Source organism: Scyliorhinus canicula, chromosome 2 (assembly GCF_902713615.1).
Source record: "Scyliorhinus canicula chromosome 2, sScyCan1.1, whole genome shotgun sequence".
Taxonomy (NCBI): domain Eukaryota; kingdom Metazoa; phylum Chordata; class Chondrichthyes; order Carcharhiniformes; family Scyliorhinidae; genus Scyliorhinus; species Scyliorhinus canicula.
In genome coordinates, this window is record NC_052147.1 from 140,090,383 (window position 1) to 140,162,471 (window position 72,089).

A 72,089-nucleotide genomic window follows, 5' to 3' on the forward strand; every position below is an offset into this window, starting at 1 on the left:
GAGTAGTTTATGGAGGAGCAGCAGATTATAGACAATTGGGAAGGACCCTGGAATATACATATGTCAATGTATAGTCAAGGTCATTGAGAGGGGTATACAGCTGAATACACTGGAGGAATGATCGACGAACAACAAAAGTTATAATTACCCAGACCCTAAGAAGCCAGGAGAGACAGTTACCTCTAGTAGTCTCAGAAAATGGACAGGCCAGTTTGCAGCCACCAAGTCTGAAGGCCAGGTTTACAGAAAACAGGTTTCTAAGTCTTAGAGCCAAGGCAGTGCATAAAACCCTTGTAACAGAAGTTTTAAAATATCTTTGCTGGACCAGGAAAAAGACGATTCCCATATTTTAGTATCATCCCTGTGTTGTGTGGTAACTATTGCTGCTGATTCAATTTGGATGTTGTTTGGGGAACAGGTAAAGTCTTATAGAGTTCAGGTGTCGTAAATATATTTGGTAACCACGGCCGTTTCATAGAAACTGTGTGTGATTAACAATTCAGACATCTTAATTTTGTGAGAGTAGAGTAGTCCTGTTTGTGTGTATTTTTTTAATAATTACTTTAATATATAGTGTTTAGTAATTGTTATACGTCGACTGGGCTATTTATTCTCACTGGGGTTTCGCTTGTCTCCTCACACTGAAACAAAATAAAACTATAAACCCCACAAACTGGTGGGTCAAGTTGGACACCCTTGCAGATAACATTAGCGTGCTTCGTGACACCACCAATGTCATTGATTCCAATGTGAAGCGCGACCTCTGGCTATTCACCCTCCCCCTAAAATAATGACCTGCAGCTACTCAGTGCCATCCTTGATACTGGCACCAGGGAGGTAACATACTATCCTGGAGTCATGTCTAGAACATAGAACATAGAACAGACAGTGCAGAAGGAGGCCATTCAGTCCATCGAGTCTGCACCGACCCACTTAAGCCCTCACTTCCACCCTCTCCCCGTAACCCAATAACCCCTCCTAACCTTTTTGGATACTAAGGGCAATTTATCATGACCAAGCCACCTAACCTGCACGTCTTTGGACTGTGGGAGGAAACCGGAGCAGACACGGGGAGAACATGCAGACTCCGCACAGACAGTGACCCAGCGGGGAATCGAACCTGGGACCTTGGCACTGTGAAGCCACAGTGCTATCGACTTGTGCTACCGTGCTGCCCTATGACCACAGAAATTCAAGTCTGCTCCCCCTAACTCTGGAATCTCCTAAAATTATAGCACTTTCACTCTTCCTCCTCCCCTCCTATGCAACGGAACCACCCATGATACACAAACATGGCTCTCTCTACAGACCTCTGAGGAGCCATCACCCATCAGAATCAAAATGGAAAATCAATTAGAGGATGAGATAGCCTCAGGGCATTCCTGCACTACCTGCTTGTTTCTCTTAGACACTCTGCACCGACCCTTTGAAAGAACATCCAATTGAGGCCACTCCACTGCCTTATCTCTGTAATCCCATAACCCCACTTAACCTCCTCCTCTTTGGACACAAAGGAGCAATTGATCATGGCCAATCCACCTTTGGACTCTGGGAGGAAACTGGAGCACCCGTTGGAAACCCACACAGACACGGGGGAAAAGTGCAAACTCCACAGAGTTTGGCCAGAAGTAAGGCCAGAATCAAAACCAGGTCCTTGGTGCTGTGAGGCAGCATTGCTAATCATTGTGCCATGCTGCCATCCCTAATGCAAGGCAAAACACCTGGAAAACATGCACCAGGAAGACCCTAAATAGGTAAAAATCCTTAAAGAGTAAGCTCCTTATGTTTAGAGTACACTGCAGTTGTCCTCTGATGAGACTTGCAAAATCTGCGCGGTTAGATATTTTAACCAAAAAATTGCCCAGATGGTGGGATTACAGGGTTCTGGGGACAGGGTGGAGACTTGATGGGATGAATGGACTCCTTCCACACTGTAGAGATTCAATGCTTGGCATGCATTGATGGTTATAAGGGAGTTGGGGATTTTTCTTTATTGGGGAAGTAAGTTTTAAGTTGTGTTTTAAGTTTGCTATTGTAGTATCTGAGTGATTGGCAACCAGCAGGTTTGAACAACAAATATTTATTAGAATAAGTTTGACTATATACAGAATGCTAAGTTGTGCTACCGATTTTTACAGCTCCAGGATCAATTCTGCCGGGAAAGCCCACGCTTTGCCCCCGGGATCCGTGCGCTACTCCCCGATTGGCCAATGAAACCTTAAAGTTTCACCCCCTTGCTTACCCCGATTAAGTATTACATTACGACAGCTCTTTGTTGAATGTTCACGTTGATGACCAGTGTTGTGCTCACCACGTAAGTACTTAAGAGTACTCATGGCATGTAAACGTGTTACAAGTGAGAACCTGCCACAGGACAACATGAGGTCCGACCTGTCACAAGCTTACCACTGTCTTAATCCACAACTCAACCGCCATTAGAAAACCAAGGCCGTGATTTTCAGGGCCAGATCGCTGTGGCCGCAAATCCTGTAATGGCTGCTAACTCTTGCGAGAGGCCAAAAACGTAATTTGACTAGCAAGAACGGCAAATTGTGGATTTTTGTTTATTGTCACGTGTACCCAGGTGCAGTGAAAAGTATTTTTCTGCGAGCAGCTCAACAGATCATTAAGTACATGAAAAGAACGTGAAAAGAAAAGGAAATAACATAATAGAGCAACACAAAGTACACAATGTAACTACATAACTCTGGCATTGGGTGAAGCATACAGGGGTGTAGTATTAATCAGTTCAGTCCATCAGAGGGTCGTTTAGGTGCTCTAAACACAGCCCGTTTAAAGCCTATTTTTTAAAAACTCCGCCTCATTCAACAGTCTTGTCAGGGTCCCATCTGAGAATCTTGGGGCTGATCTGCCAGTGGCCATCCTCCTAGGTTGAATGAGAGTGAGCGCTGTGGAGCCTTTTAAATGCAGCGCCTCTTTAATTGCAGTGCTCAGGTTCACTGATATATGCTGATCAAAGACTTACAGGTTTCCCATGATATTGCACATGAATGCCGCTATTATTAGGTATCAGTCTTGGCTCAGTTGGAAGGGCACGCGCTTCTGAATTAAGAAGGTTGTGGAACTTAAGCCCCAATCCAGAGACTGGAGCACATAATCTAGGCTGGACAGTTGCAATGCTGTACTGAAGGGGAGTGTCATCTTTCAGATGGGACATTCAACTGAGGTCCCGTCTGCCCTCTTAAGTGCATTCCACGAAACTATTTTCAAGATTTTCAAGATTATCTTGCAACCACCATCACTAAAACAGATTATCTGGTCATTATTACATTGCTGTTTGTGGAATCTTGCTGTAAATTCTGGGTAATGTTTCCAACATTTCCGCAAGTATTTCATTCGTGATAAAGTGCTTTGTGATGTCCTGGCAACGTCTGCTAAGTCATACGATAGCATATTTAGAGATGTCTTGCTTGATTTTCTTTTCTTAATTGCTCTTTTGCTCTTAGACATCACTGAAGTGACATCGCCTGTAGGAGAGAGGGTGCCTCTTCCACGTTTATTGAATGGTCATTTTGTACACATGGGTGGGACAGGCTGTGGTCAGACCATTAACAGAGTGAGCAACACAAGGGGCTGTGTTGAGGAATAGCTGTGCCGGGTTTTCCTACCTCAAGTTTGATTGCTCATCGAGGGCTCCTGCCAAGATCAGTTGAGGCTCAGCTTGTAAAGACCAACCAGTTTGAATGCCAGTTGATCTTGGAACTGTGACTCATAAAGGTCTGGTTGCTTGGTGAACAAATCATTCAATAAAAAAAATTATTTTCCACAAAAATTATTTTTAGCAACTCGCAACGTGAGAAGCATAGTTTTCCTTCTCCCCTCAATTTCTTGCAGCCTCTCCTGAAACCGCGGAATAATTTTTAAATGGAGACACTCCACCCAAGTAACCATTCTTCATGTGTGAGGTGGCCAGTAATTGTTGGCAGCCTATTTCATTAAAGAGGGCACTCAAGCTGACTTTCTCTGTAACTTCCTCTCAGACATCCTCCAGTTCATGTCTTTAGACCACTTACATGTCCTTCACCCCACCATCAGCGGTCAACCCTTCAGCTGCCTAGGCCTGAGGCTTTGGGATTTCCTCCTTAAACCTCTCTGCCTCTCTACTCCTTGCTACCCCGTTTCTGGTGAAGGTTAAACCTTTGTCTTGGACCAAACCTTTTGGCCTCCTTTCCTAACATTTGGGCAGGATTCTCTGGTCCCCCGGCCGCGTATTTCTCAGCAGCGCGCTGTTTGTTGGGGCCGGGGTTCTTTCTTCTGCCGCTTGTCAATAGGATTCCCCATTGAAGCCATCCCATGCCTCCGGGAAACCCACAGGCGGGGGTGTGCTGCCAGCAGGTAAAGAGAATTCCAACGGCGGGAGAATTTCGGCCTTCCTTTCTTGACTCAATGTCAATTTTTGTTGAATGTTTTGGGATGTTTGACTCTGTCAGAGGTGCTATGTGAGTGCAAGTTGTCGATTTTATCCCTGCCATCCTCATACAAACCCTTGCACAAGTCACTGGATAGCCAATCAGGAATGGAAGCCCTTACTCCAGAGACACTGAAACAAGGAGCAAATGTTTGGATCTATACACCACACCTTATCAGAAGGTCATATACACTTGTTTCTTCAAGTGAATTACTTTTGCTACGTGTGCTACAAACACACTCCCATTCATCAAGCGCCTCTGGGACTTCCAAAATAGGGGAACATTCGAAGAAAGAGAGACTCGCATTGAAACAGCACCTTCCACAACCTCAGGATGCCCCAACATGCTTTACAGCCAATTGAGTACTTTTCTAAAGCCCAGTAACCATTGTAAACACAGCAGCGAAGTTGTCCACAGCAAACCGTCACAAGCAGCAATGCGATAATGGCCAAATAACCTGTTTTTAGTGATGTCGTTTGGCGGATAAATATTGGACAAGAAACCTGGGAGAAGTCCCCTGCTCTTTTTCAAAGTAGTGCCTACAGGATCATTTGTCATTCGCCTGAGAGGATAGAAATGGCTTCAATTTAACCTCTCATCCAAAAGACAGCACCTCTGACAGGGCATCAAGTCCCTCAGTGCTGCAAGTGTCAGCCTAGACTCTGTGCTAAAGTCTCTGGAGTGGAAACGGGACTCACAACATTCAAACTCAAATCAGGTGAGAGTGCCACCCACTAAGCAACGACGGACACAGAGAGGTGAATATGAATGTTTAACAGTTGTTATTAACCTGCTGTGCCAATCATTCACTTTACATTCTATTAAACAGATGCATCTGCTTTTCAATGTGGATAATGTGAACTTGCTTTCCCCTCTGTCAATGCTGTCTCTGCATGTCTGACATTATGTAAAGAGAGCTAAAGGCATCTACAATGGTTGTATTGTAGGCATCAAGAGTCTTCTGATCTCTTATTACAGCCTGTTTCCTTCACAGGGATCTCTGGCTATCTTCACAGGAATAAACCTCTCTCCTCACAGTGAAAGCCCACCTCACAACCCCCTCCCCTCACAACCAAAGATCTCTCTTTTCACAGTTCAGTCACCAGCAAAAGAGAATCTCTCCCTCACAGCCTGTGTTCAGGAAATTTTGTATGTCGATGAACCAATTAGGAACAGGATTTTTGGATTTAGTATTATGCAATGTACAAGGATTAATTAATACTCTTTGTAGGAAATGGTCCTCTGTGGTTATGACCATAATATTTTTAAATAAAATTTTGAATTAAGTTTTCATATTATAAAACACAAAATAAACAAATCCATACAAACAAAATACCATTTACAAACCCCAACCCTTGAGAAAGAAACATCCCAAACCACAATTGCCCACAGAATATTACCGTCGAAATCCAAGGCCGGAGAGTAGCCGAGAGCGATAATCACAAAAATGCTCTGGTACCAGGAACAGGAAAGAATCCTGCGCTGGGCCAGGCAAAAAAAGACCTGGAAGGACACCAGATCAGATACACCAAGACATTGGGGCTGACCTAGCCAAGCGCCGGCCAGAATTCATCAGAGCGAATGTGGCCCTGTACAAAAGTGGGGTGAAATTTGAGGTGCTGTACCCCGGCCAAACTATGGGTCACATTCTAGGGCAGGGAGCATTAATTACTTCATGGCCCCTGCAGATGCAGAGAGATTCAACCAGAAGAACGACTGGGAAGACAGCAACAAAGGAAGCGGTGAAAAGATCACCCAGAGGGACTAAAATAAACAAAGAGACACTTTATGAAGGTATTTTGGGCCAGGGTTTAGAGAACACCAAAGTGTATCATAGAGTTCACCTGGCCCACAACTTTAAGTAGATTTTGGTTATGGGGAGCACAAGGGCCCACTTTACAGGTGTGGTGCAACAGAGAGCTAAAGTATGTTTAAAACAAAACAATGTTTATTCTATGAATCAAGTTAACATTTTATAAACACACAGCAAACAGTTTATCAACTACCAACCCTGACCACCCCCCCAAAAATACAGTACACTATAGATAACCCTTAATAACTTTCCTAACAACATCCATAAGGTACTTCCTTTTTAAAATAAAGACAGCAGGTTTAAATGCTCTGCAGAAGCAGGTATTACTTTGAAATCATTAATGATCTGGAGACATTCCTTAGCTTGTAGAGAGAGATCATTATACAGCTGCTTGCTTTGAATGCAGCTATCCACCTCTGAAAATGAAACCAAAAACACACTGCATCTGCCAGCTCAAAATCGAAAGTGAAAGACAGACAGCCCAGCTCCACCCACACACTGACATCACTGCAGCAATTTGATAAACACCCATTTCTTAAAGGTACATCCACCTGACACCTCCCCCCAAGAAAAAAAATAAACCAGCAACTTGAAGATGGTTTCATTTTTCACCTTTTCACTTTCCTTTAAGAAATAGTGACAGTGAATATACTTTTTTTTAACAAAGCAAAACATGCAAACATTTATAATAACATAGTCCATTTTAGTTCTTCTTCCTCCAACTGGAATGCCTCTTGATTGACAGTCTCTTTGGACAAGAAGGTCTCTGCACGATCCATCCATTTCTCTACGCCTCGGCATTTCTCTTCAAGGTCAGATACTTTAGTTCAATCCGATCACAGTGCCCCTTGTAATTCTCCAACATAGGAGCATTGGTTAACATAGCCTTCAGGCAGTCAAATGCTTGTTGACACGCCACTGTCCACCTAAATTTGCTATGTTTCTTCTTTAGCAAGTCCGTCAGTGGAGCGACCACACTGCTAAAATTTGGCACAAATGTCCGGTAGAATCCACTCATGCCAAGAAATTGCATTATTTCCCTTTGTGTCGGGGTTATTAGAAACTCCCCAATAACTTATGTTTTCACATCCCGTGGGACCACTCGACCCTGTCCAATTGTATGGCCAGGGAAAGTGACTTGGGCTTTTCCAAATTCACTTTTGCTGAGGTTTACCACCAAACCCGCCTCTTGAAGTCGATCGAATAACTCCATCAGATGCTTTAAATGTTCTTTCCATGTCTGGCTGAAAATTACCAGATCGTCGATGTATAACGCACTATTGGGTAATCCTGAAACAACTTTGTTAGTTAACCGTTGAAATGTGGCTGCGGCATTTTTCATGCAAAATGGCATAACGTTGAATTGGCACATACCATCTGGAGTCACAAAAGCTGAAATCTCCTTTGCCCTTTTGGATAAAGGTACCTACCGGTAACCTTTAAGTAAATCCAGTTTGGAAATAAAAGCTGATTGTCCCACTTTCTCAATGCAATCCTCCAAACGTGGGCTAGGATAAGAGTCCATTCTTGCAACTGCATTAACCTTTCTATAGTCCACAGACAACCGTTGGGTACCGTCGTTTGGTTGTGTCAGGTGAGCTCCATTGGCTGCAACCCACTTCAATTATGCCATTTTTAAGCATACTTTCAATTTCCTTGTTAACCTGTGCCAACTTTAAAGGGTTAAGTCTATATGGATGTTGTTTAATTGGAACAGCATTTCCCACATCTACATTGTGTATGGTAATTTTAGTGCTTCCCAACTTATCTCCACAAACTTGCCCATATGATATCAATAACTCTTTCAGGTCAGTTTGTTTTTCCTCTGGAAGGTAACTCAACAATTTATCCCAATTTTTTAGAACATCTTAATATTTCAATTGAATTTGAGGGACGTCAAATTCCAAGTCATCTGGATTTGGTTCGTCACTTTGAGTTAAAGTCATTAAAACCTCCTCCTTTTGCTCTCCTTCCCTTTCAAAGTACCTTTTAAGCATATTCCCATGGTGAGTTTTCCTTCTATCTGTCGTTCTTACCACATAATTCACCTCACTTAATATCCTTTCAATCTGATAAGGTCCACAAAACCTTGGCTTTAAAGGTTCACCTACCACTGGTAACAATACTAAAACTTTTTCTCCACTGGCAAAACTACGAACTTTTGCTTTCTTGTCCGCTACCTGCTTCATCACAAATGTTGTCTGGCCAATTCCCCTGCTCTATTTAATAGTTCCCTAAAATTTCACACGTAATCCAATAATGTAAGTTCCGACTGCTCACACAGCAATATTTCCTTAATCAATTTAAGTGGTCCTCTTACCTCATGACCAAAAATTAGTTCAAAAGGACTGAATTTGGTTGACTCATTAGGTGCATCCCTAATTATTTATAGTACAAATGGAATTCCTTTATCCCAATCCTCTGGATAATCTTGACAATAAGCCCTCAACATTGTCTTTAATGTCTGATGCCACCTTTCTAAGGCTCCCTGCGCTTCTGGATGGTACACAGTGGATTTAAATTGTTTTATTCCCAAGCTATCCTTAACTTCTTTGAATAACCTTGAGGTAAAATTTGATCCTTGATCCAATTGTATTTAAGTCGGTAGTCCATATCTAGTAAAGAATTTAAGTAACTTCTCCACAATCTTTTTAGCTGCAATATTATGTACTGGAATGGCCTCTGGAAACCTAGTAGATAAGTCTATTATAGTCAAAAGATATTGACTCACACTTTTCATTTTAGGAAGCGGTCCTACACAATCGATTAGGGCCCTTGTAAAAGGTTCCTCAAATGCTGGAATGGGTATTAAGGGCGCCGGGTTTATCACTGCTTGAGATTTCCTTATCACTTGACATGTATGACATGATCGACAAAATTTAACTACATCTTTATGTAGTCCAGGCCAATAAAAATGTTTTTGGATTTTAGCTTGAGTTTTCCTTATTCCCAAATGATCTCCCACTGGTACCTCATGTGCTACACGCAACACCTCCTTTCTATACATATCCTTCCAGCAATACCACTTGATGAACTTCTGCCCAATTTTCATCCGCCTGCATATGTGAAGGTCTGCATTTTCTCACCATTTTTACAGTAATAACATTCTGCTATACACGCAGATTCCTGTTCCGTGTATGCTTTCTGATACATCCGTTTTATTTCTATATCTTTCTGTTGTAACTCCGCCAATTTTCCTGAACTAAAAATATCCGCCTCATCCTCCACCTGTTCTTGTTCCTTTACAACCATCTGATCAAAAATCGTTTCTGATAATTGAACTTTAACTTTATCTTCACTCTTTGATTTCTCCTCTTGTCTTAACCTATAACTTTGCGACCTTGTTACAACACAATCCGGAAAAATCCCAGGATATTCATCCTCCAACAATTCAGTTGTCTGATTCTCCACTGGCTTATCAACCACAGTAGGCATCACTCCCACCTGCAATCCAGCTATATCATTACCCAAGATAAACTGTATTCCTGGACAAGATAGTTTCTCTATTAGTCCTACTACCACTTCACCACTCTTCACTGGACTTTTCAACCTTACCTTATATAATGGAACACTACTCTTCTCACCCTGAATTCCACATATTATCACCTTTTCTGGCAATATTCTTCCCAAACTACGTGACTCCTCATCTCTTACCATTAAAGATTGACTAGCTCCTGTACCTCTTAAAATTGTGACTTCTTTACCGGCTCCTCCTAATACATATGAGTAAACATTACCCACACAAGTAAACTGTTTAAAGAGATCTGGCACCTTCTTATCAATCACCTCTTGATCAGGCTGTACAATCTTTTGCACCTCCTTCGCTTCACTTGGGCTTTCCTTCACCACTTTAACAAACCCCACTGTCTTATCCTGTTTTACCACATCAGCCTTCCCAGTGCTTTTCTTCAAACACCAACACTGTGACTTTACATGGCCTAGTTTAGTACAGTGAAAACATTTGAAACTTTTCATTTCTCTTCCACCATCCTGGATTTCTTTTATAATCTGAGGCACACTCTCCTTATTATCTCCCATCAGATCACCTTTACCTCTACCACTTGAGTATTTCTCTTTTCCCCAGTTTCTATCCCTCACAAGCTGAAACTGATGTCGGAAACCAAGCTTTGATTTATGAACTAATTCATAATCACCTGCCATTTCTGCTACTAACCTCGCAGTTTTAACCCTCTGCTCTTCCACATGAGTTCTCACTACATCAGGAATTGAAATTTTTTACTCCTCCAAAAGTATAATTTCTCTGAGAGCTTCATACGTTTGGTCTATTTTCAAAGTCCTTATCCACCTATCAAAATTACTCTGTTTGATCCTTTCAAACTCCAAGTATGTTTGACCAGGTTCTTTCCTTAAATTTCTAAACCTTTGTCTGCAGGCTTCAGGCACTAGTTCATATGCACCTAAGATGGATTTTTTCATCTCCTCATATGTCCCGGATACCTCCTCTGATAGTGATGCAAACACTTCACTAGCCCTACCTACCAGCTTTGTTTGAATCAGTAATACCCACATGTCCTGGGGCCATTTCATTTGTTTAGCTACCTGCTCAAATGAAATGAAAAAAACATCTACATCCTTCTCATCAAACCTTGGCAATGCTTGGACATATTTAAATAGAGTCGAATGGAAATACCTCATAGAGGTACTGGAGAGGTTTGGGCTTGGAGCAGTGTTCACTGCCTGAGTGAAACTCCTGTATAATGCCCCAAGGCGAGCGCACGGGCCAACACCACCAGCTCTAAATACGCCCAGCTTAACAGGGGCACAAGGCAAAGATGCCCGCTGTCCCCGCTCCTATTCACCATGGCAATCGAGCCACTGGCGATCCTCCTTAGAACGGCAAAATATTGGAACAGAATCTAAAGAGGGGACAGAGAGCACAGAGTCTCACTCTATGCAGATGAATTACTCCTCTATATCTCAGACCCCCAAAGCAGCATGAAGGGGGTTTGAAGGTCCTGAAAGAGTTTGGAGCCTTCTTGGGTTACAAACTCAACCTGAGCAAAAGTGAAATTTTCCCAGTGAACCCACAAGGGAGCGGGGCATAGCTGGAGGCACTGCTGTTCAAACCAGCCCAAAACAAGTTCTGTTACCCCGGAATCCAAATTGCCCACGACTGGACACGGATACGCAAATGGAATCTGACAGGTCTGGTGGAGGATGTAAAGAAGGACCTGCAGAGAAGGCACAGACTCCCATTCTCCCTGGCGGGGAAAGTGCAGATGAACAAGATGAACATACTACCCAGGTTCCTTTCCCTTTTCAGATCCATAACAATCTACTTTCCGTCGGCCTTCTTCAACACAATAGATAAAATGATCACGGCATTTGTGTTTGGGGGTTGGGGGGGGGGATTTTAAGGATCCCCAAAAAAGTTCTGCAGAGAAAGAGAAGCATGGGAGGCCTGGCCCAAACCTGCAATAGCACCACTCGACGGCCACAAGCAGAAATAGTGAGAGGATGGGTAAGGGAGCCAGAAACATAATAGGTAAGGATGGAGGAGAGTTCCTATACAGGGACATCCCTCTGGGCCCTTGCCACAGCAATGCTTCCATCCCTGCCAACCAAGTACTCTACAAGCCCAGTGGTGATAGCCACGCTCCAGAAATGGTACCAGCAAAGGCAACACTTCAGCCTGGCCGAAATGTGCACCACGGTGCCCACCTGCAACAATCACAGCCACAATGGATGCCACCTTTAAAAGGTGGAGACTGGACGGGGGGAATACTGACAGGTAGAGACTTCTATACGGACAACAAACTAACAATGTTAGAGGAGCTGACGGAGAGGTTGCAATTGCCCAAGGGAATAAACTATAACATTTACAAATCACAAACTTCCACCGTAAGGAGATGGCAACAAACCCACAGACGACATGACATTCATTGATAGAGGAGTTGTTGGACGCGGTGACATAGGAAGGGGGAATTGCAGGGACCTGTATGAGCGGCTGCTAGAGTGATTGTTAGGAGAGGCACATTCACCGCTAGATGAGACACTGGAAAAATGGGAGGAAGAACTCAGGATAGAAATAGGGTGGGAATTCTGGAGAAAAGCATTGAACAGGGAAAACTACGCTTCCACATGGTCAAGGCAAAGCCTAATGCAGCTGAAAGTGGCACACAGAGCGGACCCAACTAGAACCCGAAGAACAGGTTCTTCTTTGAGGTGGAAGACAAATATGAACAGTTGCAGGGAGGCCCGGCCAACCACACCAAATGATCTGAGCATGCCCCAGACTGGCCGGGAATTAGACAGCCTTCTTCAAGGCAATGTTCCAAGATTGTGGGGATGAGGGTGGAGCCATGCCCGAAAGTGGAAGTCTTTGGGGTATCAGACCAGCTAGAACTCTTCATGGAGAGACGGCCTTCGCTTTGCCTCCCTAAACGCCCGCCGAAGAATCCTGCTCGGCTGGCGATCAGCAGCATCACCACCCAAAGCTACAGACTGGCTGGCCGGCCTGTCAAAATTTCTCCAATTGGAGAAAATCAATTTCACCATCCAGGATCAGAAAAAGCCTTCCACAAGACATGAAAGTCATTCACCAACTTGTGCCAGGGCCTGTTTGTAGTCAACAGCCAAAAGAACGGGGTTGGGGGGATGATACGGAAAGCCACAAATAGCAAAGAAAGAGGAAACCCACAAGAAGACCGCAAAACACAAGGGTCTCAACCACAGAAGGAAAACCCAAGGGCAAAAGGAGAACCAGAGGAAGTAGCAACAAGTGGGAAGGCACAAGCTAGGGCCAACACCAGGCAGGGCAGCAGAGGCAGATCGGCCACATAAGACCCACAGCCACCAAAGGTAGACAGAGCAGGCAAATGGAAACCTGTACTCATCTGTTCATACTTTGGTTGACTTTTTAAATTTTCTCTCTTGTGTAAACCAGAACTGCACCCAGATTGTCTTTATAAAATACTACCCGTGGGTACGACACCTGTAACTCAATGCTCAAACTGAAAATATTTCATATAAAATGTGAAAATCAATAACAATATATATTTTTTAAGTATGTAAAATTCCAAATGGGTCTGAGAGCTGAAGAGATTTCGGAGTATAAATTACAAATGAATGATTCGGATTAATAAGGTCATTCATCAAAGCAAATCAAGCACCAAGGTGTATTTCTACAGAGTTAGAACTGAAAACTAGAGAAGTTATGCTGAACATTCTTATCAATGTGAAGTTTTATATGGTGATTATGTTTTGGAACTGTCTCTTTACTTCAAGGTAAAATGGAGGAATGAAGAGGGTCGTGTGATTTGTTTCACATTCTGCCCAGCAACAAGCTTGGTTACCATGGGGAAAGGGGTGGTGGATGCAGGTTGAGACTTACTAGATGCACAGTGCAAAATGTTCACACCTGAAAAAAAGCAAGAGCAGCTAGGTTAACTGTGGATAGACAGTTGGTCTTCAAGTATTTGGACAGAAAAAGAGAGAGTTCCCACAGAAACAAAGGGTGCAATTCTCCGGAAAGATTTCTAAGTGTGGTAGACAGCGGGAACTGCCGCGAGCTTCCCGGTGCTTGGCCCAGTGAGGCCAGCAACGCTATTCAACATTAATTGGTCCACTTAACGAGGCCCCACTGGCTTCTCGTCGCAAATGAAAGCTCGCCAGTCGATTCGCCGGCAACCGCTCGCCAGCCTCTTGTTAACAAGGTTGAGAAACACTTAAACAGCACTTGCACAGCCATCCCCAGTCAGCTCACAACCATGGAGCTGAGAAGACCGGCCCTATGCTTCAGCAATGTGGACCTGGCCAGGCTCCTAGACGCGGTGGAGGCCAGGAGAGATGTCCTATTCCCCCAGGGGTCCACAGCCAGTGCTGCCTGGGACGAGGTGGCAATGACTGTGAGCTCTGGGAGTGTGACCAGGAGCACTGGCCTCCAGTGCCATAAAAGGTCAACGACCTGCACCGGGCAGCACGGGCGAGTGGATACCAGAGGCCCCTGCCAAGACCTTTCTGCCCCCATGCAAGCATCCCCCCCCCCACCCTTCCCTCAACTCTCCAAGTGGCTCACAACCTTCCCTTCAACCCTCTCCCTTCACCCCTCCAACACTTCCTTCACACCACCCCTCCCACCACTGTGAACTAGACGTGTGGCTAACGGTGCCCCCTCTGTGTCTCCACAGGCAAAGCTTTCGCACAACCATCGGGAGAGAGCCCAGACTAGCGGCTGAGGGACAGACCTATTTAAAAAAATACTTTTATTCTCCATTTTCACCCCACCAACAAATAGTAAACGGTAACGAATACAATGTCAATCCCCTTATTAACAACAATGATCCTATCCTCCCACCACCCCCCAAGCAATGGCCTGAATAACAATATAAGCCTCGAGTAAAACAAAACCTCCCAAGGAGAAAAAAAAGAAAAAAAAAAGGAATCAGGAATCGCCTATCATCACCAGTGACATATACAGTCCACCCCTCTAATATTCAACGCCATCCAATCCGCGAAGAAGTACCGATGAATTGTAGACATCCCCTCCACCTCCCCTCCCAGACTCCTCCCCTCCACTTCCTCTTGTCAACTCCTACCCCCAACGTCGGTTCCTTCCCCCAACTTTTCACCCCGACTAGACTCACCGAAACCTGTTCTACCAGGCTCCGATAGCCGCAGCCCCTCCCCCCACCTCATTCCCGTTCACTGGCCAGCTTAAATCGGCCAACATGGAGGCCCCCGTCTGGGACTCCTTCCCCTTGCCCGGTCCCAGTAGAAACCAAGAAATCCACTTTAGCACACAACCCCAACATACACACGCATGCCCCAAAGAACCATCATTGCAAGTGAAAGTCCCATCTCTTCCCTTGTCCAAATATACAGCGTCGACTCATTTAGTACATACACCAACACGCAGTAAGAAAATCAAGTTACATGAGGCTACATCGGTACATGACCATTTCTCAATTCTGCCACAGTCCTTCTGCCTTCGCAAACCCCTCCGCTGCTTCCGCCGTCCCAAAATAAAAGTCCTTGGATTTGTAGGTCACCCTCAACTTAGCTGGAAAAACTATGCCGCACTGCACCTTGCTGATGTACAGTGCCTTCTACACCCAGCTGAAGGCAGCCCACCTCCTCGCCAGCTCCACTGTAAAGTCCTGGTATACGCGTATACCAGCTCCAGCCCACTGCACCTCCCGCTTCTGCTTTGCACAGCACAGGACCTTCTCCTTCACACTGTACCTACGGAAACACAGAGTCACTACTCTTGCCGGCTCACTCGCCTTTGGTATAGGCCTCCACGACCGATGAGCCCAATCCAGTTCATATTGAGAGGGATCGCCCCCCCTCCCCCCAATAGCTTCGCCAATATCATGGCAAAATACTCGTCGGCCTTGGGCCTTCCACCCCTTTGGGCAGACCCACAATCTTCAGATTCTGCCGCCTGGATCTGTTTTCCAGGTCTTGCATTTTGGCTTACAGACCCTTGTTGGTCTCTATCACCTTCTGCAGCTCCTTTCCCATCAAGGTGAGTTGATCACTGTGCTGCGATAATACCTCTTCCACTTCCTTCAGTGCCTCACCTTGCTCCCGCACCTCCGCCACTGCGCTTGATACCACCGCCCTCACCGGGGCAATCGCATCATCCACCAGCACTTTCAATAACGCCCCCATCTCCTTCTTCATTGCTTCCATGTGCTTTGTGAACTGTTTTTCAAGTTCCACGGCCATCACCTTGGTCATTTCTTCTGCCGTGAGCAATGCGACCTCCCCTGGTGCCCCAGCCTCTGCTTTCCTTGCAGTCCCCACGCTGACCTTTCCACTCCCTGGCGGACTTCAATTAACCAATTTTTTCACGGCCGTTTTTTTCCCCAACTTGGACATCTCTCCTCACTGTGCCTTCTTACTGATTTTGCAGCCTCTGTTGCCCCTGGGACCGGGCGTTAAGACCCCGAAAATTCCGTTCCTGAATGGGAGCCCTCCAGTGTGCGGCTGCCTCCCACCTGCCATCACCGGACGTCCCCCTGGGTGACAGACTTAAGAATTCTCAGCACCTTCGAGGAATGGGCCCTGGAGGTGGGGGTGGCCATGATCAGGGCGGTCACCAAAGCAAAGATTGGCGGAAGCTGCAGTGGTGAGGAACCACCAGGCCCCACCCAGAGGACCAGTCAAACGTAAGTTATTCCCTTACTGACTGACCCACCCTCCCACTGACCACGTGTCCATTTTCCTGCAGGCCCTCCAGCCGATGGCACCAGACCATCGCGGGTGGCCCCCTCCCCAGTCTCCCAGGGAGACCATCTCGGAGGAGAGCTCCGAGGATGCCAAGATCAACATGTCACAGCTGTCATCCCCACCCTCCACCAGCGCAGATACACGCAGCTCAGTGTGACATGTTAGTGGTCAGGCTTCTGGGGCACAATCTGGTGAGCACCACACAGCTGCTGATGCACATCAGATGGAGGCAGGAACCACCAGGCGAGACAGCAATCGGAGGGCTGCTGGATCTCAGGACCCAGCTGGGTCCCACCCTGATGATGAGCCTCAGGTACAGAGGTACCCGGAGCTGATGGAGACGTTAGGATATGATCAGCAAAATTCCAGCAGGTCCATAGCTGACTGGAGGAGTTCCAGAGGCTACGGGTGCAGGAGATGGTGCTGGCAATGGCTGGCACTCAGGCCAACACTGCTGGTGTGGCGACCGCAGTGGAGAGCCTGGAGCACGACGTCGGCACCATGAGTGAAGGTGTCCAAGGCATTGGTGACGGCCATGGCTGAGGGCCTCGACAGAACGTCCGACTCACTGAGGGATGTTACCCAGTACCAGGCTAACCTTGATGAGGTGTGGTGGGACATGTCCCACTCTCAGATGGGAATGGCCGAGGCGCTGCGGAGCTTGTCCCAGTTGCAGGTGGGCATTATTGAGTCACTGCAGAGCATGGCCCAATCACCGAGGAGCATCACCAAGGGCATTGGCATCTTGTACAGGCATTGGGGAGCCACCAGGGCTGACAGAGCCAAATGATGCAGGGGCATCCAGGGCTCGGACCAGCTGCCCCTCCATCCCAATTTGAACCCCATGGCCCTCGGGAAGATGAGGCACTGGGTGCCAACTCCTCTGATGAGGCTGCGACTCAAGATCAGCAGATGGGGCAGGGTGGCATGGCTGTGCATTTGCCATTGATAAGTGTGCGGGGGACCTCCAACCCCAGAGCCCTCAGAGGACGCCTGCCAGGGGCAACAAAGGCCATGGGACAAGATAAGGAGCTGGCTGCCTGCACCTCAGATGTGCATCCTGGGGAGACACCAAGACGTAGGGGTGGAGCTATGAAAGCCAAGCACATCGAGGATCACTGAGAGCACTGGGAGACGGGTGTGTAGGAGGTGAGGGGGTGGTGGGGAGAGTGGGGTGGCACCATCGGGAGTGAGGAACTATATGACACCTGTGACACATTAAAACCACTTGAGCACAATCAGTATACACCTCTGTCAGTTACTTCCTCAATGCGGGCCAACCTCCGAACCCTTGACCCATCTCTCCGGGCATCTCTCCTTCCCTGTAGCATTTACCCACCCTCCGGCTGTGGACATGTCCTTGGAGCTTTGTCCCATCCCCTGGGTGTTCGGATGTTGGCTGCTGCGTGTGTGGTGTTGCCTCCTGCAGTGTTCAGTCACAGTGTCCATGCATTAAGGTGTGATTGGGATGCTAGGCATTAACTCCCACATGCTACATGGCCCACCCACACACGGGAATCCACTTGGCATGTGTGAAGTGCTCACTTAACAACAATTGCCAATTCCCTGTTAACAATAGGGGCTGGTTTAGCTCACTGGGCTAAATCGCTGGCTTTTAAAGCAGACCAAGCAGGCCAGCAGCACGGTTCGATTCCCGTACCAGCCTCCCCGGACAGGCGCCGGAATGTGGCGACTAGGGGCTTTTCACAGTAACTTCATTGAAGCCTACTTGTGACAATAAGCGATTTTCATTCATCTCAATAACCTTCAGCTGCACGGCCAGAGTACTCAGCAGTCTTTGGGAGTTATGGATGGTCGGTAGGGCAGACGGGCAGGAGGTAGGCTTATCCCTGGAACAGGTACACATGATCCAGAGGTTGGCATGCTAGTGCCACGCCTGGTTGCCTCCCCAACATCTCCCCCCCTTCCCGTGGCAGCCAGCCCCCAGATAGTGCCAGCCATCCCCCCCCCAACCCCCCGCAGCCGAGAGACCCCCAACTCTGCCGAGTACTGGGACTGCAAGCCCAGTTCCTTTGAGCAAAATGGCTATTCATCTCCTCAGCTCCTGTCAGAAGCCCTGCCGCAAGATTCACATTTTTCAAAAGGAGTACTAAACAACGCCAGCGTGATCACTTGTGGAGAAGCCGATGAATGGCGGGGTTTGAATATGGGGTTACTCCCACTAATTGTATGGAAATGGGGTTTAAGTGGTGATAATTGGTGTCTCGTCGTGCTACAGCGAGATCCCGTTTTGGCCTACGGGAGCAGGCAGGTTGCATCGTACACTATTTGGCGCCTCGCACGGTTCTTTTCTTCAGCCTCTCCTGCTGTTCACCAGCCTTGTTTCTTTCAGATGAGGGTGCAATGAGGCTGGGGAACTTGCCCAAAAGCTGTAGCTTATGTAGTCAGCAGAGAGTAGAAGGCTGCAAGTTCTCTGTGATCGACCAGGCAGATGCATTCCGTAGTGATCTGAAGACTCTGGCTAGGCCAGGAGGAGAAATTTCCAGTGTGGTTCTTACTGCTGGTAATCAGTTTGGAAATTCTAAAACTGAGGGAAATAAATTTTGATGGTCAGTCAAATTTGCAGTGAAACAGGGAGACATGAAATCATTGGAAGCTGGGAGTGATTGTAGACTGTTTGTTATAAAGACCATAATCCTGTGGCGAGTCTATTTTTAATATATATGTATGCAGCATCAGGTTATTGGGTATGTTAGAACATTAATAAGGATGACATTTTCTGTAGTTTATAATGTGAATTGCTGACTGGATAATATATAAACAATGTTGCTTTTAGTTTGTTTGTTACAATAAAAGTCTTAAATGCAATTCCTTTAAATTGGTCCTTGGGAATTCAAATCTCTTGTTTAAAGTTATTAGCTACTTGTATTTAACTTTGGTCGGACGAAACCTGTGTGCTGGTCACCATATCATCAAAAGGAGAGGCACTGAAGTGGTTGCAAAAGGAGATTTACAAGGGTGGTACCAGGAATGCATGGGTATACGTAGTAGGAGAGAATGAAAAAGCTGGATCTCTTTGCTTTTGGAACGAGAAGGCTGAGATACAATCTAATAGAAATCTTGAGAATTTGGAAAAAGTTTTTGATATGTAAACAGAGAGAGAATGAACTAGATTTTAGATACTCCTGTTGGGCATGTTTTGTTGGGAAGTGGGGCACATACATCATGAGGGGTGGCAACCCCACCACCTTCTCGTCCATCCACAGCTTTCCCCATCATATGATAGATAGGTGGATGCCAAAATTGGCAACTTGCCCCCATTTTAAATTCAATAATTAACCATTAATTGAGCTTGTTATCGAGTCAATTGAGTTAAATATTATGTTGCCCGTGCCATAATTAGGTTGATGTGGGGAGGCGGTGGGAGAGGGCAATAAGCTGCCCCCACCCTGTTCGAACATCCCAATGTTTCCACTCGTGTGGAAAAGCCAAGCTGGTGATGATCGATATCAGATAGTTACTTAGAAATTCAATCAGGAACTTGCCACTGCAGGGGCTAGTTGAGGCAGACTTTACACTTGCATTTTCCCATTCCATTTTCCAATTCCCTTCCCACACCTCGTGTGTTACACTAAGGCAGACTTTCGTCTGTTTCCAGAGTGTGTAGCTAGTCGGCCACCCGGAGCGCCACTCCACATCAAGCATGGCTGACCAAGGGTCTCTCCCGCTCTTACTGACAACCATTGGAGTGTTTGGAAGAATTTTGGAGGTTGACACTCAACCTGTTTGGCTGCATTATGCACGCACCTCCCTTGGATATCAAGTCCTGGAGTGGGAGTCGAACCCAGATCTTCAGGCTCAGAGTCAGAGGGCGGGATTCTCCCGTACCCGGTGAGGCGGGGGGGGGGGGGGGGGTCCCGGCCGGACGGAGTGGCGTGAACCACTCCAGCGTTGGGCCACCCCAAAAGTGCGGGATCCTCCGTACCTTCAGGGGCTCGGCCGGCACCGGAGTGGTTTGCGCCCCGCCGGCCGGCGTGGAAGGCCTTTGGTGCCGTGCCAGCCAGGTCCGAAGGAACTCCGCCGGCCAGCACGGGTCTGCGCATGTGCGGGAGCGTCAGCTGCTGATGTCATCACCGCGCATGCGCAGGGGGGTTCACCTTTGCGCCGGCTATCGCGTATGCTTACATGGCCGGCGCGTAGGTAAAGAGTGCCCCAACGGCACAGGCCCGCCTGCGGATCGGTGGCCCCGATCACGGGCCAGACCACCGTGGGGGCAACCCCCGGGTCCAGATCCCCCTGCGCCCCATCACCCCCCCCCCCCCCCCCCCCCCCCCACAGGACTCCGGAGTCCACCCATGCCGCCAGGTCCCGCCGGTAAGGGACCAACTCTAATTTACGCCGGCGGAACCTGCATAGAACGAGCGGGACTTTGGCCCATCGCGGGTCGGAGAATCGCCGGGTGGGCCCCAGTGGGGGGTCGGAGAATCCCGCCCAGAGATGTTACCCACTGCGCTACACTAGTATTAGATGAAGCATGATGGCAGGAGGCTCAAATGGAGCACAAATGGTAACCTGAATTCTGTACTGAGTTCATAATCCCAGATCTTTGTATGAAGGAAAGTTGTCAACCGTATAATATTAGGCTGGAGTCTTCAGAATACTTCCCATCATTCAAACAAGGAAAGAAATCAAAGGAACATTAAAAAAAACTCACCTCTCTTTAATTTTTTGGAAAATTTTTGCCTTTTTCCAATAAATTTAAAATATCCAATTCTTTTTTTCCCCAATTAAGGGGCAATTTAGCGTGGCCAATCCACCTAGCCTGCACATCTTTTTGGGTTGTGGGGGTGAGACCCATGCAGACACGGGGAGAATGTGCAACCTCCACATGGACAGTTACCCAGACCAGGATCAAACCCGGATTCTCGGTGCCATGGGGCAGCAGTGCTCATCACTGCACCACCGTGCCGCCCTGAAAACATTTACTTATTAGTTATAAAAATGTAGGTGCTGGAATAAAGAAAGTTGTTTGACCGGGAGTCAAGAATCAATTACTGGGCGAACAAAATGTCCGATTTGAGTGGGAATGTGGCACATGGTGAGGGGGGGAACTACCAAGTGACCAATCGTGGTGGGGGGTGGGGGGTGGGGGAATGGGGGGCCAGGGAGTCATGCGATCAAACCTCCTAGAATGTTCTCCTCGATGAGTTGGCAACCCCAGCAGCGAGTGAATGAATCCAATTAAAATAGAACTGTCAGCCCTAGAGTTAGAAGTATGGAAACTGCACCATTTTTAACATTCTTGTACTTTATCTTGTGCCAAAACTGCTCACATTGTTGACGCACATCTGTGCACCTCAGATGAAGGTTTGCCTGAATGAATCCAGCTCAATGTTAGCTGTTCAGCTCATCGGCCTGAGGAAGGGAATGTAGCTGTGAGGCTGGAAGGCCGCTTTCTGAAAACATGTCTCGCTGCGTTGAGTTACTAGTGAGATGATGCCACATCTGTTTCCAGCAACGACACTGTTAAACATGCAACCGGCCTGTGAAATAACTCTAGGCAGACTGGAACAGAGGCCCGCTGGGGATAGATTTATCATTGCACAGAGCAGATGGCCAGGAATTATGTTTTCATTACAGTTGTAAGCCTGTAGCCCACAGGCAAGAGAACACAGACATCTCCAATTAAGCAAATATTTAGGGTAGGTGAACAGAAAATGAAAAAAAAGTGTCTGCGGGACCATTTTCTACATCAGCTCAATTCTCTCAATGAGAGTATCATTTCACATGTTTATGACCCACCTAGCTGTGTAACGCACAGCATGATAGCCTATCAACTCATCACAACACAGGTGAAAATATGTATCATTTGAAAACCTTTAGCATTTGAAAAATCTTGGACTGCGAGTCTTCCATTCGCATTCCTCACGGTCACAGAAACCTGTCAGGCCCCAAAGTCCTTCCAGTTATATGGGCTCTGCTGGTGGGAGTTTACACTTTGCTGTTGCTTCTCTCATTTTCCCCACTCCTCACCTCTAACTATAGGCGATTACAGTCCCACATGTAGTGTCATGTCCTCCAGCACCATGCTTCATGTGTGAGTCTAGACAGTGACTATCAGCAGGGCATTGGACCAAGGTGGGGATAGGATGAGGTGGTTAACATTGTACAATCTCCTAACCTGCACACATTAACTCACAAGGGGTGAGTGGAGACCAATCAGGAATGGCAAACTTGTCAATTTTTCTTTCCTAACTAGACGTGCTGAGGAAAACTATAGTGCCCACTCAAGTTGCCTCAGCTGACTTTTGGTTGAGGCATGTAGGTGGGGGTTGTGTGTTTGGTGGCTCCTGCCAGAGTCGTTGTTTTTAGGCTCTTTACAATCAGAATTTTTGAAAACTCATTATGTGAGCAGTCATGGGAAGGTCTGAAGCATTTCAAGGATGTCAAAAACAGGAAGAAAGAACCCAGGGAAAAAGGGAGTGAGCAAAAGTCTACCATCGAACATGGTGAGGAGCTCAGTGCGAGAACAGTTGGCGGGAGAAAGCTCGCCGAAGTGATGGTGGGGGAGTTTCAGCGGCTGTTTTCAAAACACTTTTACAGGCTTTGGTCGGAGATGATGACTGCGCTCCAGGATTGGCTGGGCAAGACCCTTGCCCTGATGAAAGAGGCATTAGCGGCCAGTTCACCTCGATTGGTGAGGAGCTGCAGAGTGTGGTAGACAGCACCAGAGGCTGAGAGCCAAAGTAGAGGACCTGGAGAACAGGTCACAAAGGCAAAGCTGAGGATCGTGGGTGTGCCTGAGGGGCTAGATAGGCAGGAGGCCTCCAGAGTACTTTGCTGAGATGGTCATGAAGTTAGATAGATAGATAGAGAAATACAGCACAGAACAGGCCCTTCGGCCCACGATGTTGCGCCGAACTTTTGTCCTAGGTTAATCATAGAATTTTGGACAATTTGTCATGGCCAATCCACCCAACCTGCACATCTTTGGACTGTGGGAGGAAACCGGAGTACCCGGAGGAAACCCACGCAGTCACGGGGAGGATGTGCAGACTCCACACAGACAGTGACCCAAGTCAAAATCGAACTTGGGACCCTGGAGCTGTGAAGCAATTGTGCTATCCACAATGCTACCGTCCTGCCCTTAAGAAGTTAACCTACACTCCCTTATTCTACCCTAATCCAAGTACCTATCCAATAGCCGTTTGAAGGTCCATAAATTTTCCGGCTCAACTACTACCACAGGCAGTGCATTCCATGCCCCCACTACTCTCTGGGTAAAGAACCTACCTCTGACATCCCCTCTATATCTACCACCATTTATCTTAAATTTATGTCCCCTTGTAATGGTGTGTTCCACCCGGGGAAAAAGTCTCTGACTATCTACTCTATCTATTCCCCTGATCATCTTATAAACCTCTATCAAGTCGCCCCTCATCCTTCTCCGTTCCAATGAGAAAAGGCCCAGCACCCTCAATCTTTCCTCGTATGACCTACTCTCCATTCCAGGCAACATCCTGGTAAATCTCCTCTGCACCTTTTCCAAAGCTTCCACATCCTTCCTAAAATGAGGTGACCAGAACTGCACACAGTACTCCAAATGTGGCCTGACCAAGGTTTTGTACAGCTGCATCATCACCTCACGGCTCTTAAATTCAATCCCTCTGCTAATGAACGCTAGCACACCATAGGCCTTCTTCACAGCTCTATCCACTTGAGTGGCAACTTTCAAAGAACAATGAACATAGACCCCAAGATCTCTCTGCTCCTCCACATTGCCAAGAACCCTACCATTAACCCTGTATTCCGCATTCAGATTTGTCCTTCCAAAATGGACAACCTCACACTTGTCAGGGTTAAACTCCATCTGCCACTTCTCAGCCCAGCTCTGCATTCTATCTATGTCTCTTTGAAGCCGACAACAGCCCTCCTCACTATCCACAACTCCACCAATCTTCGTATCATCTGCAAATTTACTGACCCACCCTTCAACTCCCTCATCCAAGTCGTTAATGAAAATCACAAACAGCAGAGGACCCAGAACTGATCCCTGCGGTACGCCACTGATAACTGGGCTCCAGGCTGAATATTTGCCATCCACCACAACTCTCTGTCTTCTATCGGTTAGCCAGTTTGTTATCCAACTGGCCAAATTTCCCACTATCCCATGCCTCCTTACTTTCTGCATAAGCCTACCATGGGGAACCTTATCAAATGCCTTACTAAAATCCATGTACACTACATCCACTGCTTTACCTTCATCCACATGCTTGGTCACCTCCTCAAAGAATTCAATAAGACTTGTAAGGCAAGACCTACCCCTCACAAATCCGTGCTGACTATCCCTAATCAAGCAATGCCTTTCCAGATGCTCAGAAATCCTATCCCTCAGTACCCTTTCCATTACTTTGCCTACCACCGAAGTAAGACTAACTGGCCTATAATTCCCAGGGTTATCCCTATTCCCTTTTTTGAACAGGGGCACGACATTCGCCACTCTCCAATCCTCTGGTACCACCCCTGTTGACAGCGAGGACGAAAAGATCATTGCCAACGGCTCTGCAATTTCATTTCTTGCTTCCCATAGAATCCTTGGATATATCCCGTCAGGCCCGGGGGACTTGTCTATCCTCAAGTTTTTCAAAACGCGCAACACATCTTCCTTCCTGACAAGTATCTCCTCAAGCTTATCAGTCTGCTTCACGCTGTCCTCTCCAACAATATGGCCCCTCTCGTTTGTAAATACTGAAGAAAAATACTTGTTCAAGACCTCTCCTATCTCTTCAGACTCAATACACAATCTCCCGCTACTGTCCTTAATCGGACCTACTCTCACTCTAGTCATTCTCATATTTCTCACGTATGTGTAAAAGGCCTTGGGGTTTTCCTTGATCCTACCCGCCAAAGATTTTTCATGCCCTCTCTTAGCTCTCCTAATCCCTTTCTTCAGTTCCCTCCTGGCTATCTTGTATCCCTCCAGCGCCCTGTCTGAACCTTGTTTCTTCAGCCTTACATAAGTCTCCTTCTTCCTCTTAACAAGACATTCAACCTCTCTTGTCAACCATGGTTCCCTCACTCGACCATCTCTTCCCTGCCTGACAGGGACATACATATCAAAGACACGCAGTACCTGATCCTTGAACAAGTTCCACATTTCACTTGTGTCCTTCCCTGACAGCCTATGTTCCCAACTTCTGCACTTCAATTCTTGTCTGACAGCATTGTATTTACCCTTCCCCCAATTATAAACCTTGCCCTGTTGCTCGCACCTATCCCTCTCCATTACTAAAGTGAAAGTCACAGAATTGTGGTCACTACCTCCAAAATGCTCCCCCACTAACAAATCTATCACCTGCCCTGGTTCATTACCAAGTACTAAATCCAATATGGCCTCCCCTCTGGTCGGACAATCTACATACTGTGTTAGAAAAGCTTCCTGGACACACTGCACAAACACTACCCCATCCAAACTATTTGATCTAAAGAGTTTCCACTCAATGTTTGGGAAGTTGAAGTCGCCCATGACTACTACCCTGTGACTTCTGCACCTTTCCAGAATCTGTTTCCCAATCTGTTCCTCCACATCTCTGCTGCTATTGGGGGGCCTATAGAACACTCCCAACAAGGTGACTGCTCCTTTCCTATTTCTAACTTCAACCCATATTACCTCAGTAGGCAGATCCCTCTCGAACTGCCTTTCTGCAGCTGTTATACTATCTCTAATTAACAATGCCACCCCCCCACCTCTTATACCATTCTCCCTAATCTTGTTGAAACATCTATAACCAGGGACCTCCAACAACCATTTCTGCCCCTCTTCTATCCAAGTTTCCGTGATGGCCACCACATCGTAGTCCCAAGTACCGATCCATGCATTAAGTTCACCCACCTTATTCCTGATGCTTCTTGCATTAAAGTATACACACTTCAACCCATCTCCTTGCCTGCAAGTATTCTCCTTTGTCATTGTTACCTTCCCCACTGCATCACTACGTGCTTTGGCGTCCTGACTATCGTCTACCTTAGTTGCTGGACTACAGATCCGGTTCCCATTCCCCTGCCAAATTAGTTTAAACCCTGTTGATGGGGGAAGGGGAAGACCCTCCCACTATGAATTAGATACTCCAGCCAAAGCCAAAAACAAATGAACCGCCGAGAGCTGTGATCGTCTGCTTTCACAATTATCAGGTAAATGCGAAGGTGCTGAGGTGGGCGAAGCTGAAGCAGGAGGTGAAGTTGGACGGTAACGGTAGACGTACATAACAGGATCTTATGGCGGAGTTGGCGAGTAGACGGGCGGCCTTCGGTCGGGATAAGGCAGTGTTGTATGAACAGAGATTTGGTGTGGTCTACCTGGCGAAACTGAGGGTCACACATAATGGTAGGGACTACTACGCGTGAAGGCAGAAAGCCTGGGACTGGACTGAGTTTGGACATTGATGATTTATGTTCTGGTTTTCCTTTATGTTCTTTTTTCCCTTTATGGCTATTTAACTTTAATTGTTTTGTGTAAGGGGTGTTTGGGCTGGGGTGGCTTGGGGATGATGGCTGGGATTTGAGTTTTGTTGGGTTTGGAGGCTTGTTGTGTTGCAGGATGTTGGGAGTTTGGAGGGGTTGGCTGTGAGGGGCTTTGATGTTGGTGTGTTTTTTCAATGTGGGGAAGGGACTCTGGCAGGGGCCGCCATACTAGCAAACGCAATGTTGGCTAGTGAACGGGAGTGAGGTGGGGGGAGGGGCCGTGGTCATTGGAACCTGAATGGGCAGGTTTCAATCGGCTTCAGAGATGTGAATGGTGGGGAGATGGGGACGTTACTGTGTGAGGTGTTTTGAAGAGGAAGTGGTTGGGGGGATTCTGGGAAGGGGAAGTGTAGGGGGTGACATTGACTAGGGCTAGGACAGGATCCCGCAGGCTAGATGCGGCTTGGGGGGGATGGTCATGATGGGTAGGAAGGGCAGCGGGCATGAGAGACCCCTGGTCAGAATGGTGGCGTTGGACATGCAAGGATTGGGGGACCAGTGAAGAGAGCATGAATTTTCTCACAATTTATGGGCCTGAAAGCAGACGGTGAAGACCCTTCACCTGAGGGTGAAGGACCAGATGAGGCTGAGGAAGGGCTGGGTGAGCCAGGTGTTGACAGCAGGGCCAGGGGTAACTGTGAAAAAGGTAAACTACCGTCTATTCCTGCTTCTATTTCTTATGTTCTTATACTATCCCTCTTCCTTGACTGGTCTGGAGTATTTCACACTCTTAATCACACGATCATCCTCTAAAATGTTTCTCCACCATTGTCCAGTTGGTGGGACTGCACTACCCTAGTTCTATTATTACCTATTTAAGTGTACCCAGAGAATTGGCATCAGTATTTTCTCTTCCCACTCCCACATTGTTACCTCTACTGCTTCCTAAGGATCTATTCTTGGAATGCCCCCTCTATTTCTCATCAACATGCTGACCCGCAGTCACAACATCAGAAAATGCTATTAAAATGTGTCAATCAAGCGGGCTGCTTTGACCTGGATGGTGTTGAGCTTCTTGAGTGTTGTTGGAGCTGCACTCATCCAGGCAAGTGGAGAGTATTCTATTGTACTACTGACTTGTAGGTGGTGGACACGATTAGGGAAGTCAGGAGCGTGTTACTCACCGCAGAATACCCAGCTTCTGATGGCTAGATGATTAGATTTTCTCTTGGTGGAAATGATGATTGCCAACAAAAACAAGAGTCTAACTGCATCACCATGATAGTAGCAGCCGTGTGTACCATCTACAAGATGCACTGCCGGATCTCACCAGATTCCTCAGCAGCACCTTCTAACCCACGACCACTACCATCTAGAAGGACAAGGGCAGCAGATACCTGGGAACCCCACCACCTTGAGGTTCTACTTGAAGTCACTCACCACCCTGACTTCGAAATATATCGCCATTCCTTCACTGTCGCTGGGTCAAAATCCTGGTCCCCAGTACTGTGGGTTTTCCAGCACCACGTGGACCGTAATGGTTTAGGAAAGCAGCTCAACACCACCTTCTCAATGGGCAGTAAGGGAGGGGCAATGAATGTTGACCGAGCCATCGACACTCACATCCCGTGAATGAATAAAACAAATCTTTGGGCCTAAACCGAGTGACAGGATTTCAGAAAAAAACACGTTTGAAGCATTGTACCCCTGAGTAAAAAGAGATTCCTCAACCCGCAGAGAGGATACCTCATATCAATTCCATAAGTAAGTATAAGCATGTTTCCAACACAACACATTCCACATTCAATGTCTATTTCAGCAACTTCAGTGCAAACTTTGACCAAGAACAAAGAACAAAAAAAACTACAGCACAGGAACAGGCCCTTCTACCCTCCAAGCCTGCGGCGACCATGCTGCCCGACTAACCTAAAACCGCCTACACTTCCAGGGTCCGTATCCCTCTATTCCCATGCTATTCATGTATTTGTCAAGACGCCCCTCAAACATCACTATTGAACCTGCTTCCACCACCTCCTCCGGCAGCGGATTCCAGGCACCCACTATCCTCTGTGTAAAAGACTTCTATTGCACATCTCCTCCAAACATTGCCCCTCGCACCATAAACCTATGCCACCTAGTAATTGACTCTTCCACCCTGGAAAAAGCTTCTGACTATCCACTCTATCCATGCCCCTCATAATTGTATAGACTTCTATCAGGTCGCCCCTCAACCTCCGTCATCCCAGCGAGAACAAACCGTGTTCATCCAACCCCTCCTTGTAGCTAATGCCCTTCATACCAGGCAACATCATGGTAAACCTCTTCTGCACCCACTCCAAAGCCTCCACATCTTTCTGGTAGTGCCGACCAGAATTGAACACTATGGGCTAGATTCTCCAACCCCTCCGCCGGGTCGGAGAATTGCTGGGGGGTGGCGTGAATCCCGCTCCCGCCGGCCGCCGAATTCTCCGGCTCTGGAGATTCGGCGGGGGCAGGAATCGCACCACGCCGGTCGGCGGGGCCCCCCCGGCGATTCTCCGGCCCGTGATGGGCCGAAGTCCCGCTGCTGTAATGCCAGTCCCGCCGGTGTGAATCAAACCACCTACCTTACCGGCGGGACTGGCAGCGCGGGCGGGCTCCGGGTCTTGGGGGGGGCGCGGGGCGATCTGGCCCCGGGGGGGTGCCCCTCGGTGGCCTGGCCCACGATCGGGGCCCAGCAATCCGCAGGCGGGCCTGTGCCGTGGGGGCACTCTTTTCCTTCCGCGTCGGCCATAGCCTCCGCGATGGCCGACACGGAAGTGACCCCCTCCCCTACGCATGCGCGGGGATGACGTCAGCAGCCGCTGATGCTCCGGCGCATGCGCGGACTTCTGCCGGCCGGCGAAGTCCCTTCGGCCTCGGCTGGCGTGGCGCCAAAGGCCTTCCACGCCAGCCGGCAGAGCGGGAACCACTCCGGCGCGGGTCTAGCCCCTCAAGGTGAGGGCTTGGCCCCTAAAGGTGCATAGAAATCCGCACCTTTGGGGCGGCCCGACGCCAGAGTGGTTCACGCCACTCCATCCCGGCGGGATCCCCGCCCCGCCGGGTAACGGAGAATCCAGCCCTATATTCCAAGTGTGGCCTAACTAAGATCCTGTACAGCTGCAGACTGACTTGCCAATTTTTATACTCAATGCCCCGCCTGACGAAAGAAAGCATGACTAGTTATACAAGTGATTATCTCGAGATTGTAGGTAAGAATGTTGACTGCAACTATGGTAGCAATCACGATCATCATGAATTCAGCATTGAAGGAGTTACCAAATGTGAAGCAGCTGAATTAATGCTTGCTGGCTCCATCACTGAAGTGCCCGAGGTTGTTGACAGTACCTCTGCTGATGTTCTTCAGATTTTCGTTTTATTCATTCATTTTCAGGATGTGCATGCCTCTGGAAAAGCTAGGATTTATTATCCATCCCCAGATATTCAGTCCCCAGGTTTTGTCTTTGTCAACTGAGTGCTTTGTTGAATCACTTATGCAGGCAGTGAAAAATTAACTGTTCTGGTATGGGACTGGAGTCACACGTAGGCCAGTCAGGGTAACAACAGAGGATTTCTTGCCCAAAAGGACATTGTTGAGCCAGTTAGGACAGTCCGACAGCTTTATGGTCACTTTCACCAGTACCAGGTTTTTGACTTCAGACTTTATTTTACGAAGTTGAATTCAAACGTTAAATCACATTCTCTAGATTATTGGTCGAGGAACATAACCACTACACTACTATGTCCATATATGAGGGTGTTATAAACTCTGTCTGTCTGACGAACTCTCTCTAACTAGCTCCAGCTCTCACAAAAATACTAATGAGAAAAATACAAAGATTTAAAATTGAATTCGTATTCACCCTTTTAATTGTCGATAGAGCCTGTCCCTCTTTGAGCACTCATTCTGAACAAGGGGCCAATGGAACCCCCAAGTGTATCTTATATTTAATTTTTAATAACTCCGTTTGAAGCTTTTAATATTCGTGGCAGTTTTCCTTCTTGCAATGCATTTCTTTCGAAATTTAAGCAGATCCGAAGCCAGCAGTAACTACACACGTGATGCGGTTTTGAACCCATTTGATCTCCACAAGGGAAATGTGAGCTTTTAATAGCCCCATCTGGGCGCCATTAGAAAGAGAAAAAAGGGAGCGCGATTTCAGAAAAATAAAACTGTTGCAACTGAATGGGGGCCCTCTCTTAATACCAAGGCACAATCCCTGTGCTGCCTTTCTCACCAGGAGCAGAAATAGAAACCCTTGACAAATATGCCAACAACCCTAACTGTCTCAAAAGCTACAGGAAGACAGGAGGAATTCTGCAGGAATTTTGATAGCTTCTTCCCTCTCTAAAAGGACTGCAGAGGTGCAGCACAAACAGACTCTCAGCCCCTTGCACACAATACCAAACAGCTAAAGAGTTTTTAACTACTGCAATGCCGAAAGCTGCTTTTCAATTTGTGTCGGTTGTGTCCCCGTGGAGAGCACTCCTAATGCCTCGGAATCAGAAGGTTGTGGGTTAAAACCCCACTTCATAACACTTCAGCACATAATCCGGACTGACATCCAGGGAATGCCTGCGGAAGTATTACCCTGTCAAAGGTACTAGTGCTCAGATGAGACATTAAACCTGCCCAACCTTCTTAGATGCACCTATAAAATACCATCAGACTAAAACTATGAACATGATCAAAAGGCCACGTAGTGCATGAAAAAGGGCTGTCATGGCGCAACGTCACCGATAGAAGTTGGGAGACCCCACTCCCGGGATCCAGCCGGCTTGCAACGCCTCACAAGATCTAACGCCATCTCGCGAGGAATTGCAATGTGAAATCTGCCCATTGTGGCAGCATCGCCTTTTGACAAATCTGCTTATTAGAGTGAGACTGTAATATGCAGTTTCCCGAGGCTCTCGAGGCACCCGTGGCTTTGGGATCTATCCCTTTCACCTCGGCAAACTCAGGCAAGCGCTGTTCAGTACTGGCTTTCACAAACGGTGACTAAACCGTGACCTTGCCCTCTGGACCAGGTGGCACCCTGACACTGCCGGTGCCATCTGGGCATCCTGGCAGTGACAGCTGGGTGCCCGCCTGGCACTTCATGGTGTCTGGGGGGCACTGTCAGCTGGCACGTGCACTGCCAGGGTGCCAAGCTGACATTCTTTTTACATCGTGAGGGTCGGGCCGGGGGTACCCTGCGTTGAGAGGTGCGGGGGTCCCAGGGTCCCCCCTCATAGTGAGTTGGGGCATGGGAAAGGGGGTCAGGGTTGCGTGGGGGCTCCAGAGTTGGGCGACAAGAGCTCCTCATTTCAAGAAAATGGGCTTTTGTGCGGCCTCTGCGTTCCTAGCTGAGACTGCCTATCTAACCGCGGTGAGGGCCGGGAAACACATGGCTAGCCGCGCTCACTATGGGACTTTGTTCCATTTAATTAATTTACGCCCTATAATGACGCAGAGAAGGCTGATGGTAAATGGAAGATAGATTGATTTACATGTATTTACATGGTTCTGCACAGTGCAGCATCTCGCTCCCAATGCAATCCTAGCTGGGAGGATTTCTCATTAGGCCCTGATCTGAGCCTATTCTTGGCTCATCTCCGCCCCCTACATGGGGAGCCCATGAGTCGCACATGGTCCTCATGGGGATATGACGCCCACCCTCAACAAAGTTTGAATGTTCCCCTTCAGCCCCTGATGGAGGGGGCCTTCTGCACTGCTTCGCTCGTGGCTGTGCCTCAACCTACAGCGGCTACGGGTCAGATGGAGCATATTGGGTAGCAAAATGCTGTTTCCTAGTCAACCGCCGATGAGCCAGGACCTTGAAGCCGGATTGGCTGATTTTTTCAGAATTTTATTGGAATAATCAGTGGAGAGTGAGATAGTGGGGTGAAATTCCCCACCAGTATATGGTGCAGTAGACTAGAAGTGGCCTTACAAAAAGACATAGTCAAGCAAAGAAGGCGCGTGCAGAACGGCTGCAAGGAAACCATGGCGGAGGTGCAGGATCCTGTTGCGGTGGCACAGTGGTCGACGGTACAGCTGGTGAAGTTCTTTTGAGGAGAGCTTCACCAAGCTAAAGAAGGATATGCTAGACCCGATTAAGGCATGATTGATCAGGTGGATCAGAGGCTAGACATCCACGACGGGCGAGCCAAAAGGTGGAGGAAAAGGTGTCCAAACACGAGGATTGTCTAACCGTGTTGGAGGCCTTGCTGGGGAACACCAGGAAAGGCTGCAGGAGAAGGTGAAGGATTTGGAGAACAGGTTCAGGAGACAGAACCTGAGGATCGTAGCCCTCCCGGAGAGCAGTGAGGGATCGGACGTGAGGGCATATGTGGCAAGTATGCTGGAAAAGTTGATGGGAGAGGGGTCGTTTACTCGACCCTTAGAGGTGGATAGAGCGTACAGAGCACGTGCAAGGAAGCCACGAGCGAATGAACCGCCGAGGGCGATGGTCGTGTGGATGCACTGGTTCCTGGACAAGGAACAGATTTTGTGGTGGGCCAAGCAGATAGGGAGCTGCAAGTGGGAAAACGGTGAGTTGCACATCTACCAGGACCTGGGTGCAGAACTGGCCAAAAGGCAAGCCGGATTTAACAGGGCAAAATCGGCCCTCTTCAAGAATGGGGTGAAGTTCGGGATGTTATATCCAGCACGTCTGTGGGTCACTTTTGAGGGCCAGGAACTTTAATTTGAATCGCCGGATGAAGCAATGAACTTTATCAAAGACAAAAGGCTGGCAGGGGTCTGAGGACACTGAACCTTGGGAGAGGACATTGCGGGGTAGATTTGGTTTAACATTATTTATGTGATGTTCTGGATACGCAGTGCTCTCTGCAACAAGGGATTATTCTTGTTCTTTGCCCCTTCCTTTTTCTTTGGTTTTCGTTTTGTTGAGATGTTTGTGGGGGGTGAGCAGGTGATAAGCTTGTTATGGTGGGTTGGGATTGTGGTGCTGCTAATGGCGGGGTGGGGGGGGAGATGCTCTGCTGCCAGGGGAGGAACTGTTGCTAGGGGACAAAAGGGAGGTTGAGGATGGCGGATGCCTGAGGGTGGGCCCGAGGAGGTGGGGGACACGAGCTGGAGGCTGGCCTAAGAAGGGTGATGGCTGATGGGCGGGGAGAGGGAGGGCGGGAAGCCCCCTGACTAGGCTGATCACTTGGAACGTCAGAGGGCTAAAACCGGGATTTGCGATATTGATTAACAAACGGGTGACATTCGAGGTAGGAAGAATTGTGTCGGACACGGGGGGCAGGTACATCATGGTGAGTGGGAAGCTTGAGGGGATGCAGGTGGTACTCGTGCATATATATGCACCAAACTGGGATGATGTGGAATTTATGAGGCGGGTGTTAGGTAAGATCCCAGATCTAGAGTCACATAAACTGATCATGGAGGGAGATTTTAATGCCCCAGGTTTGGACCGGTCAAAATCTAGGACAGGGAGGGTGCCAGCCATAGCGAAGGAACTAAATGGATTCATGGAGCAGATGGGGGGTAGATCCATGGAGGTTTGGACAGCCAAGAGTAAATGAGTTTTCTTTTATCTCCCATATGCACAAAGTATATTCTCGGATTGACTTTTTTATCCTGAGCAGTGCATTATTGGCGGGAGTGGTTGATACCGAGTATTTGGTGATCGCTGTGTTGACCATGCCCCACATTGGATGGATTTACAGGTGAGTAAGGAGAGAGGGCAGCGCCCGCTATGGAGGTTGGATGTGGGACTATTAGCAGATGAGGGGGTGTGCGGGTGGTTGAGCAAATCTATCCAGAACTATTTGGAAATGAATGATACGGGGGAAGTCTCGGCAGCAACGGTGTGTGAAGCTCTGAAGGCAGTGGTTAGGGGGAAGTTAATCTCGATGCAGGCCCATAAAAAAAAGATGGAATGAGCAGGGATGGATAGGCTGGTTGGGGAGATACTCCAGGTGGATAGGGGAGATGCGAAGACCCCAGAGGCGAGGTTACTGAAGGAGCAGCGGAGGCTACAGGTGGAGTTTGGGCTGTTATCGACAGGGAAGGCGGTGGGACAGTTGAGGAAGGCGAGAGGGGCGGTATATGAGTATGGGGAAAAGGCCAGTAGGATCTAGCACACCAGCTGAGGAAAAGGGAGGTAGCCAGTGAGATAGGGAGAGTAAAGGACACAAGTGGGAACACAGTCTTGGACCCAGTAGGGGTGAATGAGGTGTTTAAGGAGTTTTATAGCAAGTTATATGAGTCAGAACCCCCGGCTGGATTGGAGAGGATGAGGCAGTACCTGGGTCAGTTGAAGTTCCCGAAGGTGGAGGAAGGACTGGTGGAAGGCTTGGGGGCCCCAATTGAAATTGAGGAAATAATGGAGGGGCTGGAGGCCATGCAGTCGGGTAAGGCCCCGGTATCGGACGGCTACCCAGTGAAATTTTCCAAGAAGTTCTCGGAGATGTTGGGCCCGCTGCTGGTGAGGGCATTTAATGAGGCAAGGGAGAGGGGTGTCCTTCCCCCAACAATTTCGCAGGACTCGATCTCATTGATTCTGAAGCGGGAGGAGGGCTCTGAGTTATGCGGGTCATACAGGCCAATCTCCCTATTGAATGTGGACACCAAACTGCTGGCTAAAATTTTGGCAACAAGGAAAGAGGACTGTGTTCCGGAGGTGATAGGGGAAGACCAGACGGGATTTGTGAAGGGCAGGCAACTTACAGCCAATGTTAGAAGGCTCCGAAGCGTTATCATGATGCCCTCAGAGGGGGGGGGGGGGGGGGGGGGGGGGTAGTGGGTAGTTGGAGGTGGTGGTTGCGATGGGCGCAGAGAAGGCCTTTGACTGGGTGAAGTGGAATTATTTGTGGGAGGTATTGGTAAGGTTCAGGTTTAGACAGGGCTTCATTGATTGGGTGCTGTTGCTGTATTAGGCACCAGTAGCAAGCGTGCAAACAAATCGTCTGATGTCGGGCTATTTTAAGCTGCACCGGGGGAACAAGGTAAGGGTGTCCCCTCTCCCCGCTGTTGTTTGCTCTGGCCATAGAGCCATTGACGATGGCGAAAAGAGCTTCCAAGAGCTGGATGGGGCTGGTTCGGGGGCTGGAACACCGGGTCTCGCTTCATGCAGCGACCTGCTCCTGTATATTTCTGACCCGTTAGGGGGGAATGGGGCAGATTATGTGGATCCTAGGGGAATTCGGTCGTTTTTCGGGGTATAAATTGAATGTGGGGAAAGTGAGATGTTCGCGATCGAGTCGAGGGGGCAGGAGAGGAGACTGGGAGAGCTGCCATTTAGAGTGGTGGGAAGGAGCTTTCGCTATCTGGGAATCGAGGTGGCATGGGAATGGGAGACATTGCACCAGCTAAACATGCCCCGGCTTGTAGAGCAAATGAAGGAGGACTTTAAGAGATGGGACATGCTCCCGCTGTCACTGGCGGGGAGGGTACAGACCATGAAAATTATGATCCTCCCCAGATTTCTGTTCGTTTTTCAATGTCTCTCCATCTTTATTCCAAGGGCCTTTTTTAAATGGGTAAATAGGGTGATTTTGGGCTTTGTTTGGACGGGTAAAACCCCGCGAGTGAAGAAAGTTTTGCTGGAGCGTAGGCGGGGGTAGGGTGGGTTGGCACTGCCGAAGTTTTGTAACTACTACTGGGCGGCAAATATAGCCATGATTAGGAAGTGGGTAGTGGGGGGGGTGGTCAGTGTGGGAGCGTGTAGAGGGGGCATCACGCAAGGATGAAAGTCTGGGGGCACTGATAACAGCACCTCTGCTGTTCTCACCGGCCCGGTACTCTACAAGCCCGGTGATGGTTGCAGCCATAACAGTCTGGGGGCAGTGGAGGAAATATAGGAGACTGGAGGGAGCATCTGTCTGTGCCCCGATTTACAATAACTATCGGTTCATACCAGGAAGGCTGGATGGAGCATTTTGGAGATGGCAGAGAGCAGGGATAAAGAGGATGGGAGATTATTTATAGATGGGAGCTTCCCCTGTTTGAAGGTTCTGGAGGAGAACTGCCAGTAGGGAATGGGTTTAGGTATCTGCAAGTACGGAATTTTTTGAGAAGGCAGGTTCCGACCTTTCCGCTTCTGCCAACATGGGGGATACAGGACAGGGTAGTTTCCAGAACGGGGGTGGGAAAGGGGAAGGTGCCGGATATCTACAAAGAGCTTATGGAATCGAAGTAAACTCAGATAGAGGAGCTAAAGGGCAAGTGGGAGGATGAGCTAAGAGGAGAGATAGAGACGGGTCTATGGGCGGACGCCCTGAGCAGGGTTAACACATACTCATCATGCGCCAGACTCAGCCTGATACAATTTAAGGTAGTCCACCGGGCACACCTGATGGCGGCCCGGATTAGCAAGTTTTGTGGGATAGAGGACAGGTGTGCGAGGTGCGCGGGAGGGCCGGCAAATCATGTCCACATGTTTTCGGCATGCCCGAAGCTTAGAGGAATTTGGAAAGGTTTCGCTGATGTCATGTCCACCGTACTGTCATGTGAGAGTACCTTTAAGAAATGAGTGTTTAAGAAATGTACCTTTAGGAAATAAGTGTTTATTAGTGTTGTCAGTGGGTGGAGCTGGGCTGTCTGTCAGCTTTTTTCTTTTGTTTTAGGCTGTTTGCTGCAGGATGTGTTTTAGTTTTGTTTTCAGTGTTGGAGCTGAAGCCAGACAGAGCAGGTGTACTGTTGATCTCTCTGCCATGAAAAGACTATCTCTTGATCATTTGGTGAATTCAGAATTATAAATGTTTTCAGTAGTGAATGTAAACCTGATGTGCTTCTGTTAAAAGGTTTCTCCTGTCTTCTGGATGTTGTTTGGGAAGTTATTAAGGATTACTTAGTGTTGTATTCTTTGGGGGTTGTATTTGAATTGATGGTTGCTAAGATGTTCACTGTATGTTTCAAAAAGGTTAACTTGAGTTCATAGAACAAACATTGTTTTGCTTTAAAAATTACTTTTCCATTTCTGCTGTACCACACCTGTAGAGTGGGCCGTGTGCTCCCCATACCACAATCTATTAAAAGTTGTGGGTCAGATGAACTCCATGATACACTTTGGGGTTCTCTAAACCCTGGCCATAAGGGGAAACAAGGGTGGTGCCAAGTCCAGAGGTGGTGATCTTTGGAGTGTCGGAAGAGCCAAGAGTCCAGGGGGCAAGAGAAGCTGACGTTTTTGCCTTTGCTTCCCTGGTAGCCTGGAGATGGATACTGTTAATTTGGAGGGACTCGAAACCCCCAAAATCAGAGACTTGGGTTAGCAACATGGCTGGGTTTCTCAGTCTTGACAAAATCCAGTTCGCCCTGGGAGGGTCAACGTTGGGGTTTGTCCGGAGGTGGCAGCCGTTTGTCGACTTCTTCAGGGAAAATTAAATGTCAGCAGCAGCAGAAATCTGGGGGCGTTGCGGGGGGGGGGGGTTTGGCTACTGCTTCCGTGTTGGGGATGTGAGGAACGTGTCAGGGATAGAACATAAGAACATAAGAACTAGGAGCAGGAGTAGGCCATCTGGCCCCTTGAGCCTGCTCCGCCATTCAATGAGATCATGGCTGATTATGGGAAATGTCTTAGATACTATATTTATGTTGTTTTTCTTGTTATTATTACAAAAAGTATAAATATCCTAAGAAAATGTTTTTTTAAAAAAAGAAATGTCACCCATATACGTACTGATTACATTTTTTAAAGCTGAAAATCACAGCCAGCCTTCCTTCTCAAAGAACGCAATGGAGCGTTACGTGCCGTCATTCCAAACATGACAAAGCCTTGTCCACCACAAAAAAAGTCAATCCAGGAGTACATCTGTGCACATGGGAAAAATACAAAAATTCCTTCGCCCTTGGCCTCCCAAACCTCCATGGGTCCAGTCCCCCATACGCTCCTGGATTGTCCTTCTCCTGCCAATCCCTCAAAATTTCCATCGCCTCCTCTGGCATACCAAAATAATAATCTCAATTCTGGAAAGTCGCCCAGAGGCACTCCAAACTTCACCCCCTTCTTGAAGGGGGCAGCCTTTACCTGGTTAAACCCGGCTCCCCTCTTCGCCAGTTCTGCGCCTAGGTCTTGATCCACCCGCAGCTCATTCCCCTTCTAGGTGCACTTCCTCGTCTGCCTCACCCAACGAAGAATCTTCTCTTTGTCCAAGAAGCGGTGCAACCACACCACCATCGCCCTCGGTGGCAACTCCACCTGCCACCTCTCAGCCCAGCTCTGCAGCTTATCTATGTCCTTCTGTATCCTATAACATCCTTCAGCACTATCCACAACTCCACCGACCTTCGTGTCATCTGCAAATTTACTAACCCATCCTTCTACACCCTCTTCCAGATCATTTATAAAAATGACAAACAGCAGTGGCCCCAAAACAGATCCTTGCGGTACACCACTAGTAACTGAACTCCAGGATGAACATTTGCCATCAACCACCACCCTCTGTCTTCTTTCAGCTAGCCAATTACTGATCCAAACCGCTAAATCACCTTCAATCCCATACTTCCTTATTTTCTGCAATAGCCTACCGTGGGGAACCTTATCAAACGCCTTACTGAAATCCATATACACCACATCAACCGCTTTACCCTCATCCACATAGAACATAGAACATAGAACGATACAGCGCAGTACAGGCCCTTCGGCCCTCGATGTTGCACCGACATGGAAAAAATCTAAAGGCCATCTAACCTACACTATGCCCTTATCATCCATATGCTTATCCAATAAATTTTTAAATGCCCTCAATGTTGGCGAGTTCACTACTGTTGCAGGTAGGGCATTCCACGGCCTCACCACTCTTTGCGTAAAAAACCCACCTCTGACCTCTGTCCTATATCTATTACCCCTCAATTTAAGGCTATGTCCCCTCGTGCTAGCCACCTCCATCCGCGGGAGAAGGCTCTCGCTGTCCACCCTATCTAACCCTCTGATCATTTTGTATGCCTCTATTAAGTCACCTCTTAACCTTCTTCTCTCTAATGAAAACAACCTCAAGTCCATCAGCCTTTCCTCATAAGATTTTCCCTCCATACCAGGCAACATCCTGGTAAATCTCCTCTGCACCCGTTCCAAAGCTTCCACGTCCTTCCTATAATGAGGTGACCAGAACTGTACGCAATACTCCAAATGCGGCCGTACTAGAGTTTTGTACAACTGCAACATGACCTCATGGCTCCGGAACTCAATCCCTCTACCAATAAAGGCCAACACACCATAGGCCTTCTTCACAACCCTATCAACCTGGGTGGCAACTTTCAGGGATCTATGTACATGGACACCGAGATCCCTCTGCTCATCCACACTACCAAGAATTTTACCATTAGCCAAATATTCCGCATTTCTGTTATTCTTTCCAAAGTGAATCACCTCACACTTCTCCACATTAAACTCCATTTGCCACCTCTCAGCCCAGCTCTGCAGCTTATCTATGTCCCTCTGTAACCTGCAACATCCTTCCGCACTGTCTACAACTCCACCGACTTTAGTGTCGTCTGCAAATTTACTCACCCAACCTTCTGCGCCCTCCTCTAGGTCATTTATAAAATGACAAACAGCAACGGCCCCAGAACAGATCCTTGTGGTACGCCACTCGTAACTGAACTCCATTCTGAACATTTCCCATCAACTACCACTCTCTGTCTTCTTTCAACTAGCCAATTTCTGATCCACATCTCTAAATCACCCTCAATCCCCAGCCTCCGTATTTTCTGCAATAGACGACCGTGGGGAACCTTATCAAATGCTTTACTGAAATCCATATACACCACATCAACTGCTCTACCACCTGTTTGGTCACCTTCTCAAAAAACACAATAAGGTTTGTGAGGCATGACCTACCCTTCACAAAACCGTGTTGACTATCGCTAATCAACTTGTTCTTTTCAAGATGTTTATAAACCCTATCTCTTATAACTTTTTCCAACATTTTACCCACAACCGAAGTAAGGCTCACAGGTCTATAATTACCAGGGTTGTCTCTACTCCCCTTCTTGAACAAGGGGACAACATTTGCTATCCTCCAGTCTTCCGGCACTATTCCTGTCGACAAAGATGACATAAAGATCAAGGACAAAGGCTTTGCAATCTCCTCCCTGGCTTCCCAGAGAATCCTAGGATAAATCCCATCTGGCCCAGGGGACTTATCTATTTTGCCATTTTCCAAAATTGCTAACACCTCCTCCTTTTGAACCCCAATTCCTTCTAGCCTGGTCGACTGAACCTGAGTATTCTCCTCGACAACATTGTCTTTCTCCAGTGTAAACACTGACAAAAAATATCCATTTAACGCTTCCCCTATCTCCTCTGATTCCACACACAACTTTCCACTACTATCCTTAATTGGCCCTAATCTTACTCTAGTCATTCTTTTGTTCTTGATATACCTATAGAAAGCCTTAGGGTTTTCCTTGATCCTATCCACCAACGACATTTCGTGCCCTCTCCTCGCTCTTCTTAACTCTCCCTTTAGGTCCTTCCTGGCTAACTTGTAACTCTCAAGTGCCCTAACTGAGCCTTCATGTCTCATCCTAACATAAGCCTTCTTCTTCCTCTTGACAAGTGCTTCAACTTCCTTAGTAAACCACGGTTCCCTTGCTCGACAACTTCCTCCCTGCCTGACAGCATGTTCCGGAATACAAGTATTCAGTACTATTGCCGGGATATTGTCAGGGCCCACAGTCTTTGCAGTGTCCAGTGACTTCAGCTGTTTCTTGATATCACATGGAGTGATCGTATTGGCTGAAGATCTGTGATGCTGGAGACCTCCAGAGCAGACTGAGATGGATCATCCATCTGGCACTTCTGGCTGAAGATTGTTGAAAATGCTTTAACCTTATCTTTTGCACTGAGCTGCTGGGTTCATTCATCATTGATGATAAGGATATTTGTGGAGCCTCCTCCTCTAGTTAGTCAGTCGTCAACCTCAGTCTTCAATATTCAATGACCCAGCCTTCACTGATGTCTGGGGAACAGAATTCCACAGACTGACAGCCCTCTGGGAGAAAATAGATTCTCCTCATCTCAGTCTTAAATGGGGTCCTCCTTAGTTTCAATCTGTACCTCCTAGCCTCTCCCACAAGAAGAGACATCAACCTTTCAGCATCCACCCTGTGAAGCTTCCCAGGGATCTCACATCTTCCACCAAGATCACCTCTCATTCTCCTAAAGTCCAATTGATACAGGCCCAACATGTCATATTTTCCGCATAAGACAAATCAGTGGAGTGAACATCCTCTGCAATGCTTCTCATGCAATTATATTCTTCCTCAAAAAAAAGACCACAGTACTCCGGATGTGGTCTCACCAACTCCCTGTTCAACTGCAGCAAACCATCCCCCTTGCAATAAATACCAGCATCCCATTTGCGTTCCCAATCACTTATTGTATCTGCATTTACTAATATTTTGTGATTCATGTACCAGGACCACCCAGATCCCTCTGAATCTCAGAGTTCTGAAATCTCTTTCCATTTCATTAACGTGATGCTTTTCTATTCTTCCTGCCAAAGTGAATAAGTTCATATTATCATAGAATTTACAGTGCAGAAGGAGGCCATTTGGCCCATCAAGTCTGTACCGGCTCTTGGAAAGAGCACCCTACCCAAGCCCACACTTCCACCCCATCCCCATAACCCAGTAACCCCACCCAACACTAAGGGCAATTTTGGACAATAAGGGGAATTTATCATGGCCAATCCACCTAACCTGCACATTTTTGGACTGTGGGAGGAAACCGGAGCACCCGGAGGAAACCCACTCACACACGGGGAGAATGTGCAGACTCCGCACAGACAGTGACACAAGCCGGGAATTGAACCTGGGACCCTGGAGCTGTGAAGTAATTGTGCTAACCACTATGCTACTGTGCTGCCCTATACTCCATCTATTATTTTTATTATACTCCATCTATTATTTTTATTATACTCCATCTACAATTTTTTTGCCCACTCACTTAACCTATCTATGTCCTCTTCACAACTTACTTTCGTATCTATATTTGTGTCTTCCGTAACTTCAGCAACCATAAATTTGGCATGGGAGTCTCTAGCCTCCCAGACATATGTTTCTCGGCAGCGGGAGGTGCTGAGCATTCGCTGCCAGTGGGATATCTCTGCTCCGCCGCTGTCAATGGGATTTCCCATTCAAGTCACTCCATACCACCGGGAAAATCCCAGGTGGGGGTGCGCTGCCTGTGGGACCAGAGAATCCTGCCGTCAGCGAACATCTGGAGAATTCCAGCCTTGGTATCTTCCTCCAAGTCAATGACATGTAGAAATTTATCTGTTAAATCACTCCCTTAGATTGAAAATATTTGAGGCCCCAGCACTTACATCACTCCATTTGTTATATTTGCCAACCCAAAAATGACTCATTTATTCCTACTCTCTGTTTCCTGTTAGCTAACCAAACTTCTATCTGTGCTGATATGTTACCCCCAACAACAAGATGTCTTCTTTTGTGTTGTAACCTTTGAGACCTTCTGGAAATCCAAATACACCACATCTATGTCCACCCCTTTATCCACATTGATTGTTACTTTCTCAGAAGACTGTCATAAATTAGGCAAGCGTGATTTACCTTTCACAAAACCATGTTGAGCCTGCTCTATTGAATTAAGGTTTTCTAAGTGCCCTGCTACAACCTCCCTAGTAATGGATTTGTGCATTTTCCCTATGACAGATGTTAAGCGAACTGGCCTTTAGTTTTGCACTTTCTGTCTTCCTCTTTTCTTCAATAGAGCAACATTCAACATTCACTATCTTCCAATCTAATGCGACCTTTGCAGAATCTAAGGAATTTTGCAAAATTGAAACCAATGCATCAACTACCTCCACAGCTATTTCTTTTAAGGCCCTAGGATGAAGTCCATCAGGACCTGGGACCTATTTGCCTTTCATTTTAATCATTTTATCAGTGTCTTTTCCCTGTTGATTGTGATTGTGTTTTAAGTCCCTTCCTCCCTTTCAGCTCTTGATTTAAAATGATTCTTGGAATATTATTTGGGTCCTCTACTCTGAAGACAGACACAAAATATCTGTTCAAAGCATCCGCCATTTCTTTATGCCCCATTGTTTAGCGGAGACAGTGGTATAGTGGTACTGATACTGGTAGCAGTAATCCAGAGGTCGAGGCTATGTTCTGGGGACATGCGTTCAAATCCCACCATGGCAGCCAAATTTGAATACAATTAATAAATCTGGAACTGAAAGCTAGCCTCAGTAATAGTGACCATGAAACTAATATCAATAGTAAATGCACGTCTGGTTCACAAGTGTCCTTCAAGTAAGGTGTATCTGTCATGCTGTCCTGGCCTACATGTGACTCCAGAGCCACAGCCTATCTTCCTCAGTTCAAGTACAATTAGGGTTCAGCAACAAATACTCGCCTTGCCAGTGACACCCACGACCCAAGAACAAGTTTTTAAAAATTATTTCCTCACGGACTCAATCTCTGGAGGACTTCTTGTTGAAGGGTTCAGGTCTTCAAAGACTTTAATCTGGGCTGACCCTCAAATGCAGAAGTGAGGGAGCGCTGCTCAGTGTCTTTCAATTGGGACGTTTAACTGGGGCCGTGTCGCTGCATGTTGACGCAGTGGTTAGCACCGCTGCCTCATGGCGGTGAGGACCCAGGTTCGATTCCAGCCCCGGGTCACTGTCCGTGTGGAGTTTGAACGTTCTCCCCGTGTCTGCGTGGGTCTCACCCCCGCAACCCAAAAGATGTGCAGGATAGGTGGACTGGCCACGCTAAATTGCTCCTTAATTGGAAAACATTTTTAAAAACTGGGGCCCTGACTCTCCTCTCAGATGGGCATAGGGTGATGGAGTTCTACCTGGTGTTCTGGCCTAACATTTGTCCCCCACACCAAGATCTGGTTATGGGACATTGTGCACAATTAACTGCTGCATTTCCTTCTTTAGAAACACTTCAGAAGGACATCATTTTTTTTTTTAAATAATTTTTATTGAAAAATTTTGAATTTATACAACAACAACGAACCATAATAAAATACCAAAAATAACAATAATATTAGCAATCATAAACATTCGCCCCACCTCCATGAACAATACAGCATATTAACAACAACGCAAATTAACACAATATTAAGTTACATAATAGAAACTACAATAAGGAACACCCCCCCCCCCCCCCCCCCCCCCCCCCCCCCCCCCCCCCCCCCACCCGGGTTGCTGCTGCTATTGACCAAGATACCAATCTTTGAGCCAGGAAGTCCAGAAAAGGCTGCCACCGTTTATAGAACCCTCGTACTGATCCTCTCAGGGCAAATTTGACCCTTTCCAATTTTATAAATCCCGCCATGTCACTGATCCAGGTCTCCACGCTTGGGGGCCTCACATCCTTCCACTGCAGCAAGATCCTTCGCCGGGCTACTAGGGATGCAAAGGCCAGGACACCGGCCTCTTTCGCCTCCTGCACTCCCGGCTCTACCGCAACTCAAAAAATCGCGAGTCCCCACCCTGGTTTGACCCTGGATCCAACCACCCTCGACACCGTCCCCGCCACCCCCTTCCAGAATTCTTCCAGTGCTGGGCATGCCCAGAACATATGGGTGTGGTTCGCTGGACTCCTCGAACATCTGGTACACCTGTCCTCACCCCCAAAGAACCTACTCATCCTAGTCCCGGACATGTGGGCCCGATGCAGCGCCTTAAATTGGATGAGACTAAGCCTCGCACATGAGGAGGAAGAGTTGACTCTCTCCAAGGCATCCGCCCAAGTCCCATCCTCTATCTGCTCCCCGAGTTCCTCCTCCCATTTAGCCTTCAGCTCCTCCACTGACGACTCCTCCACCTCCTGCATTACCTTATAGATGTCAGACACCTTCCCCTCTCCGACCCACACCCCCGAAAGCACTCTGTCCATCGTCCCCCGCGAGGGCAGCAAAGGGAATCCCTCTACCTGTCGCCTAGCAAACACCTTTACCTGCAAGTATCTGAACATGTTCCCTTGGGGAAGCCCAAATTTATCTTCCAGTTCCCCCAGGCCCGCAAACCTCCCGCCAATAAACAGGTCCCTCAATTTACTGATGCCCACCCTTTGCCACCCCCTAAATCCCCCATCCCTGTTCCCTGGGATGAACCGATGATTGCCACCCAATGGAGCCTCCATCGAGCCCCCTGTTTCCCCCCTATTCCGTCTCCACTGTCCCCAGATTCTTAGGGTCGCCGCCGGGCTCGTGGTAAACCTCTTAGGGGAGAGCGGCAATGGTGCCGTTACCATGGCACCCAGGCACGTACCTCTACATGACGCCTTCTCCATTCTTTTCCACGCCGCCCCTCCCCCCTCCATTACCCATTTACGCACCATTGACACATTGGCCACCCAATAGTACCCCAAAAGGTTGGGCAGCGCCAGCCCGCCTCTATCCCTCCCTCGCTCCAGGAACACCCTCTTCACTCTCGGAGTCCCATGTGCCCACACAAAGCTCAAAATACTGCTAGTCACTCTCCTAAAGAAGGCCCTGGGGATAAAGATGGGCAGGCACTGAAAGAGGAACAAGAACCTCGGAAGCACCGTCATTTTGACGGACTGAACCCTCCCCGCCAACGACAATGGCAGCATGTCCCACCTCTTGAACTCCTCCTCCATCTGATCTACAAGTCTGGTGAAATTAAGTTTGTGAAGAGTCCCCCAGTCCCTGACCACCTGCACCCCCAGGTACCTAAAGCTCTTCCCTGCCCGCCTAAGCGGGAGCCTACCAATTCCTTCCTCCTGGTCTCCAGGGTGCACCACAAACACCTCACTCTTGCCTAAATTTAGTTTATAACCTGAAAAGGTCCCAAACTCAGCTAGCAGCTCCATCACCCCCGGCATCCCTCCCACCGGGTCCGCCACATACAGTAACAGGTCATCGGCATACAACGACACCCTATGTTCCTCCCCACCTCACACCAAACCTCTCCACCTCTCTGAATCCCTCAACGCCATCGCCAGAGGCTCGATTGCCAGTGCAAACAACAAGGGGGACAGGGGGCAACCCTGCCTGGTCCCTCGGTAAAGCCGGAAGTACTCCGATCTCCTCCCATTCGTGGCAACGCACGCCATCGGGGCCTCATATAGCAGCCTCACCCATCTAATAAACCCTTCACCAAATCCAAACCTCCCCAACACCTCCCATAAGTACCCCCACTCTACTCTATCGAAGGCCTTCTCCGCATCCAGTGCCACCACTATCTCAGCCTCCCCCTCAATCGCTGGCATCATGATGACATTCAACAATCTCCGCACATTCGTGTTCAGCTGCCTTCCCTTCACAAAACCTGTCTGGTCCTCGTGTACAACCCCTGGCACACAGTCCTCTATCCTGGTGGCCAGGATTTTTGCCAGCACCTTGCCATCTATGTTGAGGAGAGATATGGGCCTGTATGAACCACACTGCTGGGGGTCCTTGTCCCTCTTTAAAATTAACGAGATCAGCACCCGCTTCCCACGCTTCATTAAGTGTCCGCACCAGCAAGGGGCCCACTAGGTCCACGAACTTTTTATAAAATTCCACCGGGAACCTGTCCGGCCCCGGTGCCTTCCCTGACTGCATATGCCCGATCCCCTTAACTAGCTCCTCCAGCTCAATCGGCGCACCCAACCCCTCCACCTTCTCCTCCTGCACCTTCGGGAAAGAAAGCCCGTCGAGGAACCTCTCCATTCCCCTCCTCTCCCCTGTTGGCTCCGACCGGTACAGTTCCCCGTAAAAGTCCTTGAAGACCTCATTCACCTCTACCCCCTTCTGCACCACATTCCCACTCTTGTCTCTCACTCCAGCAATTTCCTTAGCCGCATCCCGCTTGCGGAGCTGATGAGCCAGCATCCTACTCGCCTTTTCACCATGTCCGTACACTGCCCCTTGTGCCTTTCTCCACTGTGCCTCCGCCTTTCTAGTGGTCAGCAAATCAAATTTAGCCTGCAGGCTGCGCCTCTCCCCCAACAGTCCCTCCTCTGGTGCCTCTGCGTACCTCCTGTCTACCTCCAGCATCTTTCCCACCAGTCTATCCCTCTCACTCCTCTCGCTCCTCTCCCTGTGTGCCCAGATGGATATCAGCTCCCCACGAATCACTGCCTTCAGGGTTTCCCAGACCATCCCCACCTGGACCTCCCCCGTATCATTCACCTCGAGGTACCCCTCAATACTTGCCCGGACCCTCCTACACACCTCCTCCTCCGCCAACAACCCCACATCCAACCGCCACAACGGGCGCTGGTCCCGCACCTCCCCCATCTCCAACTCTATCCAATGCGGAGCGTGGTCGGAGATTGCAATGGCCGAATACTTGGCCTCCTCCACTCTTGGAATCAGTTCCCTACTCACCACGAAGAAGTCTATCCGAGAGTAGACCCTATGTACGTAGGAGAAGAAAGAGTACTCCCGTGCCCTCGGCCTCACAAACCTCCATGGATCCACCCCACCCATCTGGTCCATAAACCCTCTCAGTACCTTGGCCGCCGCCGGCCTCCTACCTGTCCTAGAGCTGGATCCAGTGAAGGATCCAACACCGTACTGAAGTCCCCCCCCCCATGATTAGACCTCCCGCCTCTAGATCCGGGACCCGACCCAACATACGCCTCATAAAGCCCGCATCGTCCCAATTTAGAGCATACACACTAGCAAGTACCACCTTCTCTCCTTGTAGCCTGCCCCTAACCATAACATACCTACCCACTTATCCGCCACCACCTCCGATGCCTCAAACGACACATTTTTCCCCACCAGAATCGCTACTCCCCGGTTCTTCACATCCAACCCAGAGTGGAAAACCTGCCCCACCCATCCCTTCCTCAGACGGACCTGGTCCGCCACCTTCAGGTGGATCTCCTGAAGCATTGCCACATCTGCCTTTAGCCCCTTCAGATGAGCAAGTACTCTCGACCGCTTCACCGGCCCATTCAATCCTCTCGGATTCCAGGTGACCAACCGAATCAGAGGGCGTCCCACCCCCCTCCCCCGTCGACTAGCCATAGCCCGTCGACTGCCCGCCCCAGGCCATCACCCCCTGCCCGACCAAGTCCCCACAGCGCCAACACCTCACCTCTATCCCCCCGGCCCCCACCAGCTCCTTCCTGACCCTACCAGCAGCAACCCAGAAGGACATCATTGATTGTAAAGCACGCTCAGAAAAGCCCTACGGTTGTGAAAGGTGCTAAATGAAATGCAATTTTTTCTTTCAATGCCACAGCAATAAAGATTGATATGAGAGGTTAAGAGGGAGATCTGACCTGGAAAACCAACAGAACTCAGGAGGAAAAGCCTTCCTTCAATTGTTTAGATTCAAATGAATGATCGTCTTCAGTGGAAGAGGCGAAAGGGATGATTTAACAGGGATGATGTGGAATCATTGAGCCAGCAAGGGACCCTGATGCAATCAAAATTGTGAGATGTCGTGGGTGAAGTGGAAAATTTACCTTGACATCAAAACTGAATAAATACGGGAATATCCTGAACACTTACATATTTCTGCTTAACACTGAACATGGAAACCAAAAACAAATTAACCCCACCCATCGCCATTTTGTTGGTACACAGTGTGATCTAATTACATATCTTCTGAAATCTGCACAGGATGTTGAATACCCGAAGGAATAAACTGTGCCTCTGATGTTTAAAACCCCTCAGCTGCTTTTCATCATCTTTGTGTATACTTTAATCAGTGGAATCAGTTTGGTCTGAGGGATTTCCTTTACTAAACTGTTTATATTACTTGGCAGCCACACCTACTCCTTGCTGCTGCAGCATCGTGCACAGTTTACAGTACAGCTAATGTTGGACTGTTTGCCCAAAGTGGAATTAAATCGTGAGGTAGTTACCGTAATATTAAGACTAGAAGCCCCATACTGTTGCCCGGGCGGGTAAGTTCGTTTGGGAAGTAGGGTTGCCAACTCTGGTTGGGGGTGTTCCTGGAGGCTTCACCACACAATCCGCCGTCTCTGACCACCCTGCTCCTGTCCCAAGGTTCTAGCCAATAATCACCTGCCAAATCTTCCCTCGTGGCACCCTGCCTTCCCACCCCGCCAGGAATATAGACAGACATGTTCATTACCCAATTGGGCGGGGCTGCCTTGTCAAACAGCCTTTTTATCCCATTTGCAATAGGTTTACAGCTAATAAATGTTCAAAGAAAATGAGAGTATAACACTTTTTATATACCCCTACGCTTTTTTATCCTAGAATGCCACAGAGCAGTGTCCAGGAGATTGATATTTAATTCCTATCTGTTCTGTCAGAGGTGCTGTCTTTTAGATGAGACATTAAACTGAGGCCTCGTCTATCCTCTCTGATAGATGTCAAAGATCACGTAGTATAATTTGAAGAAAAGTAGAGGAGGTCTGTTCAGTGTCCTGGCCAATATTTAGCCCTCTACCATGATCACTAAAAGGCAGATTATCTGCTCATGATCAATGTTTCTGAATTGTGGGGTCTTGCTGTGCACAAATTAACTACCGTATTCGCTACATTCTAACAGTGACTGCACCTTGGGACATCCTGAGGTGGTGAAAGGTGCCATAGAAGCGCAAATCTTTCTTTTAGCCTGCTGATCCTGCTGCATAAACCCACTTGTTTGCTGATAGCAGTAATAAAGATTGGATGGCAGAGGCTATCCAAAAGAGTGTTACTCCAATGACACTTGCCAAATCCACCTAAATCCAAGTTGGCCAAACTCCAAGGTTTCCTAATGTGCTCTGCAGTCCTTAGATCAACTTGTACTGGGATGCCATGTGTGGCCAACAAAGATAGCTGTGGCTTTAAGTGATTTGAGCACTAAATTTGCGGCTGTAAAAGATATGTAGGCAGCATTGTGGAAAGTTAGTCATTGGATTCCAAATTGAGGTGCAAACATCTGGAAGGCAGAATTTGAAATCTGATCTAAATTTGGAGAGCAATGTCATCTCCAAAGTGAGACCCACTGTACCCATAGTCACGAACGATGATGTGATGGGCTGGATTGACCACATTACTCCACCCAAAGTCTTATCAATACTTTATGCAACAAATTAGCTTCTAATAATTTGTCTACCCTACAAGTCAATCCCTTATTTTTGTTTCCAACTGTAGTCGAACATCTAGGGCAGGATTTTCCAACCCCCGCCCGCAACATGTGAAGACGGCTCACTATCGTCCACTGGCGGGATCTTCCTGTCCCACTGATGTCTACAGCATTTTGTGTGGCTGCCGCTTTCACCACAGGGGATCCCACTGCTGGATATCGCCTTTGGTGAGACTGGAAGGTCCCGCGAAGTCTGGAAAACTTTGCCCCTAGCCTGTTGTTAGATTAACTAATATAATTTCAAGCTCTCCTTCACACGATGGGTGCGATCCTCCGAAATGGAGAGAAATAGCCGACGCCGGAGTGAAACCCGGAGTGTTTCACTCTGGCGTCGGAGGCCGCTCCTCGCCCCCTATTCTCCTCCCCCCGGGGGGCTAGGAGCGGCGGCGCGTGAATCCCGAGCGCCCGGCCTTGACGCTTGCGTCAAAGCGGTGCGCCGGGAATGACGCGGCCGGTGGCGCCCAAGTGATGTCAGCCGTGCATGCGCAAGTTGGCCGGCTCCAACCCGCGCATGCGCGGTTGCTGTCTTCCCCTCCGCTGCCCCACAAGACATGGTGGCTTGATCTTGCAGGGCGGCGGAGGGAAAAAAGTGTGTCGTTTACAGACGCCGGCCCGATGATCAGTGGGCACTGATCGTGGGCTAGACATCTGTGAGCGCGCCCGTGGTGCTCGATCCTCCCTCCGCCCCCCACAGGCCCCACACTTACCGGGCGCACGATGTTCACGCCGGCAGCGACCAGGTGTGGTTGACGCCGACGTGAACCGGTCGGGTTCGTCAGGCCGCTCGGCCCATCCGGGCCGGAGAATCGCCAGTCGCCGTGAGAAACAGCAAATGGCGATTCTCCGAGCGGCGTATCGCAAAATGCAACACGCCATTTTGGGGGAGTGGGAGAATTGCGGGGGTGCCAGGGCGGCGTGTCGTGATTCGCCCAGCCCTCCCGTGATTCTCCCACCCGGCGTGGGGAGCGGAGAATCGTGACCTTTGTTTTCACCCACCAGAGGGTGGGAACTGTCCGGCCAGATAGTTAATATGCCCAGGGGAGTTTGCATCTCGTTTCCAGCATGTTCTCACTCCCCACCCAGGTTCCTCCTCCTCCAGGGACCAGACCCTAAGAGGTCATTGGCAACCATAGACTTCCATTGGATTGGCCCATGATTATGCTTGGCAAAGCATTGCAGTGGTTTGCCGTTACCTTCTGCAGTCTGGCTGACCAGATAATGCTCTCGCTCTTACTGCTTATCGTCCGGTATATTGGACGGGTTTACAGGCTGACAATCAACTTGTACGTTACACATTACACCTTCCATGGCCATCAAGTTCTGAAGTGGGACTTGAACCCAGAGCATCTTATCCAAAGGTAGAGATACTACCACTAAGCTACAGGACCTCGCCCTCAGCTTAGTCTACCTGAAATTAGGAAATCAGTCATGGCAAAGCTGCCCACCCCAAAGGTGGGGTGGCCTAATTTAAAAAGGACTAGTGGCATCTCAATTATGTCACCAGCACACACGTGCCATTTTAACTATAGGCGGACTAATGGTGTGGCACAGTGACTTGTTAACTGATAGTAGCCAGAATCCTGGCCGTAAGAAGCACAAATCAATGTTTGTTTTGTATTTAAAGTTCTCTGTGAAGGAGCTGGGGTGTTCATTCTGGTTTCCCAGGGACTTAATTGTCCGTCGCCTCCTGCTTCAACCCTTCCCCTGATCGCTTAATTTCCTGATCACTCCTCGCTTACCTTGTGTGGTGATATGATCTGCATACTCGTCTGCCATTGGGCCAGAACGTCGGCTTACCATTGGCCTTGGTCGGTCATGTGCCTCTCGACCGACTGGCCGAGAGGCTGAGTTAACCACGCCTCTATTAACGAGGTATAAATGGTCAGACGCCTGACGATCGTCCCTTTCCATTGTAGACGATCGCAGAGCTGTGTTCTAGTCAATTAAAGCCAGACTTTGGTAAATCACTCGCCTCGCGTACAATTGATGGTACATCAATTTAATTGACTACGACTTTGAAGATGGAGTTCCGCATCAAGCCCGAATGCCTCCGCATCAGCCCGCAAACTCCGAACTCTGCAGAACTTTTCCAACTCTGGCTGACTTGCCTCGAAGGGTTCCTAGCATCTACAACCACCCCCCCCCCCACCGGGGCACAGAAGCTGCACGTTCTCCACTCCAGCGTGGGTATTGGCGCTTACGCAATAATCAAAGAGGAAACGGATTATGATTACGCTATACAAAAGCTTAAAGGACAATTCATCAAACCGGTCAACAGGGTATTCGCTCGACATCTGCTGGCCACCAGAAAGCAGGTCCCCGGTGAGTCTCTAGGCCAATACGCCCGGGCCCTCTATGCCCTGGGGAGAGGTTGCTCCTGTGTAGCGGTGTCCGCTACAGAGCACATGGAGCTACTGATCAGAGACGCTTACGTGGCTGGGATGCTGTCTCCCGTGATCCGCCAGCGGATGCTGGAAAGAGACGAACTCAGTTTAACGGAGACGCTGACTCTCTCCGCCTCCCTGGAGGTCGCAGATCTAAGCGCTCGCACCTATGACCCTGGCCAGGCCACCCCCTGGCACGCTTCCCACCCGCCACCCGCCGCTCCTGACCTCCCTCAGGCTTGTGCCGCGGGACCCGCCGGCGTGCGGCCCCCCCCACCACAGACCCCCCCTCCCCTTTTTCACCCCAGCACCCCACTCAGCTTCCCCATCCTTCATCCATGGCGTCTCCGCGGCCAGCTCAGGTGATGGAGACTACTCGAAGTCCATCGCTCCCGGACTCCAGGACATCAGCAGGACCATCGGCCGATCCGACGTCAACTCCTCCACTGCGGCGCTCTGCCAGGACGTCAAGGACCACCAAAAGACTGATCAAATCCTTCTAGAGTTCTACAGCCCCATGGACTTTCTTTTTGTAAATATCGTTATGTCTGGGCCAGTGGGAAGCCCCCAAATTCGATAAGGGTACGGAGAGAAAATTTATTCTCCCGACGGCTACTCATATCACCAGTTCTTCCCCCCCCCCCCCCTCCACCCCACCCTGGGTCTCGTTCACACCCACCCCCCCGCCTTCCTTCTCCGTAAGGGGTGAATGTGGTGATATGATCTGCATACTCGTCTGCCATTGGGCCAGAACGTCGGCTTACCATTGGCCTTGGTCGGTCATGTGCCTCTCGACCGATTGGCCGAGAGGCTGAGTTAACCACGCCTCTATTAACGAGGTATAAATGGTCAGAAGCCTGACGATCGTCCCTTTCCATTGTAGACGATCGCAGAGCTGTGTTCTAGTCAATTAAAGCCAGACTTTGGTAAATCACTCGCCTCGCGTACAATTGATGGTACATTACCTTGCTTTGGGATTGTGCTGGTGGGCTCTTGCAGGTAGCATGACCTCACTCCCACACGGCTCCCACTCGCCATCAAATTTTCACTCCCGTCCACCATCATTGATGCTATTCCTGCAGCTGCAGGTAGGTGCCAGCATCAAGCCATTCAAATGAGGTTAAGTCACATGACCCACCTCCCCAACCCCAAATTAAAATAATGAGTTGTGTTCTGACCCCCATGGTGATTCATAAATTAAATGATCCAAGACTACTGAATGACTCGCAAATAAAGAAATTACCATCAAGATTTTGCATTTTGTAACTTTTAATTTAACATGAATCAAAGAATCAAACATGTATTAACAGACAAATCACAATCGCTATAAACTATAAATTACATATGGAATAGCAGATCCAACAAAGACCATTTCACAGCATTAGGCAGTCCTACCTCCATCCAAGTATAATCACAGTTTTAGCCACACAGTCCTTCCAAGCAGACTTCCGATCCGTCTATTTCAAGGACTTAGCCAATTCTCCGCAGGCAATATCCAGCTCTTCTGTTCTCTTGGTGCCTGTTGGGGTCTGTTTTTCTGTATGTTTGTCACATAGATTTTAACTTCCTTCCTGCTTATAATGCGTCCAGGTCAAGTGTCACCAGGTCACATGGAGTACTATTTCTTGTTATCCAAAAATTATAATTGAACCATTTACAGCTAGTACAAATCTTAAAAGTTATTTTCAAACATTTTTTAAAACACTCACTAAAAGGTGGGATGGAGGGGTTGGAAATGGCCGAGTGGATGGTCATACAGCACACATGCATCTTTTTCTGTCATTATTTTGCCATTTTCGTATGAGTTAAGGAATGTTGTATTGACAGAGGTGCCATACTTTGCAGAAGGGAGGTCTTGTGGTGCAGTAAGTAGCGCCCCTGCTCTGAGGCAGAAGCTCTGGATGTAAGTCCCATCCTAGGCCTTGCTGGCCAAACAAAAGTACGTTTATAATGTGGCCAAACAGGTTGAGTATCAAGCTGCAAAAATCCTTCCAACATGCCAATGGCAGGTGGTAAGACCCCTGGTCAGCGATGCTTCATGTGGAGTGGCGCCCCTCAAACTATAAACCTCTGACGAGAGTCTCGTGACCTGTTCAAGAAAAAACCTTGCTAAAGGAACAGATGGAAGTCTGCTTTGTGCACCGTTAGGAGTGGGAAGAAAAACAACAATACGTTGTACAAAATGCTAGTTCAAGATCCCGTCAACTTAATCAGGTGGTTGTTAAAGATCCCACGACTTTAGTCAAAGAAGACAATCAATCAGACAGTCAGAAAAGAAATAGGTGAATTGGCGTCAATTGTTGCAACTTTGCCGTGTGCAAGATGGCCACCGCATCAGCAAATAAGGAACTAATTGCTTGTGTACTAGTGTGAAAATACCAGTCTTTTCGCTGGCACACAATCACTCCTTTTAGCTTCTCATTCCCATTCATGATCACTGTACCTGACGCACATTGACTCCTGCCAATCACATGGTAACTTACTACAATTAAATGGATGCATTTCCAATGAATATCAAATGCCAATATCACACCAGTGAATTATGTTTTAGGATTTTTACCTGGAGTGCCCCTGCCTGGAGTGAAGCATTCATAGCATAAAATGAATCATAACCATTGCCAGAAGAAAATGGTTGAGAAGTCACAAAGAAGAAATGGACTATAAGCTCCCTGGAGAAGAGATGCAAAGTAATTCTTGCCTAATTATTCTTCTTGAAATGGAATATATGTAGTGACGAACAATCAACACTGAATTATTTCAAAGTACAATAGTTGTAGGTTATGTTCATCAACCATTTCAAATATTTTGGAATTCTCCAGGAAAGTGAGTTCTCCAGAATCAGATTGACCTTCAATTGTATTTTTTTTTAAAGTAATACTATGTAAGGTCAATAAAAATGATCAATCGGCAACACTTCGGATGTGATCAACCCATACTACAAAGAGAGACTTGCATTTATCCAGAACTTTCATAGCTGCAGAAAGTCCCAAAGGAACATTACGGTCAATTAAGTACTTTTGAAGTGTAGTCACAGCAGTAATTGGGGCTGGTTTAGCACAGTGGGCTAAACAGCTGGCTTGTAATGCAGAACAAGGCAGCAGCACGGGTTCAATTCCCAAACAGGTGCTGGAATGTGGCGACTCGGGGCTTTACACAGTAACTTCATTGAAGCCTACTTGTGACAATAAGTTATTATTATTATTAAATGCAGGAAACACAGTAGTAAGGTTCCTCAAACAGCAATGTGATGACGGCCAGATCACCTGGTCTGACTGAGGGATACATATTGCCAAGGGCATCAACGAGAAGTTAGCTGCTCATTTTTGTAATGGTACCATAGATTCTTTTGCCCCTCCCGATAGATCAGAGGGGGCCACACTTTAATTCCTCATCTGAAAGATGGCATTTCCAACAGTGCAGAGCTCCCGCAGTACTGCACTGGGCAGTCATCTGGACTAAGGTCTCTAGGTCAGGACGTTAACCTATAACCTGCTCACTCTGAGGTGAAAGTGCCTTCCACTGAGCTACCACCGATGTGTCTTACGCCTTGAATAATGGGCACTCATGGTGGAATGTTGTCCCAGAAATATAGGAATGTACAGACTGGGAGAGAGCACTATAATCTCTCCAGCTAATCCTATATATTCTTCAAAGCGATCACAGGCGATAATGGGCAGTAATGTATTTTCCACATACCTCCTGGAGGCTCAAGTGAATCATTTTGGTAAGTTAACTTAAGTGCTGACAAATGAGTAACTTTTAAAACATTTTTTCCAGCATAGTTCAGAACCCTGCTGTCGAGAAGTAATTACATGCTAGAATATTCAGAATGAAATAGGAAGACTTAATTAGCCGCTCAAAAACAGCTTCATCTGAAATGTCTTTCATGATTAAATTAATATGCTTCACAAAACATGGAACTGTTTTGGTTAACCCATTTAATTTTTTATCAAGAGTTAAGAATAGGAGCAAGACTGTATTGATTTTGTAGTTAATATACAAACTCCCAGTACGTTTCTCTCAGTTCCTTTTCCTTGTGTGTATAGTGACTCACACTTGGATGTGCTGCCTCATTGACTGGCGGTTGCCCATTGCCTCACACAAGTGAGAACTGAGGCAGCAAATGTTGGCAGCCCATTTAGCTCTGGAAGATATCACAGATCTGAGTCCAAGTCTGTCATCGCATTGATGTGTTTCCCAGTAGGCTTCATGAATTGGAATTAGGAATGATTCTCTCCTCTCCGGCACCCCTTTCCCCTTTGTGCCCGTCTATTAAATATCCCCTTATCCTGCTGTAAGGAAAACAATCCAGGCTCCTCTATTCCCCCGAGTCCTTTGTCGCTGCATAAATCTTCCCAAAGCCCTCTCCATCTCAAAGTAATAATTAAGGTAACTGCATGTCACCACAGGCAGATAACATTTTGCACTTACAATGGTTGCAATAAAAGCCACCAACAATAAGCATTATGGGCATGGCCAGGGAAGAAAGAGGGAGAAAGGGAGAGAGCGGTAACCCACAGCATAGAAGAATAAGGGCTGTAGTAAACTTTGAAGAAAGAACAAAGCTTGTCACAAATTAATGGAGATCCCATTTGATTTCTCTGTCTTGGGTCTTAATGGGCTGCTCGGCATAGTGCTGACGTCAACACCAGATGATCGACTGACTCTAAGAGCCCAAGATTAATGGAGAGATGGTAGGAAGCATGGTGCAGTCTCATGGGACAATTTTGTTGTCAGCAATCCTGCAAGAAGGAGTTTCCCCTCAGGGTCTGGCAAAATGAATAGCCAGTTTTGAGGCTCCATTTCCTGCTCTCAAGGCAGATTGAGGGGTTGGTTAGATGTCCGGTGGATAAGTCTTTAACAGCTGGAGAAAAAGAAAAACTGGGATCGGGACAACATCAGTGGGAGTTTGGGGGTGGGCGGAGAGATTGGGGGAGGAGGGGATAACATGGTGAGAAGGGCCAGAGTGGTCAGATAGGAGTGGTGAAAATTATGGGGACGGATGAGCTTGTCATCAGAGGCCTGCAGAAGACATGAGGAAGGTGATCTGGACCATGAGGGGTCTGGACAGAGTAAATAGAGAATGTATTGTTCCTGTTGATGGAATGGTCAAGAACAGGAGGGTGCAGAATGAACATAATTAGTACAAGAAGCAATGAAAACACAAGCAAATACATTGTATGCAAATGCGGTGGAGACAGGGTCAATCAAGGCTTTCAAAAGGAAATTGGATCAGAAAAATGGGAGGAGAGGGGGAGTTCCACAATGTAAATTGCTCCTACGGAGAGCTGATGCTGAAAGGACAATCTGAATGGCCTCTTTCTGTGCTGTAACCATTCTGTGATTCTTGGATGTATCATTCATAAGATAGTTATGGATATAGATGACCATTGACCAATATAATCTAATCTTTGGAGGCTGTCAATCCTACCATCTTTCCATTTAACTGTTACTTGGACGAGACAAGAGTCCGAGCTTGAAGCACACTTCTTGGCAACCCATTCCAGAAAATTGCAAGAAGAGTTGAGATGAAGTTGGGCCCAACAATGGACCTAACAATATTCCATTTTCCTGCAGGTTCTCATTGCACAGGAAACAAAATAAAATCACATTACAGGTTTTATCCACTACTGTGGAACTAATGGCACATGTCTATCGCTCAACATAATATAAGAAGTCTGGCAAATACAATGCTGATTCCAGCCAACCTCATTATGAATCCAAACAAAATATGCCATTGCATTAAGTCATTGTCATGAACAATTTTTAAAATTTAATTTAAGTTTGGTGTTTAGACTGGAGCATAACAAGGGCCAAGCTGTTTTTGAATAATATTCATTCCACCCTCAAGGTTTGAGCAAGCAAATAGCAGTTGGTGAGATTGGGAGAGATTCCTTGGCAGTTAAGTCATGGAACAAACGTTGGAGCCTCTACCATCACTATCTAAAGCTCCTGAGCATAAGATGCAGCGAGAAATTGCACCTTCATAGAATCATAGAATACCGACAGTGCAGTAGACCATTTGGCCCATCGAGTCTGCACCAACCCTGCAAAAGATCACCCCAACTAGACCCACTGCCCTGCCCCAGCCCTGCAAATTCACCTAACCTGCAAATAAGTGAACACCAAGGGGCAATTTAGCGTGGCCAATCCACCAAACGTGCACATCTTTGGAATGTGGGAGGAAACTGGATCGGGGAGGAAACCCACGCAGATATGGGGAGAATGTACAAACTCCAAACGGATAGTCACCCAAGGTCTGAATTGAACTGGGGTCCCTGGTGCTGTGAGACAGCAGTGCGAACCACTGTGCCACATATAAATGTTGAAATAAACATTGTTCAATTGACAAAATAGATTTAAGATAAAGAGCTGTCAATCATTTCTTGCTTTCCCTTAAGCTCAGCTGTTTCAATGGAATAATGGATGTCTGGGTTCTTAGCCAAGCCTCATTATGCGTTCTTAGCCCCACAATCATTCGAGATATCTGTGCTTCCCGAATTCTGGCATCTTGACTTGAAGATTTTGAGTTGTTCTTTGAGATTTCAGTAATTCCACACCATTCGTGGCTGTGCCTTCAGTTACTGAGGCTTTAAGTTCTGGGATTCTCTCCCTAAACCTCTCCACCTGGTCTTGCACTCAGATCCTGCGCAGACCAACTGGAAGGTGGGTTCGCAGACATCTTCAACCTCTCCCTACGCTATTCCAACATTCCCACCTGCTTCAAGAAGACCACCATCATATCATTGCCAAAGAAGAAACAGGCAACGTACCTCAATAACTACCATCCAGTGGCCTTGACATCTATCATTATGAAGTGCTTCGAGAGGGTGGCCATGAGACACATCAACTCTATACACCCAGACTACCTTGATCCACTGCAATTCGCACACCACCACAACCGGTCCACATTAGATGCTATCTTCCTGACCCTACACTCATCCCTCGAGCACCTTGACAATAAGGACTCCTACGTCAGATTCCTATTCATTGACTACAGCTCCACCTTCAACGCCATAATCTCAGCCAAGCTCATATCAAAACTCCAAAACCTTGGAGCAGTTGAACCCGTTGGTGGCCGAGGTGGGGGTGATGCGGGAGACCCAGAAGAAGCTGAAGAAGATGGTGGAGAATCTGGAGAATCGCTCCAGGAGGCAGAATTTGAGGATTGTGGGGATACGCAAAGGCATCGAAGGAGTTGAGACTGACACGCATGTTGCCAAAATGGTGGAGATGCTGATGGGAGGGGACCTTTGACAGGCCTATGGAGGTCAACCGAGTGGACAGGATGCTGATGAGGAGACCGCAAGCTGGCGAGCCTCCAAGGGCAATGGTGGTGCAGTTGCACTGTTTCTTAGATAAAGAGGAGATTCTTCGATGAGCGAGGCAGGTGTGAAAACGCACCTGGAAAGGGAACGAGCTGCAAGTGTATCAAGACCTGGGTGGAGAGCTGATGAAGAGGAGGGCCGGGTTTTATCGGGTCAAGGCTGCCCTCTTCTGGAAGGAGGTTCGGTTCGGGGTGCTGTACCCTGCCCGCCTCTGGGTAACTTTCCAAAACCGAGGATAGTATTTTGGTACGCCAGAGGAGGAAATGGAGTTTTTGAGATTTGAACTTTGGAGGAGTTGTGAGGAGGTTTCTTTGTTCTTGGGAAACTTTTCCCCTTGATATGTTCTTTTGGGTTTGAAGCACAAGCGGGCTGTTTTGAGGGAAGGTCCCTTTATGGGTGGGGGGGGGGGGGGGTTGAACATCTAGGGTGAATGCACCTTTACTATACCTTTGTCTTTTGGGGGAGCGTGGACGGGGAGGGAAAGGGAAATTGGGGGTAGGGGGTTTGGAGGTCGCTGGGCTTGCTAGTTAACGGGCGTGCGTGAGGAGCTGTCAGGAAGTAGGCATGGGGGAGGGGGATGGGGTTGTTGTTTTGTTTGGGAGAGGGGAGAGGGGTGGCTGACAAGGATGTGGTTGACGCCGCTGGAAAGGGAGTGATGATGGTGGACATCCAAGGGTGGGTCGCGTCTTGGGCCAGGGGCTGGCCCAAAAAGGGTTATGGTTGATCAGCAGGGGAGGGGGTGGGGAGCCCCTCAACCAGGCTGGTCATGTGGAATGAGAGGGGGCTGAATGGACCGATCAAACGGTCATGGGTGTTCATGCATTTGAGGAGGCTCAAGGTAGATGCGGCCTTTTTACAAAAGATTCACTTAAGGATAGGGGACCAGACGAGGTTGAGAAAGGGATGGGTGGGGCAGGTGTTCCACACAGGACTGGACATGAAGACGGGGGATGGCGGTGTTCATGGGGAACATTGTGGCAGATTTTGGGGGGATGTTTGTGATGGTGAGTGGGAGGTTTGTGATGGATAGTGGGAGAGGATGCCAGTGGTCCTGGTAAATGTTTATGCCCAAAATTGGGATGATGTGGATTTATGAGGCGAGTGCTGGGGAAGATTCCTGACCTGGACTCGCACCGGTTGAATATGAGAGGGGACTTTTATACGGTCATCGAGCCAAGCTTGGACCGGTCGAGCCCTAGGTCAGCGAAGCTGTCGGTTGTGGCCAGAATGCTGAAGAGGTTTATAGGCCGTATGGGGAGGGTGGACCTGTGGAGGTTTGGGAGACAGAGGCCGAAGGAATTTTCATATTTCTCCCATGTGCACTGGATTGACGTTTTGTGGTGGAGAAGGCATTGCTGGCGGGGGTGGTCAACTCAGAGTATTTGCCGATTGGGGTCTCTGACCACGCGCTGCACCGAGTGGATTTGTGAGTGGACCGGGGGGGGGGGGGGGGGGGGTGTCAGTGCCTGCAGTGGATGCTGGATGTGGGGTTGTTGGTGGATGACGAGGTGTGCGAGTTGGTGAGAGCCGCCATCCCCAGGTATGTGGAGCTCAATGACACGGGGGAGGTCACGGCAGCCACGCTGTGGGAGGCACTCCAGGCGGTGGTTCGGGGGAGTTTATTTCAATTTGGGCGCATAGGGAGCAGGTGGAATGGGCAGAGATGGCAAGGCTGGTAGAAGAGATTCTGAGGGTGGACAGGAGGTATTTGGAGGCCCCGGAGGCGGGGTTGCTGAAGGAGAGGCAGAGACTCCAGATGGAGTTTGGGCTGGTGTCCACCCGGAGGGCAGTTGCAGAGGGCCAGAGGGACAGTGTATGAGTACGGGGAGATGGCGAGTAGGATGCTAGCCCACCAGCTAAGGAAGCAGGAGGTGGCGAGGGAGATTGCTAGAGTGAAGGACGAGACAGGAAGGGTGGTGCTTGACCCGGTGGGGATGAATGTGCTGCCCGGGGGAATGGTTTCAGGTACTTGCAGGTTCGGGATTTTGTGAGGTGCCGTCATTTCCCAGATTGCCGCCCTTGGGATTGGAAGACAAGGTGTTGTCGAAGGAGGAGATACGGAAGGGGAAGGTGTCTGAGGTCTATAAAGAGCTGATGGATTGGGAGGGGGCCCCGGTCGGGGCTAAGTGAAAGCGTGCAGCACGGTTGCACAGTGGTTAGCACAGTTGCTTCACATCACCAGGGAGCACGGTTTGGTTCCCGGCTTGGGTCATTGACTGTGAGGAAGCTGCACATTCTCGCCATGTCTGCATGGGCTTCCTCCAGATGCTCCGGTTTCTTCCCACAAGTTCCGAAAGATGTGCAGGTTAGCTGAATTGGACATTCTGAATTCTCCCTCAGTGTCCCCAAGCAGGCACCGGAATATGGCGACAAGGGGATTTTCACAGTAACTTAATTGCAGTGTCACTGTAAGCCTACTTGTGACAGTAATAAAGATTATTATTATTAAGAGTCCCTCCTGTATTCTGACACATCGTTGTTTGAGAACCAACCCAATACGGACGTTTCATCAGCAAACCTGTAGATGGAGTTGAAGCCAAATTTTGCCACACAGTAGTGTGTGTGCATAGTGAGTATAGGAGGGGGCTAAGTACTGTGATTCTGTGATAAGTGGGAAGAAGAGCTGTGTTGGCAGGTGGAGGTCGGGACATGGGAGTGGCCCTGCAGAGGGTGAATGTGCCCTCATCGTGTGTGAGGCCAAGCCTTATTCAGTTTAAAGAAATTCACAGGGCACATATGATGGCTGCATGGATGAGTAGGTTCTTTGAGGGAGTAGAGGATAGTTGTAGGCGGTGTGCAGGGAGGCCTGTGAATCATGTCCACATGTTTTGGGCGTGTTCGAAGTTAAAGGGGTTCAAGCAGGGGTTTGCGGATGTAATGTCCGAGGTGTTGGGTGTAGTGATCTGTACATCTGTACACACATCTGCACATACACCAGGGACGACAGACAGATGTAACAGCCACACCATCAGTAGAGGGCAGCATCGGAGATGGGTATAAAGGGTCCAGCCCAAGGGAGGATCCGCCTCTTTCAGAAGCACAGGGCTAGTGAGCAGCAGCAGACAGAGACAGCTCAGCACAGGCAGCTTACCTTAGCTTCACTGGTCATACCTCTTGACTGTATTTATCTAGTTAAGCTCTGGAAACAGAACAAACCCACTGAATAAAGTATTTGTGTTAACTGGAAGTCTACAATCTTTATTCAGACTTAGAGAATAACATATTGGGGATAAAGGTGGCCCCGAGTCCAGAGGTAGCGGTATTTGGGATGTTGAAAGATCCAGAAGTCCAGGGGGTGAGAGAGGCCGATGTCTTGGCCTTTGCTTCTCTGATAGCCCAGAGATGGATCTTACTTGGATGGAGGGACTTGGAGCTGTCAAAAGTGGGAGTGTTGGTGAGCAATCTGGCAGAAATCCTGAGGCTGGAGAAGGTCAAGTTCATCCTCAGGCATCGGTTGATGGGTTCGCTCGGAGGTGGCAGCTGTTCAGTAATGTTTTTAAGGAGGATCGAGGTTTCAGCAAAAGGGAAGAGGGGGAGGGAGGGAATGAAGGGTTAATTGGGAAGGCAGGACGGGAGGAGGGAGCATGATTGGGGAGCGGGGGGAATAAAATATATTTTAAAAATCAATCTCCCCCTCAGTATCAGCAAAACTAAAGAGTTGGTCATTGACTTCAGGACGCAAAGTGTCGAGCATACCCCTGTCTGCATCAACGGGTCTGAGGTGGAGATGGTTGACAGCTTCAAATTCCGAGGTGTGCACATCACCAACAATTGGTCCTGGTCCAGCCACCTCGACTCAACAACCAAGAAAGCACAACAGAACCTATACTTCCTCAGGAAACTAAGGAAATTTGGCATATCCACATTGACTCTTATAATTTTTACAGATGCACCATAGAAAGCATCCTATCTGGCTGCATCACAGCCTGGTATGGCAACTGCTCGGCTCAAAACTGTGAGAAACTACAGAGATTCGTGAACACCAGCCCACTCCATCATGCAAAATCTCCTCCCATCCATTGACTGTCTACACCTCTCGCTGCCTTAGGAAAGCGGACAGCATAATCAAAGACCCCACCCCTTCCCCCCACCCTACCCCTACCCACCCAGGTTATTCTCTCTTCTAACCTTTTCCATCGGACAGAAAATACACGCACTAACAGGTTCAAAAATAGCTTCCTCCCCAATATTACCAGACTCCTGAATGACCCTCTTATGGACTGAACTGATCTCTCCACCCATCTTCTCTACTGTGCAGCACTACTGTGCTTCACCCAATGTCTATGTATTTGCATTGTGTATTTTGTGTATGTCGCATGTTTTTCATGTATGGAGCGATCTGCCTGGACTGTAAGCAGAACAATAATTTTCGCTGTACCTCAGTACACGTGACAATAAATCTAAATTGAAATCTCTTTGTCCTCTTTCAGAACACATCTTAAAACCTACCTCTTCAACAAGCTTTTTGATCACCTGTCCAAATATATCCATATATGGCTTGTGTCAAGTTTTCATAGAATCCCTACAGTACAGAAGGCCTATCGAGTCTGCACTGACACTCTGAGAGAATACCCTACCTAGACCCACTCCCCCCGCCCTATCCCTGTAACCCCAGCTAACCTGCATAACTTTGGACTGTGGGAGGAAACAAGCACCAGGAGGAAATCCACGCAGGCAACAGGGAGAAAATACAATCTCCATCTTGGCAGTCACTCAAGGCCGGAATTGAACCAGAATCCCTAGTGCTGTGAGGCAACAGTGCTAACCATTGTGCCACCATGCCACCAGTTTGGTTGAACAATTCTCCTGTGAAGTACCTTGGAATGTTGTACCCCATCAAGTGCTACATTACAGATGCAATTAATTGTTGATCAAACTGCAATTTAATATGCTTTCGTCATGGAATGTGGAACCTTATTTTAGGCAATTGATCAACTCAGAAAATATACCATCAGGCTAACACGTAAAGAATGATTATACTAATATTATTGGCCGAACTGAACTTAAATGGGGACAAAATAAACAGAAAATTCTGGAAACATTCATCTGCAATGGAGAGGGAGCCAGCAGTGGATGGAACAGATTTTGAGAATTGAATTTCAAATATATTTCTAGAAGGAATGAGCTGGATACAAAGGATACTTTATGAAACTGAAAGAATAATGCAAACAATATCTGTAACTGCTTGGAACAGACAGAAAAGTGTGGTGACAATCTAATTGATTCCAGTAGCAGAACAAAGAAAGAGATAGATTCAAGCTTATTTAGTCAATGTGCCAATGGCACTCATTATTAAATGGCATAAGCTTGAGTATTAAGCATTGTTGCAACTGGTACTTGTAACAATGAGCTTGAAGCAGATGGCAAACAGTTATTTCTAATTTTGCTAACCAGCAGGTTATGGCTTCAAATCCTTGAAATGAGTATGAGTTACTTGGATGTGTTTCATTGTTTCTCAGCTGGGCAACATAACAAAGTCTGTTCGTCAGCAGCTCTTCTCTGTCGACCGAACAGCCCTGACAGTGATGGGATATGTCCATGGTCCAAATAATGTTACTGTCCGCAATGTTTTTAAAAACTGAACCAAAACTTTCACACAGATACCTGCAGCACCTTGTGTGACCTCAAGACATCCTGAAACACTTTACAGCCAACACCTCTAAACATGGCATCCAATTTGCATACAGCAAGGTCCCATAGGCGGTTATGTGATAATAGACATAATCATCTGTTTTTAGATGTTGGTTGAATAGTGTCATGGAATCTTTTATAGGGTCTTGGTTTAAAATCTCATCCAAAAGATAGTACAGAGAATCTTATCCATCCAGCGATTTTGTGTCTGAAACGCAAGTGCTAGCACGTAGGCGTGGCTGGTGCCTAGTGATTTGCTGGTAACATTAGGAGGCTGTACTGAAGATTTAGAATGGGGAGCTATAGTAAAATACCATGATCCAGTAAAATAATGCTCACAACGTGGGCTTTTCCATTCCATGCTCATACGTTTAAAGCCCAGTTCTCAATCTGAGTATTTTCTTCACTGCTTGGGTAGGTATCACATAGTATTTACTGATTCTTTATAACGGAATATATGAAAATTAACATTAGTATTTGCAGCAAGCCAATTTTGGTTCAGAGCGAATTTGACTAAAATTCAACCATGTCAGCCTTAACAATCCAAAAACACTGCTGTTCTATACAAGAGGCCAAGCAGCCAGTTCCTTTCTGTGAAGATGGCCTTGTCTGGTATCTCATCTCTTCTGAGGAAGAATCAACTTTTCTCCAGTTATTTCTTCAAATAACAGCAGCTACCATAGAAATCAGTGGTGATTTTTCTGGCACAATGCTTTCAGGTTCTATAATTCCACTGGAAATGATGGCAGAACTTGTTGTAACATTTCACGATACTGGAAAACGAGACATGCATCGATTCATCAATTTAGTTCCTTAAGGTATCAGATTGTAGCTGAACAGGTCGCACTCTCACCTCCAAGTTTAACTCCAGAGACTTAATCCCATAAATCAGGCTGACACTCCAGCACTGAGAGGGTGCAGCACTGATAGAAGCGCAAAATCTTTGAGGTGAGATATTTAAACCATTTTCCTCTTGGGTGGGCATTTAAGATTCCATGACACTATTCAGGGGAGAGAAGGGGAATTCCTCTTGACGTACTGGCCAATCTTAGTCCCTCAACCAACATCTGGTTTGTGATGATCTTGGTGTTTGGACTGATTTATATTACAAGAACACTTGTAGCTAAAGCTATAAATGATTTACAAACATCAACTGTGGGTCAACTATATACGAAACAGATGAATAACAGCATGATCATGCACAAGCAACCTCTCTCATCAAGCTCTCCAGTCAGTCTGAGGTCACCTGGCTCTAACATTCACTTATATACTAATAATACTCCTGCTGGGCAGTCGGTGAATTACAACACAACCATGATATTACCACATTTATTATCACATAGCTCTTTGTGGAACCTTAATGCGTACTTCAAAAGTGTCACTGGCTGTAAAGTTTTCTGGAATGTCCTGAAAAGCGCCATATAAATGCAAGCTCTTAATTTCTAAAGAAATTCTGTGATAAGACTTGAATCTTTATTAAATGGAAACATTGCAGAAGATGACCTGTTTTTTCATAAACTCCAACTTATCTCACATTGTGTAAATGCCTCAAGTGCTGCTTGTGCAGTTAAAAATAATGGAATAGTTTAGAAAAAAGTTCAGAAAGCAACCTATTGTATTTGTACACAGAGTTCATTGAATCCTAAAACTCCATCAAATTTTCCTCTACTTTTCCTCTACTTTAGATCTGGACCCCTTTGATAATTTAAGGGCTGAATTTTCATCAAGGAGGTGGGATCAGGTCTCGGGACTGTTTTTGGGTCAGAAAATTCCTCTGGTGGGAAACTGATTGCATTTCAGATTTTCACATGGCTGAGTCCTTAATTAACATGGAGACAGGTTTCCTGGCACCCTCATGAGCTCTTCATGCCCCACGCTATGCCTGGCCACCTCGTCATGCAGCAGAGCAGCTCTGTGTTCAATATCATCTGCCTCCACTCAATTCCTCCTCTTTTCTTACCTCTTGGTTCTGCTCTTGTCACACCTCTCTTGAGGATAATTATCTGAAGAACATCTGAGACGACCACTATGACTGAGACTGTTATAGGAGGGTATTGGAGGATGCCATCTCACTGGTTTGGACACCAGAGTCACTTCTTCAGAAGCCCGATGGCCTGCTTAATGGTTGCCCTATTGAGCAAGTGGCATTGGTTGTATTGTCTCTGTGCCTTGATATGGACTCCCATAGAGGGTTGTATTGCCATGCCTTCTAGGGGTATCACTTGTCCCCAAGAACCCATCCGTGCACTTTGGGGGTTGGAGTAAAGATCTGAGGCAACATAGGTTGGAGGAGGATGATGGAGGAATGATAGCTACCAGGAAATCAAGTGCACACACGGAGGAAGCTCCTGTTGAGGTCACAGACCAGTTAGACTTTGAGGGGTTGGAAGCCCTTCCTATAGATGGATTTCATTGGCCAGTCACTGGGTGCCTTGATAGCCACATGAGTGAAATTCATGGTGTCCTGCACCTGGGGAGATCCAACAATGGTGGTCAAACTAATGCCCTCTGCCCCTGCGAGACTGCACTTGTCGTGGAAACACGTTTACTATCCAGCTCCTTCAAAGAAGACATTGGTGACCTGGGCAAGGTAGTGTGCAGCAGCTGTTCATTGGGAAGAACCTGAAACAAAGGAGTTCCAGGTCACAGTGACTTTGATGGCTATTGGCAGTGAATGGCGACTAGTGCTGTGCGATGTGATGTTTTCAGTGCTGAAGACATCGGTACCGGTCTGTGACTATCTGCCTACAGAGTCACAGTCTCCCGTAGCACAAGGTCTTGGTCATCTCCAGTTAGCTCCGTCTTCAGTGGTCGGTCCTGTATTGAGGAGTTGACCTCTGATGCCAGCTTGCTTTTCTTTCCTCTCCCATACCTTCCTGCTACTTGCCGTTCTGCCCTTCCTGTGAAGGATGTTGCCCCTCATCACAACTGGGTGCAAAATCTGACAGTCATGCCCACATTGCCAGCTACAGCCTTCCTTTAGTGTAGGTGGCCACCCAATTGTCTTTGGCAGACTTCCCCCCTGTTCTTGGTTTGTAGTGATGTTCCCCAAGCGTTTGTATTGGGATCCTTGTTTTTCCTCATTTATATTAATTATCTAGAACTTAGTGTACAGAGAGAAATTTAAAAGTTTGGAAATGATAACTTGGAAGTATTGTAAACTGCAAAAGGACAGTGCAGTAATATCATGCTTGTGTTGTAATTTACTGACTGACCACCACCACCAGGAGTCGCATTCGTATATAAGTGAATGGTAGGGTCAAGTGACCTCAGATTAAGAACATAAGAACTAGGAGCAGGAGTAGGCCATCTGGCCCTTTGAGCCTGCTCCACAATTCAATGAGATCATGGGTGATCTTTTGTGGACTCAGCTCCACTTTCCTGCCCGGACACAGTACCCCTTTGTTCCTTTATTCTTCAAAAAACTATCTTTATCTTGAAAACATTTAATGAAGGAGCCTCAACTTCTTGACTAGGGCTCTGGGAGAGAGGTTGCCTGTGCATGTTCATACTATTATTCATCTGTTGTTTGTATATAGTTAACCCACAGTTAATGTTAATAAATCATTTGGAACTTTAGCTACAGGTGTTCTTGTAATATAAATTAGGCCATCCGACAGGAACATTACATGGTACCAGGTTTGGATGGTATTAAACATTGAGAAAAAACTATCAGCCTGCCACGAGGTCCACTGAGATGTGATGATATTTCAGATTGCAGAAATGAACCACATGGAGTCATTAAAGCCACCAATGAGTCTCAGATTTCATGGCAACTGCCGTGTATTTAACAGCAATTTAATCGGTTTCTTACTACAGTAAATTGAGGAGATCAATCAGATTTGTGTAAGGTACAATGCTTCTGACTGTGGCAGGGCCAGAAGCAATTCCTGTGTTTAATACGTTTAAATTTGCAAATGATGAACATAGTAAAAATTTTAATGAATTAATTTGAAGATTTGATGAACATTGCACTCCGAGAAAGAATGACATTTATGAACGCTATGTGTTTAGATCATATTTACAAAAAACAGAAGAGTCCATAGATAATTTCAGCACTGATTTAAAGTTAAAAACTAAAATCTGTAATTTTTCTGCAGTGGAATTTTCCATGATTCAGGACCAAATTGTGTTTAGTGTGAATTAAATTAAGGTGAGGGAATGGTTGCTGAGGGAATCGGAGCTGTCTTTGGAACAAACAGTTAAGATTTGTCAGACTCACGAGCTAGCAGCACAGCATTATAAAATGCTTCTCAGTAATGGCGGTGTCTTATAGAAGGAAAGCACTCCGGTTGCCGCCCTTTTTCCAAAAAGGTGGGAAACCTCAAAATAAGGCGGGAAAGGCCCTGCAGCTCCTCGCACATCAACAAACAGATTAAATGATGTGGAGATGCCGGCGTTGGACTGGGGTGAGCACAGTAAGAAGTCTTACAACACTGGGTTAAAGTCCAAATCACTAGCTTTCCTCAGGGTTCACCTGAGGAAGGAGCAGTGCTCTGAAAGCTAATGATTTGAAACAAACCTGTTGGACTTTAACCTGGTGCAAAACAGATTAAAGACCAGGACAAAGTATTTCTGTGTAAAAGATGTGGTCAAAGGCACAAATTAAGGCAGTATCCAACGTTTGGCAAGTGTTGTTCCAGATGTAAAGGAAAAAAAAATTACTCTGCTCAGAAGTGTCACTCGAAGCTCAACCCCAGATCAGTTGGCACAGTGGAAGACACAGTCTCCAGTGATGAAACATCATTGTTTATTGGAGTAATAACAGAGAAGAATTTTTTGGAGACATCAAAAAATTCTCCAACACTGGTCCACAGCAGATGCCATTTCCCTGGCCCTACACTCATCCCTGGTACATCTTGACAACAAGAACTCCTACATCAGAGTCCTATTTATTGACTATAGCTCCACCTTGAACACCATAATCCCAGCTAAGTTCACATCAAAGCTCCAAAACCTAGGACTTGGCTCCTCCCTCTGCAACTGGATCCTCGACTTTCTGACCCATACACCACCATCAGTAAGGATAAACAATAACACCACCTCCACAATAGTCCCCAATACTAGGCCTTGCAAGGTTGCGTACTAAGTCCCTATTATACTCCTTATACACAAATGACTGCGTTGCAAAATATGGCTCCAACACCATCTACAAGTTTGCTGACAACACGACCGTAGTGGGTTGGACCTAAGCAACGATTAGTCAGAGTACAGGAGGGAGATAGATAACCTAGTGGACTGATGTAACGACAACAATCTCTCCCTCAATGTCAGCAAAAAACGAGTTGGTCATTGACTTCAGGAAGCAAAGTATTGTACATAGCCCTGTCAGCATCAATGGTGCCGAGGTGGAGATGGTTAGCAGCTTCAAATTCCTAGGTGTGCACGTCACCAACAATCTGTCCCGATCCACCCACGTCCACGCTACAACCAAGAAAGCACAACAGCGCCTATAATTCCTCAGGAAACTAAGGAAATTCAGCATGTCCACATGAAATGAAATGAAAATGAAAATCGCTTATTGTCACGAGTAGGCTTCAATGAAGTTACTGTGAAAAGCCCCTAGTCGCCACATTCCAGCGCCTGTTCGGGGAGGCTGGTACGGGAATTGAACCGTGCTGCTGGCCTGCCTTGGTCTGCTTTAAAAGCCAGCGATTTAGCCCAGTATGCTAAACCAGCCCCTCATTAACTCTTACCAACTTTTACAGATGCACCATAGAAAACATCCTATCTGGCTGCATCACAGCCTGGTATGGCAACTGCTCGGCCCAAGACTGGAGAGTCGTGAACACAGCCCAGTCCATCAGGCAAACCCACCTCCCATTCATTGACTCTGTCTACACCTCCCGTTGCCTTGGGAAAG